Source organism: Peromyscus leucopus, chromosome 18 (assembly GCF_004664715.2).
Source record: "Peromyscus leucopus breed LL Stock chromosome 18, UCI_PerLeu_2.1, whole genome shotgun sequence".
In the NCBI taxonomy this organism is placed as follows: Eukaryota; Metazoa; Chordata; class Mammalia; order Rodentia; family Cricetidae; genus Peromyscus; species Peromyscus leucopus.
The window spans coordinates 11,654,625-11,726,713 of record NC_051078.1 but is presented as its reverse complement, the minus strand read 5'-3'; positions in this window follow the sequence as shown (position 1 = coordinate 11,726,713).

Here is a 72,089-nt window from a genome sequence, read left to right as displayed (position 1 = left end):
CTGAGTTGTAATAAGCCATACCATTGAGTTAGGGTTACGACTTCAGCTTTGCTTTCTACAGCTCTGTAGTCTGTGCTCTGTACTACCTTTTCCTCTGCATTTTGGGTAATTTTCCAGTTTGGAGCATGGGTGCTCCAGTGTGGCTCACAGATCCATGACTTCAGAGAAAATGAGCTTTAAAAATATACTGCAGTATACCAGGATTTGTTTTTATTTATTTATTTTTATTTATTTTGCTCCTGAGACCACCCTTCACTGCATAGCTCAGGCTGGCCTCAAACTCACAATCATCTTGCCTGCATTAGGATTATAAGCATGCCCACTGAGACTCAACTACTTAAGTGTTTGTATGTATTTTAGATAATTTGGTCCTTGTAATAACTATAGAAACAAAGTACTGAAAATTTTGTTAAAAAAAAAAAAAGAACAACTGTCTTTGTACTGAATGTTTTACAAGCAGAAATCAATCTCGGAAGGCACTTCAGGTGATTCTTAGGAAATCACAGAATTCTGAAGAGAGCAATCTTTCCTTTTGTGTTTTTCTAAAGAATAGCTTCATGAATCCTCCAAATCATCAGGCTTGTTGCGGCTAAACTGTTCTTTCTTCAGCCTATTAAACATCTACTCAGAGTTCCAGGGATCCCATCTACTTAGAGCACATGTCTATTAAATCCTATATTTCAGTGATAACAAATACCTTTCTTGATTATGCAGAAATACAAATGAAATAAGTGGGAGTTCATATTACAGCTTGAATTTATTATTATTTATTCTTTTTACACAGTGAATTTCCAATATTAGAAATTCATGCTACCTTTGCAAGTCATTTCAAGATAGTAACCTCAGCACCATCCATAGCTCAGAGGTCCTATTGGATGGATCAGCACACTATATATATATATATATATGGAAGCTTTGTCCTATATGTGAAGCCTTTTCTTAGACTCCTCACCTCTGCGCATGGAGGGCAGTCAGTCAGCAATACAACCTAAAAATGAAAGAATGGAGCATGGGGCCAAGCTAGCTTTGTTCAAAGGCTACCTCTGCCACTTACTCCCTGTGTGACTTATTCAACCTCTCCCCATTTCCATTCCCTGGTCTTTGAAAATAGGATAGAAACTGTACATTGTTTTGGGACATTTGTGCACACTGTAAAGATGTGTCGCTGCCTAAGGCACCTTCTGATTGGTTTAATAAAGAGCTGAATGGCCAATAGCTAGGCAGGAGAGAATAGGCGAGATTTCCATGGAGAGAGAGAGGAAGAGGAGGAGGGATCTAGGAAGCATGTGGATTTTGCCAGAGACTCTGAAGAAGTCGGATGTATGGTACAGAACAGAGGTAACCAAGCCATGTGGCAGAATGTAGATTAAAAGCAGTCAATTTACATTACAAGAGGTAGTTGGAAAAAAGCCTAAGCTAAGGCCAAGCTTTTGTAATTCATATTAAGCCTCCATGTTGTTATTGGGGAGCTGGCGGTCCCACAAAAGATGGGAATACAAGGAAGCAATACTACAGTACATAGATCAGAGATGCTTGTGGATGGTGAATGAATCTATATACATGATGTGCTTAAGACAGGGCCTGTCTATAAGTAGCAGTTACAGCTTTTGTCATATCACTGTCGTCACCATAACTACCATCATCATCATCATCATCATCATCATCGTCTCATCATCATTATCCCAAGAGCAAAACTCTCAGATGAACCACAGAGCATCTATGCTTTTGAGTTTGGGAATAGAATTTTCAAGTCAACCTGACTCTGGAATCTGGAGGGCTGGTCTGGTATCTAACTGCTAGCTCCTTGCCCATTCATCTTAAAACAATGGTCATTGTTGATTGCTCCCCCAACACCACACAGACTTCCTTCAAAAGGAGAGAGAAAGCATATTAGCAAATATGTTCTCTAATCCTTCCCAGCTACCCAGGAACTTGTTTATAAACGTGAATAGATACACAAGGATAATCAGCACAAGAGAAAGTCAATATAACTGGCAGTTAGAACCTGATTTTATAAAATTGGATATAATACACAAAGCAAAAGAGAAATCAAAATTATATTTATTTATAATCCTGGTTTTTTGAATATTAAAAAGAAAAAGAATAGAACTCTGAAAGCTAAAAAAACAGATCAAGGAGGTTTCTGAAGATAAATTATCATTCCCACAAGATAGGAGGTTGGGAGAGAAAAAGTAAACCTTAGCTGTCTAATTCATAAGGGCTTCCTGGACAGTTAATGGGCCCTAGGGAAAAAATGATGAATCAAAATGGGTGGCATATCACTACCAAGGATGAGATGAGCCCATGTGTCCCATGGCTGAGGAAAGATTTCATCACACCTTCTGATGTGGTGTCTGAACGCAAACACTATTAGCATCATTATAGAATCTCAGGACCCCAAAGACTAGTGAAGATATTAAAGTAAAACCATGGGAGAAGAGTACTTCTAATGCAAAACAGTGGCAACCAGATTGGTACCCAACATCTACTTGGGGATGAGAGCTGCTGACGACATCTGTCTTCTGAGAGCCATTCATCATCCTAACAGGTGAGGCTGCCAGCCCACAGCAGCCCACACACAGAAGCTAGACCCATTATGGCAATGACAAGATGTAGATGTAACCAACCGTCTTATTAAAATAAAAAACACAGAACCAATGTAAAAGAGAAAGCCGAGAGGTCAGAGCTCAGAGCTAAAATCTTACCTCCTGCAGTGCTCCTAGCTTCCCGAAAGAGAGCTACTTCCTGTGTGTCTGTCTTTAAATAGTCTTTCTGTTCTGCCTTCTCATTGGTTGTAAACCCAAACACATGACTGCCTCGTCACTGCCTGTAAGTACCACCCTCCAGGTCTTAAAGGCGTATGTCTCCAATGCTGGCTGTATCCCTGAACACACAGAGATCTACCTAGCTCTTCTACCAAGTGCTGGGATTAAAGGCGTGTGCCACCATGCTCTTGCTATGGCTCTAATAGCTCTGACCCCCGGGCAACTTTATTTATTAACATACAATCAAAATCACATTTCCAAAAAAAAAAAAAAAAAAAAAAAAAAAAAAAGCCGGCGGTGGTGGCGGCGCACGCCTTTAATCCCAGCACTCGGGAGGCAGAGCCAGGCAGATCTCTGTGAGTTCAAGGCCAGCCTGGGCTACCAAGTGAGTTCCAGGAAAGGCACAAAGCTACACAGAGGAACCCTGTCTCGAAAAACCAAAAAAAAAAAAAAAAAAAAAAATCACATTTCAGTACAAATAAAATACCACCATAACAAGATCTTATTTTTTTTTCTAGTGTGGCTCTTTACAACATTTAAATCCTTCAAATTCGCCTTAAATAGTTCCCGGTGACTCCTCTGTGACTTGTAAATTAGTCATCTCCACCACAGGAGGCAGCCGCACAGTCTCTTTTTCCTGCGCATGCCCTATGGAATTGTCTTGTTAGAATGTCTGCTATTGGCCAATGCCAGAAGGGGAAGAATGATGCAGGACCCAATCGCACAGGCTATAAGCTACCCAGTGCCTGGTCTTGCTTCCAGTCCCATCTTAGACTCCTAGTGTAACCTTGATCTCTAGGCCTCAATGTTAAACATCAGTAAATTAGAGATAAAAATAGGGCGTATGCCATGTGTCTGTGTCACCAAAATGTGGCAATCCCGCTTCAAACCTTATCACAGTACCACGGTATCCAGTGACGCGGCAGTGTCAGGAGAAGCAGAGCAAAATCCCTCATGTCATGTCACCGATGGCTGCCAGTGTACACACTCCGCGTGCACAGATGCCTGCTCAGGGCGTCATTTCCATCAGCTCCGAAGCTGCACTTGCTTGGGTGACATTTCACTCAAGTGAGGCGTCAGTGTAATTCTCTTGATTTATGACTCCACTTACATTCCCCTTTAAGCACCTATTCTGAGCGGCGATAGAAAAATCAGTGGATTTAGAGCCCTGCTCCCATTTCCCAAGTGACAGACATGTTCCGAAGGGGACTGGAGCAGCATTCTGTGCTGCCTAGGGGAGGGAGGAGGGAGTGCCTTGCTTCGCACCACTGAGATGTGCTTTCACATCCGAGGTCCTCACTCATTGGTGAAGTCAGCTGCTGTGTGTTTATTGACTCCAATCGAAAGATCTTTCAGCCCCAGCTTCCTGGTAGCTTCCTGTGTGCCCAGCTATAGCCTTGGAGATCTCTCAGAGGTGGGTCTGATCCCGAACCTTTATTGGTCCCAGGGAATGGAGGGGATTATTTGATGGGTGACCTAACCCTCCAGGCTAGCCCCCTGAACTGTTGCTTATTTCTTGATCTCTGAATGGACAAAAAAAAAACTGTATTTTTGGACTCCCTGCACTAATCTGGATTACTTTTGACTGGGGATTCTAGCCAGGGACCCCATTTTGGAGTAGCCCACACCCACAAGGGCCTTGCCTATCTTCCCTTTTCCACTTCTTCCCCTTTGGAAGAGAGGCTATCTCACTTTGGAGGAGAAGAAATGATGGACCATAGGCAGTATGCACCCCTTTAGCCTGGAGGTCATGAAGGACTCCTTGCTATTGGTTTCTGGACCATAACATCCCTAAGTAGAGAAGATGCCACTGATTTTGTGGAAAAGGGAAAAGAAAGTCAAGGATGGAAAATCACACCAAGGAGAGTCAAATTGCAGTCTCCATGATCTTGATAAACAATAGCACCAGACAATAACTACTGAGAACTTGCCAAATGCAAGGCCTCCCTTTATGCACTGCCTGTGTGTTAATATTTAATCGCCAGAACTCTTTTATCTGGGGAGAATTATTTACCGAGCAAATCCTTCTTAGATGGTGAGTGACTAGCCACTATCATCATCGTTATCATCATCATCATCACCACCATCACCATCACCACCACCACCACCATCATTATCATAATCATCACCATTATCACCACCACCACCATCATCACAATCATCATCACCATCACCACCATCATCATCACTGACATCATCACCATCATCATCACGTCATCATCAGATTGGAATGCTACATGGGTAATATTTTATTCCAACTTCCTATAGGAAAGATGGAAGCTTGGACAAGTAACTTACCCAGGCCAGTGGGGATGCCTACTGATAATCAGGAGGTCAAGCCCACAGTGGGTGATTCTAGATTCTGGGCTTCCATCTACCCTTCACCTTCATCTTCTAGGATGTGTACCAACAGTTTCTTTGTTTTCCCTCAGACTCGAAATGTAGCACCACAGAAGCAGCAGGGGTCCCCTCAAACTCTTCACCTGTCTCCCTTGCTTCCTCATTATCCCCAAGAGAATATGCTGCCTGTACCTCTCTTTAGTTTTGGATGGAATTTGCTCACTTACATGGCAATAGACTATTCCTCTGCGAATCCTGCTTATACTCCAGACCTTTCTACTACCCATGTAATAAGCAAGATTTGTCCTAATAGAAGATATCAGTTCTATGTAAACCACCACTTAATTCCACAAAGTGGAGACTTCAGACAAGATTTTAATCATCTGAACCCCAGCAATCGCATCTCTAAAACAATGATAGAACCAGAAATGGTGATACACACCTCAGAATTTGGGAAACGGAAGTGGGGGAGCGGGGGTGACCCCTGAGAGTTTGGGGCTAGCCTGGGCTACATAATGAGTTCTCATCCAGTGTGAGCTAAGGGTGAAACTCTACCTCAAGAAACAAAAACAAGTGAGCTGGAGAGATGGTGCAGAGAATGAAGCCCTTGATACACAAACTTGAGGTTCAGAGTTTGAATCCCCAAAGCCTGCATTTTTAAAAAAATTAAAACCGGACAGATGTGGCACTCTGCCTGGATTCCTAGTTCTTAGGACTCAGAGGGAATTTCAAGGTAAGCTGGTTAGCTAGGCTAAAAGGCTAGAACTCCAGCTTCAGCAAGAGACCTTGCCTCAATACCCAATACCAACATCTAGCATTCATAAGCATGAACACACATGTGCATGTCCACCTGAACACACTTAGGCCCACGTGCATGCAAATACATATACACATGCATGTAAACCACCCAGCCATGCCCGCACACCACAAGAAAATAAACTAATAAATCAAGGATGATACCTAGGGCATAGGGCTGTTACATGTGCTTACCATAGTGCCTGGCCCGTAGGCAGCATAAATGGAAAGTTCAGCTCCGTCTTTCACAAAAGTCTTCGAGAAGAACTTAGCTGCATTCTAACCAGCAATGGCATGAACCTACACTGCATGCTTGGTGTGAAACCTTCTACTGAGGTCCCTTGTCCTTGCCCATTGTTGGTGCTTAATAACGTGTGCTGCACTAGGAAAATACTAAATTTAAGGTGTTTTTCCTTAACAAGCCATGGCTGCTCTCTTTAGGGTTATGTCTATTGGGATACAATCACAGTCAACTCAATCAATTCTCCCCTGGAATAACTGAGCATATAATGCTAAATCCACACTTAATAATAATGTCCAAGGCTGCCATTCACCTCCTCACTGTGAACTGATATGGAGTGCAGCCTTGCAACAAAGGAATTCTTGCATCGTACGGAACAGGTGACCAAAGTTTTGAGATGCTGATGGTCTAGCCCACAGATACAAGACAAGCACTGGGCAGAGCAGGACTGAGTACTATAGCATGATCATTTGAATCCAAAGCTTTTGTTCTCATCATCATTTCAAAATCAATACTATTAGCCATGAATCATGATGAGGGGACTTTGCTTCTATACTGTTTTCTGATTACCAACAAATTGTGTATTAATCTAAGTCACGTGATTCGTTAAGCATTGAAATATAAAATAGACCAAGTCTTAACAGGAGTTTTCAAGGCCACAGAAAGGGAAGTCACAGGAGAATTTTCTATCATCTAAGCAGTCACAGAATATTTTGGAGTACCACCCTCAAAGTAAATTATTGAAATCTGGTAAGCCGATTCTATTTATGTCTTCTGTGAATATATTTCCGGGCCTCTTCAGCAGAGTGATAAGGGTTAGGTACTCAATTGACATCTAAATTAAAAAGTCAAATTTCCCAATATGAATATTTCATGGTGAGCAAGTTACTTCTTCATTGGTGTTTGGTATAGTACCCAGTAGCCTGCTTTTATTCACTAGTTTCCCAGGGGCTTTAGTTAGCAGACTTCCTGGGGTACAAAATGGCTCTTTGCAAATACAATAATAATAAAATAAAAGCAGACTCAACAGATAAGTGATGCATCACTGTACCAATGTCTTTATGGCTTTAACAGAACGGAACCCCATGCCCGCCCCCTTTTATAGGCCTGATTAACATGAAATTTTCTCCAAGCAGATGGAGCGTGAAGATGGCTGCCCCTCAGAATCAGTTGTCTAAGCAAGTTCAACCCATGCATTTGGCTTTGCTGCGATTCTTCTGATTGCCTTCTTAGCGTATGCATTCTAGCTAGAGCATATGCCTCTAGGTGCAAGAGGCAGGGAGATTTCAATTTTAGTGTCTGTCTTCTTTGTACTTTACTTGAAGCAATTTGGTTTACCACATGGAGTGAACAAAGCTGCTATGTATTTCCCCCACCTCCAAAAGAATAGGATAACTATAATGGACTATGCCTTCATTACTGAGTAGACTGTTTTGTTTTGTTGTTCTTTCTTTTGCCGAAGGGCATAAAAGAGGGGATAATTTCAAACTGGATGGTGCATAAAATACTTTTCAGCATCCCTGCCACTCTTCCAAACACATAATGCTTCTCTTAGAGGATCTTACTCCAAATGCAATGGAAATGTGTTTATTCGGTTGGTTGGTAGATTGGTTGGTTGGATGGTTGTTTGGTTTGGGGTCCCATGTGCTATCCTTTCTGTGGGTAAATATAATATAATATAAATTAAAATATAACTTCTGATTTCCAGGATGCAGTCTCTATGTCAAATTTTTGGCTTGCTTTCATTCTTGGGAGACTAGATTTTTCTCTTGTAGTATCTCCATTGAATTCTCACAAAGCATTTAGACTTTGCAATACCCTTCCTTATATCTCAGAGATATTAGCTTCATTCAGGCCCGAGGCTCTGTGGGAGGTTATGCAGAATCTATTGGTAGGAAACATCCATGTCGTCTCTAAGAAACGGCTGACAAGAGGAAGGAAAGTTAAGAGGACAGTAGGAAAGAGAGGTCCTCTGGGCAACGCCATATCACTTCAGATTATCTGCCATTCATTTTCCTTGGTAGTGAGGACCATGAATAGAGTATTTAAAGAGCTGTTTCATCACAATATTTTTGCACATTGAAAACACAAGGCATCTTGGCAACCTTGGTAACCAACGGTAGTGATAGCAATAGGAATGAACATTTATTGAGCTCTTCCTGATTCTTGACCTGATCGTCACACTGACTCTATGAATCATTATTTTTTTTCCCCACATGATAGATGAGGAAATGGAGGTTTAGAGGAAATGTATAACTTCCTACGGCAGATTCAGGATTCTAATTCGAAGTTCTCTGTGTGTTCTAACCCACGCTTTTGGCCACATACTATCTCCTTTGGGGGAGGGGAACAGGGCACAGTGGACCATGGGGTAGAGACTACAGGTTGGCAAGTCTTTCGTGCCTACACAGTGGGCAGGAAGAAGATTGAAAATGAGCACAACTTCAGTTGTACATGATTAGCGCCAGCTGGACCTTACCAGAGCCTCTTGCTGGTCTCTTGGGAGCCTTTCAGTTACAAAGAAAACCAATAAACATGCTTCCTGACAGGTGGGTGCCAAGACGGGTGCTCAGGTGAGATGCTCTTGGGTTTTCCAGGATGCCTAGAGAGATCTGAAGGTACCTCATGGCTGGTAATGAGACAGGGAGATTGTCCCTTGTGGTGGTATTGTGTTTGCCAAAATATTGTGTACTCTAATAAATTTATCTGGGGTCAGAGAACAGACAGTCACTAAATACAAAGGCTAGAAAATGGTGGCACTCACATCTTTAATCCTAGCATTCCAGAGATAGAAATCCCTCTGGATCTCTGTGAGTTCAAGGCCACATTGGAAATAGCCAAGCATGGTGACACACGCCTTTAATCCCAGAAAGCCCAGCCTTTAATCCCAGGGAGTGGTGGTAGAAAACAGAAAGATATATAAGGCGTGAGGACCAGAAACTAGAAGCATTTGGCTGGTTAAGCATGTGGCTGGTTAAGCATTCAGGCTTTTGAGCAGTAATTCAGCTGAGACCCATTCCGGATGAGGACTCAGAGGCCTCCAGTCTGAGGAGACAAGACCAGTTGAGGATCCGGTGAGGTGAGATAGCTGTGGCTTGTTCTGTCTCTCTGATCTACCAGCATGGACCCCAATAACTGACCTTGGGTTTGATTTTATTAATAAGAACTTTTAAGATTCCTGCTACAGTCCCTCTGCCTTCATCTCTTGGTGGTTTTTAATTTCATCTTGACCGGCCCATGAGTGTGAAGGGTCCTGGCTTGCTGGACTTGCTTTCTCCGAGGTTGTTGTCTCCAGATCTGCATTTGTAGACAACTACAAACACCTCCCACACCTAAGGCTCAGGGAATATTTTGGAAGAGGGGGCAGAAAGAAAGATCGTAAGAGCCAGAGGATCAGGGAGTTTACTGTGAGATTGGGTCTCCTAGTAACATCAGAAGCTCCACCCATAGAGTCTCGCTAACATGGCTGCCTAAACATGAGCTGACCAAGGACAGTGATAGACATGCTAAAGTGAATGCGGAGAAGACCATGAGGCCTCAACCCTACACAAAGAACTACAGGCAGCTAAGGAAGGAATGCTGAAATCAGTAGAGATAGTCTTCCCCAGGGAAGAACACACGAATTGGTTATCCAATACCAAATGGTCAGCCCTGAAAACATACATACTAGTAACACTATACTGACTGAGCGAGTTATATTTAGGAGCATCCATATATGCACTTAACACTTAAAAAAAGAGACCACGGATTTGAAAGAGAGCAAGGAGGGGACATGTATGGGAGGGCTTGGAGGGAGAAGAGGGAAGGGGGCAAGGATGTCATTATAATCTTAAAGGTAAAAGAAATAATTTAAACAAAGAATATGTAGAAAACAAGAGCAGCAGCCAAGAGCAGGCAGGTTGTCAAACAAAATGTTACTGCTCTGTAGCATCACTTGTGGCACGTGCTGTATCCAGGAAGCACAGAGGAAGAGATGGAGATCCCTATGCCCCTAAATCATGGTTCTTTACTTTCAGTTGGGTTCATTTCTTCCTTGCCTTGGAAACAGAGATGAGGAGCACTGGCCACACCCACGATAGAACCAAACCAAGCTAAGTGGATGCCAAGACACCAGCTGTCCCCTGCCTCCTGAATCCACAGCCGTGCTTGTCCCTCAACCCATAACTCCTGTTTTAGTAGAGTGTTTTTGGGTAGGTGCTTTTCACATGACTCTGGCCTTTCCACTCTGTTCCTTCAGTTATTTGCCGTTTCTCGAACACCTCCTACACCCATTCCCTTTCTCTGTTTTGAAGTAAATTCTTCCTCAGACATCCACTGAGGGCACTGCCCTCTCTCTCTGCCCACCTTCAAATCAAACTCAAACTGAGGCATGCTCACCATCTACTACTCTTAGGACCATCTGTTTTCTTCACCCAGAAGAGCCCCAAAGCGTTTCTAGGTCTTTAAGTATCTTTGAGTCACCTGGGAAGGATGCATTTAAACTCATTAATAGGACTACACTGAGGGCAAAGCGCTAAGATTGACTTTTAGGTACCCAGTGGCAACCATAGATGTGAAGTTTACTCGGGGGGGGGGGGGGGATATTCTTCATGAGTAATCCACTGAAGAATGCCTTTGAAATGCATTGGCCTTTTCCCTCTGTAACCCAGTGTCTAAATGTGCTAGAGTAATTATAAAATATAACAGAGAATGGCCGCTCTAGGAAAAAGCTTCATGAGAGCGGGGACTGGTCTGTGGCCAGCAGTCCATCGATATTACTTGAGACACAGTGATCTCCGATAATATAGACAGGACTACTTGACAAAATCACACAGAGATAAAAGATATAGTGGAGCAGCTGATTTCAAAGTCACCTTCTCGAGGAGGTTGTGTGGCCTGGTAAGAGTGTGGGGAAATGAAAATTGCAAAACGACATTGAATTCATTAAGTTGCACTGTTGCCTATATGGTGTGTGTGTGTGTGTGTGTGTACGTGTGTACAAATTGCTAAACAACAGTGCTATGTTCAGAACTGAGGCCATGGAAGGAGAGTAGACTGGAGGTGATGGCGAGGATTTCCAGAGACCATTTATTTCATTCCCAGTTAGCATCTAAATGGTCCCATAAAAGGACTTAGGATGATATACTGGAGAGAGCATGCTGCAGTCAGCAGAGATGGCAGAAATTCTTGGGTTGCCTCAGGTGACCGAATGACCTTGGACAGCTGAACATTGTTGAATCTCCGCTTTTTCTTTTAAAGTCAACACACGTGAGAAAATATGTCAGTCATGTTGTGCCTAGTGCAGACTGGCCTCTTAAGGACTCCAGGAAAATGTTGCTTCATGCCTCAGGAGGCTGAGGACACACTAAGTAATTTGAAGACAGCCCTTCATTTCCTTTAGAGCAGTGGTTCTCAACCTTCCCAATGCTGTGACCCTTTGATACAATTTCTCATGTTGTGGTGACCCCCAACCATCAAATTATTTTCATTGCTACTTTATAACTGTAATTTTGCTACTGTTATGAATCATAATGCAAATATTTGTGTTTTTTCTGATGGTCTTAGGTGACCTCTGTGAAAGGGTCATTCGACCCTCCCAAAGGGGTCGTGACCCACAGGTTGAGAGCTGCTGCCTTAGAACCACCTATTTCAAATTTCTTAGCCTCATGTGTTTGCACATTTTGTACTTCTGAAACTAAACACCTTTTACTTATTTCTTTTCCAATGTTTTACTTACTATGGACTGGATTATCAATTGAAAACCACTGACATCAAATCCTTACTTTTTCAATAACTCTTGATACATTTGAGCTCATTACCCAGTCCCTCAGGTCCCTGCTTTAAAACACAACCCTCACCACAGGTCCAGAAAGAAATGAAATCCCTTAAACAGCCAGAGCATCCCTGTTTTCAACCTGTTTTCACTTTGTTTTCCTGCTGGCGAAGAAGAGCCTAAAACATCGATAGGAATTCTAAACATGGAAGGTACACACCAAAGCCAGAGGGAGGCATGGTGAGTATTCCCTCCTACAAAATGAAGGTTAAATCTTTCCAAAGGCTTTCAGGTTTAAAATAGTTATTTCACAGTTGACTTGAAAGGTGGATGGAAAAAGAGGAATCTTGTCTGCCAATAGGTGGTGCCTAAAAGCAGGATTCTTGGGTAGATTATGCAGGCTAGGTCTTAATCCATGATGATTCTCAGGACTCAGGGTCACATCTGGGTCCTGATAATATTTCATTCCAAAATTAGAATTTTTCCACCTGAAATAAATATATCCCATATTCTCCTGCCTTTTGTAGATAGGGTCATTCTTTAACAATGACCCTGATGCTGCCATTTTCTTTAATGACAGACATGCCTATGTACATGTACACATGGCATAAATGTCCAAGAAAACATGGGGAAAGCATCTGAGAACATGAGTATCGTTTTCCTTCTTTGGATCATGGTAAGGATGATAGAACTCCCCTGTGGGACTGTGTCTTACTAATGAGTCAGCAAATAAATATAAGTCACTTAAAATACGGCTGGTCTGTAGGTGACGGTGGCCTTCAAATGGATGTTTTGAATGCTGAAAGGAGCTAGAGTTGTAGAATGAAGAGTCTCTGTCATCAGGCAGACCTGCTTTGAGATCCCAGCTCAGCTGTTTTATGACTGTGCAGCTCTGGGCAATGGTGTGTGTGTGTGTGTGTGTGTGTGTGTGTGTGTGTGTGTGTACATGCATGTGAGCACCTCAGATCAAACCTCAGTCTTAAGACTGCTAAACATGTACCTACCCACTGAGCTACACTTCCAGCCTGAGCAAAAATTTAAAAATTTTCTATCAGTTTTTTTTTTGTTGTTGTTGTTGTTTGGTTTTTTGTTTGTTTGTGTGTGTGTGTGTGTGTGTGTGTGTGTGTGTGTGTGTGTTTTGTTGTTGTTCATTGGTTTTGTGGTTGCTTTGGATTGGGTTTGATTGGATTTAGTTTTGGGAGGCAAAGTCTCCCACTGCAGTCCAGGTCAGTCTCACGCTCACCATATAGCCCAGGCTGGTTTCAAATTCACCGCAATCTCTCTGCCCCAACGCTCTCAGCCTGCTCTCCCACGTAGACAACCTGGACCTGTTAAATTTTAGGGTGAATTAATTGTTCTTATTCACTGTGCTTGGTGACTCACTATGAGATTCCCACAACTCTCAGCCATTGACTTGAAAGAAAGTATTGATTTAGAACTGGGGAGGTGGGGATGGGAATGCTGGAGGTCAATGGGAGTTTTCCCAAAATATAAATCCTTAAGGAATTTGCAAAACACCCACTTTGTGCTCTCTCTTCCATTTTGAACATTATTTCTTTACATGATTGGTAATTAAATCGATTTAAAAAATAGTTCAGCTAAGTAAAATGGTTTGAAAAGTTGCTTTAAAATGAAGTGGATAGGAACCAAAAAGAGGGGGCTGAAAGGTGCATCTTTACCCCTTCCTTTTGAGGGTGAGGACACTGGGTACCAAGGTTGCCTGGAGTCACGGGCTGAGTAACTGTGAGTCTCAGAGTGGGTTTCACTCTTTACTACTGTACTTCTCTGCTAGAACTCTATAAACAATAAATCCAAGGGGGCGACTGACCCAGCCTGAGTCCATACCTGCTGGAGAAACAGGAATATTTTGTTCATTTTCTGGCTGAGTCCTTCGGTCAGTGAGCCCTGTCTTGTTCTGTTTGCCTGAGACTCATCCTTGATGCCTAGTAGTTCCTGACAGTGCATTGATTTTTGTTAATGCCACATGGGGAAAATCAGTTAATTATTTAATGAACCGTTGTGGTCTCCAGCCCTAGGAAACCTGAGCTAAAATACCCATCGATGTTCTCCCTCTGCCCCCAGAACAGCAATTCATTTGCATAACCAACCTTGGGACTTGGCCCTCCAAACCCTTGAGGGCTTTCAAGCAACTGTTCAATTGTTGGAGCTTCGGACATTTTATGAAATAATCCACAGCGCCCTTTAGATACTGAGAGAGAGCTCATGCTTACAGGACATCGGCAACATTCTAAGGTCCCAGGCTTTGCTTCCTTTAAGGTTAATGAAAAGCAATCATTTAATTACAGTTGTTCCGTATTCAGAAATACGTCCCCTTGGACAGAAGGATGGTTACCACAGACTCCAAAAATTCACTTCTTCATGTTTAGATATAATTCCCAGTGAGTACCAGTCTCTTCCAAAGGATCTAAGATCTAGTTCACAGCATCTCAATGGGGCTGATTTAGTCGCATGTCTGTATCAATATTGGGAGGGGCCTATGAGGTGCTGTGTGACCAAGTCTGACTCAAATAGCATCCTGGGTCAGTGTTGAAGCCAGCTACACCAGGATCATTTCCAGAGAGAATGCCAAGTGTTGGATCTCTGTTTAACAACAGTAATGGACTAGGTTCTGATTAGACCAGAGCTTACAAATGTCCACTATTCTAAAAGAACCCATGAGCCGCAGAGGAAAGGAAAACAAAATCAAGAACCTTTTGTCAAGAATATGGAGGCTGAAAAACTGCATAATGAAAAACGGTTTTTGTATTACTTAGGACACTAAATATTTTGCATGTATGACCATCTAATCTGCATGTTTCTGATTATCATTATTGAAATTTTGAAAGTGATTTTAGCAGTGGGAATTGCTACTTTATAGAAAAGGCAATATTTTTTATAGGATTCTCTATAAGAAGAGGCCGTATTTATAAAAATTGTATTTAATTAAAAAGACTTGGGGGGTGTGGATAAAGTCCAAAAAAGCTAAATGTGAATTGACAGCTGGGGATGTAACTCATTTGGGAGAATACTAGCCTAGCAATCACAAAGCCCTGAGTTTGATCCTCAGAACTGCATGAAATAACTGGGTTCAAAAACACCCGTAATTCCACCTCCTGGGAGGTGGAGGTGGGAAGATCAGAAGTTCAAGGTCATCCTCAGCTCTATAACAAGCTCTAGGTAGCCTGGAACCCATGAGCCCCTGCCTTTAAAAAAAAAATTAAGAAAAAGACCGTTGAGTCGAAATCCCTTTTTTGGAATGGGGACGCTGCAGTCATAGGCAAGATTCCTTGATAATGAGTGTCTGAAACCAAATCTTGGCTTACTGTGGTGCAAAGAACTGTACGGGAAACTATAAAAGAAAGTCTTCAAAGTCAAATCGCACGCTGGTGTCCACACCTGCCATAAAATCAAAAGAGCTCAGCGGACAATTCTGCAGCCACGAGAGCAGCAGCATTTTCTGATATATTTGGGGAGACCCTGAAGCCTTTGTAGGTGCTCATTACTGTGAGCAGGAGGGCCACCTGAAGGGGACTGGATGTCTACATCACTACAGGGCGCAAGCCCAGTTTTCTACTGGAGAAAGTCTGGAAGTTGGGTAACACTGGATGATGCTTTAAACTAAACTAGAGTTTGTTATGCTACAGAAGTTCGCTTGGTTTTTTTTTTTCCCCACCCCCCCCCCCACCCCAAACCAAAGTCCATACTAAAACTGGCTTACCGTGTCCCCTGCAACATGGCTGCCCCCTTGACTCCGTATTGTTCATTAGTCAGTTCTACCAGGAATCGTTCATAAACGTCACGCTGTAGCTTGACGGGGGTTTTGGAAACAAGATGGAAGTTACCACTTTTACTAGAAAGCAAGGCTCTGAGACAGTAGAGAGCCTCGTGTCAAAGGCAGCATTAAAGGTGCAGTCAAAAAGGCTGCAGACTGTGCCCCTCCCCCGAGGGGGAGAGAACAGCCTAACGGGCACAGACAGCGACATTGTTGACGTTTCACGCTTGAATCAATACGAGGAAGAAATGATCGACAGCGGTGGAATCGGAGACACATTTTCTCCGGGTGTTCTGTCTCGAGGGGTCAATGCAACTATGAGGACCCCTAAGCAACAAGCACCGTCACTAGACAGAAGGAAGCACCTATCCCGAGAAGCCAGACTTCTGATGGAGCAGAAAACCCCAAGCCCAAGGGTATATACACTGTTCCTCTTCCTCCTGGGATTTCCCACGGGAACGAGGAAAATTATCCGCTCCTTTTCTCTTCTGATAGTGCAGGTAGGGCCTTTGGTCACTCAACAAAGCAAACCTGATGTTTAGGGTCAGTTAAGGGACACTAAAGGGGATTTAACATTTCAATACAATTTTTCATTTTATTTTAATTATTTTAATTTTAATATTGTAAAAGTATGTGTATTTAGTAAATTGTTTTCTGCATTTTTTATTTGAATACAGATGAAACTTCATATCAGAGATTTCTTAAAGAAATTAATCCCAACATGTGAACTTGTAACTTTTAGTATAAATATAGTTATCTAAAAGCAGGTTCTTATGTATATACAGGTACATAAACGTACCACATATGTGTGATAAATAATCAAATAATTACAGAAATATTTACCTTGCCACTTCATTCCAATTATCTGCTCAATGTGTACGCAACTATGGAATAAACTTTGAATAATTGTTTTTCCAAATATTAAGCTATATCACAATGTTAAATTATATGCTAATATTTAAACCATACTCTTATTCTTACTTATGGCACCATGTGCATTTGATAAAAATGAAGCACCAGCCGGGTGGTGGTGATGCACGCCTTTAGTCCCAGCACTCGGGAGGTAGAGGCAGGCAGATCTCTGTGAGTTTGAGGCCAGCCTGGACTACAGAGTGAGTTCCAGGAAAGGCGCAAAGCTACACAGAGAAACCCTGTCTCAAAAACAAAACAAGAAAGAAAGAGAAAGAAAGGAAAGAAGGAAGGAAGGAAGGAAGGAAGGAAGGAAGGAAGGAAGAAAATAAGAAAGAAAGGAAGGAAGGAAGGAAGGAAGGAAGGAAGGAAGAAAATAAGAAAGAAAGGAAGGAAGGAAGGAAGAAAATAAGAAAGGAAGGAAGGAAGGAAGGAAGGAAGGAAGGAAGGAAGGAAGGGAGGGAGGAAGGGAGGAAGGAAGAAAATAAGAAAGCAAGAAAGAAAGGAAGGAAGGAAGGAAGGAAGGAAGGAAGGAAGGAAGGAAGAAAGGAAGGAAAGAAGGAAGGAAGAAAGACAGACAGACAGACAGACAATACAGAAAATGGAAAGTTCTTGGGAAAAGTATAAATTGTTACTGAAGAGAAGGGCTGAAACAACAGGACACATTCTTGACTTTGGCATCCCAGAGCCCATGGTCTTCCTTAAAGCTGAGTTAACTGGGTGTCTGGAACAAGCCCAGGGTCCCCTGCAGCTGCAGGTCCACTAATTCCAGGATCTCTTATTGAACTCAGTACACAGGATGGAGGTGCTCTTACATGAGCTTTAAATCCTTGGAAGAACTTATAGATTAAGCCAAGCGGGGAGACGCAGCCAGCTAGCTGATCATGAAAAAGACCGTGTTTCCCCACACCCCGTTCCCACATTGGGTAGGCAGAAGAAAACATACCTATGCACTGCATACATGAGAAAACCGTGTTTTAAATTCAGTGAAAATTTCCTGTGGTTGAAAACAAACTAAACGTCAAACGATTAAGTATTTGAGACAGACATTTATATTTGACTTTTTTTATTTTTCATTTTGATCTTTTGAATATATACAGCTTTAATACAAATGACATAGACCCATTGCCACATCGTTACATTATAAACTAGATAACAATAAACATTAGACTGGTGGTTCTCAACCTTCCTAACACTGTGACACATTAATATAGTCCTTCATGTTGTGGTGACCCCCAACCATAAAATTATTGTTGCTGCTACTTCATAATTGTGATTATGCTACTGTTATGAACTGTAATGTAAATATCTGATATGTAGGATAACCAATATATAATCCCCCAAATGGTCGTGCCCACAGGTTGAGAACCACTGCGTTAGACCTTGTTGGTGATTGAGAAGGGAGATTTTGCTCCCTTTGCATCCTGCTTTCCTGAAACAAAGCTGGATCGAATTTCGGATTCGCTTGAGACAACTTGCTTTATCAAGGAACACTGGAACTCCTTGAGGATGTACATGAGTCCTTTGAGCAGACATTCTCTCTCTCTCTCTCTCTCTCTCTCTCTCTCTCTCTCTCTCTCTCTCTTTCTTTTTCTTGGGGTTTTATTCTGCTTTTCGCGTAACTGGGCCACCAAGGTCTAATGAAAAGAATGATCTATTTCAGAGACTTGTGTCTTGTTACAGGCAGCGAGGGACAAAGATCATGTAAAAGGTCACACCCAAACTCGATGTTTCTTCACGTTCTGTCAGGCAGGAGAGGTTTGCCTTGAGAAAGGTGTCTGTGAACAGTATGAGCGGAACTCTTCCTTGTAAGTTATGAGAAAGTATTAGTAAAGTGGATTCATAACAAATTAATATTTTCAGGCGTGTTAAGCGTGGCTCCAATTGGTGCCAAGACAATTGGATATAAGGTAGTTTTTATTTTAGCATATAAACAGTTCCAGAAGTTTGGGATCCATGAATCCAGAATTTTTGTTTTAAACAGGGATTAGGACCAGAGTAAAGTCAACTGATCAAATCATTTCTTACGTAAGTCCACAGACTCTCATTAAAAGATGTCTACGACACCACAAACAAAGCCATATCCACATTGGCTCACTCATTAAACAACAATTTAACAGGTACTTATTGGACATTTTTACTAAAGCACAAATACAATAGCAAGCTAGATAAAAAATCTTTGCCTGGCAGAGTCGGGTAGGAAGAAAGCCAATAAATGAAGGTGTTAACTATGGTTGTTAGAAGTGACAGAAAATGAGCACGGTGTGCTGACTGGGATCAGAGCTGCTTCGGGGTGAGGGGTGTAATACAGAGATGCATCTCAAAGGAAGATGTTAGTGAAGAGCTGGAGGTGGTGAGGAATAGAACTGCTGGCAGGAAGGGAGAAGATAATAGTGGTTCTCAACCTGTGGGTCACAACTCCATGGTGGGAGTTTGCGCATCAGATATCCTGAGTATCAGATATTTACATTAGGATTCATAACAGTAGCAAAATTACAGGCATGAAGTAGTGACAAAATAATTTTATGGAATGTGTGTGGGGAAGGGGGTCACCACAGCATGAGGAACTGTATTAAAGGGTCGCAGCTTTAGGAAGGATGAGAACCACAGACCTAAGAAGAGATAATAACCTCCCTCTGGTTCTAGGATGAAGGTGATTGAGAGTGAGGATCGGGGTACAGAGAAAAGCAGACTGTAATCTTGAAGCCATATGGATATGAAACTCCACAGATGGGGAACGGCAGACATTCGTGCGAGACTGTCCTGGCTTTATTGGTGTCTCTGTGATGACATACTCTCCCGAAAAGCAACTCAGGGCAGGAAGGGGCTTGTTCGGCTTAAAATTCCAGGTCCCAGCCCATCATGGCAGGGAAGTCATGTGACCAGGAGTCTGAGGCAGCTAGTCAAATCTACAGTCAAGGGCAGAGAAATAAATACGTTCATGCTTGCCTTGTGCTCAGTTCAATTTCTTGACTCTTGCACTGTTCAGGACCCCTTGACTAGGAAATGGTGCTGTCCATGGTGTGCTGGGTCTTCCCATACCAGTTAATGTAATGAAGACAACCCCCACAGACATGGCCACAAGCCAACTCGGTGTCACAACCCCTCACGGAGACGCTCTTCCCACCAGATTCTTGGTTGTGTTAGGATGGTAAAACTAAGCTTGCAGAAAGTTTCTTGAAAGAGAGACAGACAGACAGACAGACATTCAGACAGACAGGGAGAGACACAGAGAGACAGAGAAGGAGATGAAGTGATTTTTGAAATGTCCTTTCCCCCGTAGTTTGGGGAGTCAATGGGAGAAGTACATAAGTAGAAATCCAGAGCACACTTTGGCGTGACTTTGCCAATCAGTAGTAGCAAAGTTGATAGGGGAGAAACAGGAGAATCTCAAAGATATTTGAGAGGCAGCATCATGGATCTAATGGATAGATTGAAAGCCAGTGAAGTTCTGTGAGGTGATGTCCCTGTTTCTAGATGAGAAGGGGTGGAGGCCTCTGATCAAAAGCAGAGGAGGTTTTAGAAGAGAGGTTGGGTTACATTTGGAAATGCTTGTGTCATTTGGAAGCTGAGATAAGTTGGTAGTTATTTGAGTATGGGATCCAAAGAAAATTCAACACCAGGTATATTTACAAGTTTATTTAATAAATAAATTCTTAAACATCAATGAATAGAGCAGAATGAGTTGCCAAAGGGAGGGATGTCACTTTTAAAGTCCGTAAGACTTACTTGCTTGCTAAGAGATTTTTTCCAGCAATAGTTCAGACGTTGGTGTCAACAGAGACTCAGGAGTCAGGGAGCCGTTTTTTCCCATGAGTCCATGTGCCTCCAGCACCCAATCCAGTCTCGAAGATTCATCCCACTTGACAACCAAGGACGGAACTACCACAGCACCTTCCAGGCTCTGAACGGTTGGTGTTCCTCCAAGGCTAGCACTTCTGCCAGTAACTTGACTTGGAGTATTTTTAGTGAAATAGCATGTAACAATCTGCTACTAAAATATTGCCAGCCTGGAATTCTGGCAAGAAAAAAAAAAAATCTCAGAAAAGAAGAAAGCTGTAGGTGGTGACTGACAATGGGGAAAGGAAAGGGGTATGGAAACAGTAACAGAGAAATAAAAAGCAAATGCCAATGTTCTTGACAAAAGAGCCTGGTCTTCTAGAGGCAGCCAACTTAAAAACTCACTGGTGCATCTGTATTAGCTAGCCCTTCGTCACTGTGAAAATATCCAAGAGAAATGGAGGTAGGAAAGGGCTATTGGGCTCACGGATTCAGAGGTGTCAGCTTATGGTTGTCTGGCGCCATTGCTTTCAGGATGGTGGCAAGGTAAAGCACTAGCAGCTCTCCTCATGTCAGTTCAGAAGCAAAGAGAATACAAGATCCAGGTAGAGCCCCCAAAGCACAACCCCCGGGACCTACTGTATTGGAGAAATTATTTTAACAACTCCACGTTGTTAAAAGGATATTTATTTAATGGCGTAACTCACAAATTAAGTAATGGGTAGGTCGCAGGGTCTGGGGAAGGTGTAACGCAGTCCAGCGGTGTTCTCCGGAGCTCTGCACAGTCAATCTGCACTGGTCAGCGTCCCGGCACCGAGCGAGCGCCCAGAGAGAGCGCTGACCCATCCAGCTCTCGGGTCCCCAGGCGCCTCCCCTCGCCCCGCCTCGTAGGCGTGACAGTTGCCAGAGTCTCAATGGGGGTTGGAACTTCCAGAACCAAGCTGGAATGGCTACCCACTACACTACTGCTTTCTACTGGGTTCCATCTCTTGTGTTTTTATCCTCCTTCAGTGGCCCATACAATTTATGGACCCATCAATCGATCACCCACTGATAAAGTTGATCCTCATGATCCTGTCACTTCCCCAGATCCCCACTTCTGAACATTGCTCTAGTGAGGACCAAGACCTCAGCCTGTGAGTCCTTGAGGGATAAGTCAGATCCAAAGTGTAAGAACTCCCCGGTCAAGCTGAATGTCAAGAGACTTCTTCACCCACACTGGCGGGTACCTTTTTAAAAATAAGCCGTCACCTGCTTCATGTTCAGTGGTGTCCACTTGCTTCACTCATGGTGGAATTTCACAGAATCCCTGGCATCGGAAACAGTGTACATTGCAATCTGGGGCATGGGCTCTGGACCAGGACCATGCAAGTCCTGACCACAACATGTGTTCATTGTGTCGTTTCAGACAGTTGCTTCTGTGTGGCCTTATAATCTCCTATTGTAAAATGAGAATAATTATATCATTTGCCTCATGTGGTTCTTATGAGATATTCGCTATTACATCTAATACAAGAGAGAGGAAATATGTTGTTAATGTTACTGTTGTTATTATTATTAGAAGGGATGATTCGCTTCAAATTCCTCGATAACACCATGGTGCTTTCAAAACCATCAAGGCACCATATTTACAGTCTTTCCTATGATCAAGCCATTGAAGAGGGAGTTTGGAACCCAATTCATGTATTGCAAGTTGAATTATTCTCCATTATTGTGTGAAGCGGTTAGCATTCAGTTGGGAAATTGGGACACTGGGCATATATATGTGAGGACATATGGTGTGTCCCTGTGTGTTCATATGGATGTGTGTGCACTTTTAGGTCTGTATTGTGTATACATTCAGGTGTTCATGTGTGCACACGTGGGAGATGCCTGTACACATGTGTGAAAGCACTGGTGTGTGTGTGTAGGTTACTCTTTTAAAGGACTTTGGCTGGAAGTGCTTGTGGATTCTGCTTCAGTGTCGATTCATCTGTTGTCTTCTGTCTGATGCTGGAGCCTGAAGCCATGGAGGAGGCTGGCAGAAAGGGAATCTGGATTAAAGCATGGAGATCTAGAGCATCCTAGAGCCCACAAATAAAAGCCATAGCCTGGGCGAAGCTGCTTATGAGGTCAGTTCTCATATCTCTGAACTTGGCGGTTCGGCGGTCTTGAGGAAGTGTGGGCTCTCATTCCAGAACTAAACACTCACGTGGCCCAGGAACCAGGCGATCTGAGGAAGGTCCCTCAGCAGATGCAGGGCCCTCGATTGCCTCATACCAATGAGATGACTAGTCAATGGCAGTGTGCGTGGACTACAAAGTGATGGCTGTCTCGCTTTGCCTTCCAAACAGGCTCCTAAGTTTTGTAGCCTGGAGGAGTACAGGAAAGGGAATTATGGGAGTTGTAGTTCAGCCTAGGTGAGTGCAGACACCAACTGTTACTACCATTGTTCCTGACTAAATGAACACTACTCACTCAGCACTGTGCTTATTGGTTTTCTGTTCTCTTTTCTTCTTCTCCTCCCCTCCTCTCCCCTCCTCTCCTCTCCCCTCCTTCCCCCTCCCCTCCCCTCCTCTCCTGTTCTCTCCTCTCTTGTCCTATCCTCCCCTCCCCTCCTCTTTTCTCACCTCTACTCTCCCCTTCCCTCTCTTCCTCTCCCCTGCCCTGCCCTCCCCTGCCCTCCTCTTCTCTCCTCTTCCCTCCTCTCTCTTCTCCTTCTCCCCTCAAGTCCACCCATCTGTCATGGCTGAGGAAGCTGACAGGCAGAATCCCGCCTGGAGTCGCTGGTCAAGGCCAGACTGATGAGACTCATCCTTGAACGGTGAAAGCCCAGCTGTAGTTCGGAGTTCGAGTCTGTGCCATGAACTTTCTAGATCGTTAGGATTCTTCCCCACGTGTACCCCCTGGTGCCCTGCAGTTCTTTTTTTTGCCATTGTTAAAACCAGAGGACAAGTTGGGCCTGAGGCACTGATGTACCTGATGATAACACCGTTCTGTACAATTCTCCCTCAGGATCTTAAAGATATGGAATGATTCTCTTAGGTACTACTTACATAAATATTATTCTATTAAAATTAAGTAGATAACACCAAATGGGATTATTCCATATGCTCAATTAATTTCAAAAGTTGTAAGTTGATTTTAGTAGCATTCTAAATGTAACACGGAGCCCATACACCATTATCTTGTATGTGTCATGTAATTTGCATCAATTTGCTCTAGATGTGATAAGATGGGAGTGGAATTCCCCACTGTGGCTTAGGTCAGAGTCCCCCATACCTCTGACACTGGACGCCTTGAAGGCAGTTGGGATGGCGCTGACACATTAGAATTGCAATTTATAGTTGAAGAAAACGTGGGAGCTGGGGAGGTAGCTTAGTCAGCCGAGTGCCTGCTTCCCAACCATGAGGACTTGGCTTCGGTCCCCAGAACCCACAGAAAATATACTGCTCTTGTTAGTGTGAACATGGATCCCTGTGCTGGGGAGGCAAAGCCAGGCAGGTCCCTGAGGCTCACTGGCCAGCCAGCCTAGCCTCTGTGGCAAGTTCTAGGCCACTGAGAGTTTGTCTCAAGTACGGTAGACAGCACCTGAGGTGTGACACCCAAAGTCATCCTCCGTCCTACACACACACACAAACACACACACACACACACACACACACACACACACGTGCACCCATACACACACAACTACACACAGGAATATATATAAACATATCAACACAGGCACAACACACACAAATAACTACACAAACATACACATCCACACACAGACACACCCTTACACACACATACCGATACACATATTTGTGTACCACGCACATGCACAACCTACATATATACAACTACACACACAAATACATGCACAATATACACATCTGTGTGTGTGTATATACATATACATATATGTATATATATATATATACCAACAGCTACACACAAAAAACATACACATGCTACAAAAAATAATATGGCTACTTGATGAAAATAAGCAAGGAATTCTGTAGGTGATAGCTCTATTCCCTGGACATAATGCAAAAAGTAGGTGGCAGATGTCACCAGAGAGGGAAACAGAACACACAGATTCTTAAAGCTGCCTCTATGTTTTCAGGAAAGGAGTTGCATAGAGTTTCCATTTTGGCCTGAGACCAGGTAGAGTCACACATAGTTTAGGTGACGTGGGAGAACTGGTGAGGAAGAAATACAGATGTTTTCTTTTCCCCTGAGAACTCAGAAGACTGAGATGCAGTCATTGGAGAGAAAGGAGGAGAGAGAGAAAGTGTGTGTGTGTGTGTGTGTGTGTGTGTGTGTGTGTGTGTGTGTGTGCGCGCGCGCGCGTGCACGCACGTGTGTGCATGGCAGAGGATAGCATGATAGCGTCTCTGAATTCTGCTTTTATTCTCAGTAGCTCTTGAACCACACATGTGCAGAACAGGCTCAGAATAGCTCTGCTGAGGGCAAATAATATGAGCTGAATTTGGAGATGATGTATAAGAAATTGAGATTTCTGTTCTAGCACTGTGGAAAAGAAAAAGAAAAATTTTAGCGAATGCCAAAAATGGAAAGAAATTCTCAAAATGGAACAAGGGGGCCATTATCCAAGCAGCGCCTCAAGCCATTCCAGATGCTCCCTGGATATACACCCTCGCTACCCCATCCCTTGGCCCAAAGCATACACAATGACAACAAGGATCAGATAGATACTTCAGGCCCAAAGACTCAAGATGTATAAGACTGATGTGTGCCTCAAGGAAGCTGGGAGTTATTCCATATGGAAATTTGCATCCTTAAAAGCAAGAGTTTCAGAAATGAACATGTGGGCCATACAAAGGCTCTAGCTCTTACAATTTAACACCTCTTCATGACTAAAGATTCAACTGATGGACAGATTGAAGGGTAATCCACTGGACTAAGCCCACTTCTACACCAACTGGAAGTTCAGAGTCCCCCAAAGCACCTTGGAATTCAATAACCCAGTAGAAGTTACTAGTCATTGATAAAACAATAAATAGTAAACCGACACGTACCCATATGGGTGAATTTCAGGAATCTTATGTTGTATGGCAGGGAAAAGATTCTGTTCATGCCTCAACAGGAATAGTTTAACAGGTGAAAATATGGAGATGGAGAATGGATCCATGATTAAACAGACAATGGGTTCAGGGGAGAGAATCAAGAGCAACAGGGCATGTGGATGCTTTCCTGGACATTAACAACTTTCCATGCCTTGTGTGTGAAGGTGGTTATGTAGCTATACAGGGCCTCAGCTCACCACACTGTGTGCTTTAAACCACGGGTCTTTAATAAGAGGAAACCATGTCTCTACAGCAGGGGGATAAAAAGAATAGACATGAAAATAGAAACCATGGGATCAGCCCTAAGACCTCCTCACGATGCATGTCTATGGAGTCTGCAAGGGATGCTCCTGAAATGAGACATCGCATGGACGAAAGCACGGCTTCACGCAGCTCACTGAAAACAGTGCTTTGGGAGTCTAATCTAATGTTGTTTCTGAGAAACAATATATATACATATGTACAACATATATACAGCTTTAATACAAATAACATAGACCCATTGCCACATCGTTACATTATATACTAGATAACAATAAACATAATCTAATGTTGTCTCCGATCAATGTCCCCCAGTGAAGAGAGTTCAGGATCGCAGTTTCAGATGGACTCAGGTGTCCTTTGCAGACCAATGACTAGCTCCTGCACTTCATTTGTGCTCATGTCAAATGTCCCCATGTGATCATAATCAAATCCTTGTGGACCCGGAATCCCAGACTCCACATCAGCAAAACAGTCAGGAAAGCAGCACCAAATGCCGCGCTGTGGCACGTGAGTCTTACTTGCTACCTCCCTTCTGGGAAAGTGAATGAATCTCCATCACTGTTTGAAACAGGAGTCTTAGGATCATCCTTCGATTGATGTTTGTTAGAGTACTGTGTAGCTGGACCACTTTCGTTTAAAATAGAAAAGAGCTGGCAGTGCCTGTTTGGAAAGCTGGTATAAATCGGGCTCAAGGAGGTGAGATAAATACTGGGATTGTGCTGAAGCCAGTCTTTGCCAATGAAACCTAAATATGAAAAGGAATAAACCTGACTGAATGCCATCCACTCTCTATGTTTTCCCTGTCTTAATGTAACCAGAGTTCTTTATCAGCCTTCAAAACCCTTTAATTCCTGATTATCCATTCAAGGGCATGCCTCTGACATTGTCTTATAATACAATTGCTATTATGTAAGGATCAACCCAAGTTTGAATTTTTAAAAACTTTATGTGTCTGTGTGTCTATGTGAGTCTTTGTCATGTGCATGGAGGTGCCCACAGAGGCCAGGAGAGAGTGTTGGATCTACTGGAGCTGGAGTCACAGGCAGTTATCAGCTATCTGACATTGGTGCTGGGAACTGGTGTCAGGTCCTCTGGAAAAGCAGGTGAGCCATCTCCCCAGGCCTTGCTGAAAATTACTGTGTAGTCACACATACTGCTTTAGTTGAGGTTCTCCAGAACAGAACTGTAAGGAAATACACCGAGACAGAGATTGTTTAGGAGACATATTGTCATGAAAATGAGAAGTATCATGAAAGGGTATCAGCAAGCTGGAAAAGCAGAGAACCCTGTCATATCACTGAGTCCAAGTCCAAGCTCTTCAACATCAAGCATTCAAGGTATAACATTTGTTCTAATGTCACTAAATCCCACATTGAAAGTGGGTTTTCTACCACTCAGTCTACCAACTCCTAATGACTAGTCAACTCTGGAAAACTCTCAGAGCCCCAATATTCAAATCAAATGCCAAATCATGTGAGATTCCCTTTTGAAGGGAATGAAGGTTAAGTTCATTGTCTACTAAAGCACTGAACATAAGCAAAGCCTTACCTGATGTTTAGAGGTCCCTTCATCCAGCCAGGTTGCTACTCCAAATCACACATCAAGTTTATCAAATTCCACAGTTCACCTATAAATGCTCCCCATACCCTGGTCCAATAGCCTCAGCATCAGCACCGGCCATCTGACTAGCCACATGTCAGTCACACCAAGTTCCATAAAGTTTGTTTGTTTTTTTGTTTTTTCGAGACAGGGTTTCTCTGTGTAGCTTTGTGCCTTTCCTGGAGCTCACTTGGTAGCCCAGGCTGGCCTCGAACTCACAGAGATCCGCCTGGCTCTGCCTTCCGAGTGCTGGAATTAAAGGCGTGCGCCACCACCGCCCGGCCCCATAAAGTTTTTATGCATTGTTAATTTCACAGCTTTCAGTCTTTGCATGCAGTATATTCGATCTCCCCAAATTGCTCATTATTCTTATCGATTCACATTCTATAAATTCATTGCCAAACATGCTACCTGTAAATGGAGCTTAACAGTTATTATTTGAATTGATGAGTACAAGTTGTTCTTGGCTGTAACATATGAATAAAAAGGAGGTGAGAAAAGGTCACTATTTTAGGTAGTAAGAAATAATGATTTGCAGTTGGGTTTTGGGGGGGGAACCTATTTTTCTAGTACATGTAGCAGTTTGTCTAGAAGTTTCTATTAGTGAATTTGGTATAGATTGCAGTATTATCAAATGAGATTTCCTAGTGTCTTGCAGCTCGGGCTCTAGTTACTTTATGAGGTATGGTAAATGGAAAACACATATGAATAATATAAGCTAATTTTCACCCTGGCTGAGAATACCTTCCACTCTTACCGTCTTTGTCATATCTGCTCTTGGAAGATGCTGAGGTGACAAAGTATCTCAATTTATAAGAGCTACAGATGGAGGCAGCTTGAATCACAGAGTGACTGCTTGGAGGTGAGGCCCGGCACAGCTGCCCAATGAGAAACATCTACACTGGATAGCAAGTACTTGAGAACTGAGAGTTATTTTTTATGTGAAATTATGCTATTCTTGTGATTAATATGGTCAAATAAAATTTTATTTACACTCATACTGTTTAACATAAGACTCTACAGAAACTGGAAAATGAAGCTTTGGGGCCGTAAGAGAAAAGCATTTGATGAAGTGGCACTCAGTATAGATTCTCACTGTGATGCGTTCATTAAATGGAGCAGGAAGCTGTAGATGGAGGAAGGCATTGCAGAGCAGAGCAGAGGTGTGGTTGGAGGAGTCCTGCTGTGCAGGGTCAGAATCAGTCAGTATAGACAGTGTAGACAGGAGACGTAGGAGTGAGATGCTCTTGGATTGTTTGGTGAACAACTATGTAGGAAATGAAGACTGAGGTTGAAATGAATCCTGAGGGTGTATTGGATAGAAAACCAGAATAAAGTATGTGTGAGGGTCGGGTGATTTCTCTCGGAATCCTGAGTACCTCTTCTTCCAACCAATCAGCCCCTCTCCTCATCTTCCTAACTCTATCTCTTGTTTTTTCTTGTTGTTTTTTCTTGTTAGCATCTTGGCACTGAAGCTGTGCCTTGTTTATTATAATCACAACCAAAGTGAAACCCCACAGACAGGGTTCTGGGCAAACAAGAAGACAGAGAAAACCAGAAAGTATGTGCAGTTACATGAAAGGCTAAAGACCAGTTGCTTTGGGTATTCTTACCCATGGGATGGCTTTCCTATAATACCACAAACGACATTTGATTCAACTCCATTCACTTGACCGGATCTTAAAATAGACGTGGCAAATAGGATAACACAAGTGAAAGGGATATTGGAGGAACCTGGGAATCACCCAGTATGATCAGACTCACATCGTGGTATTGGTAGAGCCCCTGAGGCATCCATAGTCAACTCTCCAAGTTCAGCTCAAAATGGCAGTGCTGAGGAGATTATCTTTGGATGGCCTCTCCATTCTTTACATTTTCTTACTAAGGACAAATACTATGGCAGACATGACAATCTACTGTCAGCAACTCTGCTGTAAGGGATGTAGTTGATTGACGGTGCCAGCTGCTGCATTCAGGAGTCCACCACAACATTCACAGACAAGGCTGCCCTTTCCACAGTCTGCTCCCAGCCAAGGGCTGAGAATAGCAGGGACATTAGGGTGGCCTCATTTTTGTAAGGGTTCAAGCATTTCATAATGTGTGACCCAGACTCTAATTGACTTAGCCCAAGTTATTAGCCAAGGTGATTGCTGGGATGTCAGGTCCTGCCAACTCAGCCTCTCCTTTCCCTCATGCCCATGGCTTTAGCTATGCATCCCATATCCTCTTCTTCTCCCTGTTGTCTTTATCTTAGTTCCCCCAGGAAATCTCTTGCATGCCAAATGCGGCTCTAGCACCTGTTTCTTTGAGAACCCAGGGTTCTAAAACTAGCATAACTGTCATAAAAATAGACAACTGATCAAAGTGGGACCATCAGATATCTGGCTCCAGAAACCTGAGATATGAAAGGCAGACAGAAGGGCTAACGCTGTGGCGCTCAGACGTCATTACAGGCTTGTTGACAAAAAATGTCCATCTACTTTGAATGTCCCAGGGTCTGAAGTTGACTCTAGAACTTTCTCTCCTATGTAATCAGGTTTTGAACTATATGCCTTTATAACCTTACCACTCTCCAGTTTCCTTTATCCTTTTTGTTTTTTCTAAGCCAACCATAGTAAATTTCTGTTGCTTACAATTAGATGCGTCTAAGCTGTTAGTTGAGAAATGGTCCAGAGTGTTCACAGTCTTTTATGGTGCCGCAAAGGCTTTAGCCAGATCCTTTCCAACCCTTGGATGGCATTTCTGTGATACTGAGTTTTGCCCTCTGCATAAAGGCTTCATTTTTAAATTGTGGATATTTTTTTCCAGGGTATTAAACATAACTCTAAACCTCTCAAAGTAAAGTTTAAAAGAATCATGACTCACAGAAAGGGCATTTTAATAGTTAGACGTTATGGGGAGGGATCTACCCCAGATCACTTCCTAGATCTCATACATAAAATGGTGCCCAGAACGGTAAAGGGGCCTCTCATCCGACACTGGGCACCACTGAGGAGATCAGAAAGTCAGGACACCAAGAACAATGCAGTCATTTCTAGCTGGATCTTAGGAGGAGAGAGCCTTGCTGCTGAATACTGAGTTAGCAATGGCGATTATCATAACCGTTGGAGAAAAAAATATCAAACAGCCTGCGAGGTGACACAGAGTGAAGTCCAATCGGAAGCTGGAGACCCGACGTCACCTGGAGACAGCAGCTGGTCCTTGTGCCCTGCTGTCTGCCTGTGCTCAAGTATTTCTAAATGTCCCTAAGACACACATACCTACGAGGTCCGGGCTCACTGGACTGCAAAGGACAAATGACCCCGGGTCCTATTTTACTTTCATTGTTCATCTAGGAACCAGAACCACGGCTGGAGACCGCGCCAGAGTTTCAAGCAACTCCCCAGACACCCAGAGGACAAACAGACCGGGCTACATAGGCGACTCCAGCCCCTAGTCTCTCCTCGGTCTTTTGAGAGAGATTTCCACTTCTCCACATAGATGTTCTGAATGATTCCGAAACAGATGGCAGAACTTATAAAAATCGGTTTTTAAGTGTTCCTTAAATCTCTTTGCCAACCTGCTCGCTGAATAGCAACCCATTGACTAAATTTAGTGGGGAAAGTCAGTATGAGCTCTCACCGACATGGACGCTCCATGGAGGGGTGCACTCTTAAGAACTGTTCCAGACTCTGTGGATCTCTTTGGCCTTGAGGGCTCCCTCAAGAGTTTAAAAAAGCATGTGCTTTAACACTAAATCAGCTCATAACTCCTGTGCCTGAGAGGCAGCCCATGTATGAGCACACTATCCTGTGATGGGACACCGCCCCCCCCCTTTCCATGTCAGATGCTTTCCATTTGGTCCAGGAACGGGGTGGGGTGGGGGTGGTGATGGGTCATCATCTGTTTAATCCCTGGTGACCGAAGGACAGGGCATGGTTTTATTTCTGGCCTGACTTACTTCAGTCATTTCTGGAAGCAGAGGAAAGATGGCAAACAGTCTGGAACATTCTTTCCTGCAGGCTCAGCAGAGATTAAAGCATACCTTTCCCTCAGAGGCCCAGTGACATAGATTTTTTTTCCTCCAAGGGGGATATGGAGCAAGGTGAAGACTTGCTGGGTCTATGTATAACTGGCATGTCAGCCCCTACCATGCACCGACTACTAATGTTACATCTCATTACCAAAGACCTGTGCCCCACCTGCATGCTCCTGGAAGGGCCTGGCTTCTACCTGGTCCTCTTGCAGTGAATTCCGGAAGTCTCTAGGGGCTTCTCCCGTGATCCATGGTCCAGCTAGTCTATACATGCCTTGTTACTCTGAACCACCTATTTCTTCTTTTCTTAAGGGCCCTATCAATGGCTCACCCACTCATCTCTTCCTTCCTGGTGGTCTCCATGCTCTCTCCTTTCAATGTTCTCTGCAGATGACTAGGTCAAAACCAGAAATGAACTTTCCCCAAAGACAAGCAACCATTTTTGATTCTGGAAAAGGGCAGCTTAAATTCAGATTGGGGTTGGGACATGGTCACACACATTAACAATGTAGCTTCTGTTCAGGTTTCCCAAAAGAAGAGATAGAGAGAGGGAAGGGGACTCTTCTTTGCCTCTCGGGACCATCCATCTCCAGCCACTCTTGCTCCCAACCTATATTTGGTCACATGGGCAATGATTCTAAATAAGTTTTGCCCATCAGCGATCAGCACAGATGCTGTCTCTGCGCCTCCCAGCTGTCTCGTTACTGACCACTTTCCTGTAAGGACTCTGCACACACAGCATTCCCCAGCAGAGACGCCACAGTCCGATGATCTTGTGGGTGAAGAGCTATGGTGAACAACTCAACATGCTCTATTTTCACTTTAAAGAACCACAGAGACACTGGCATCGGTATAACCACACACCTAATAACACACGCCATGTACACTTGGGAAAGGAGAGCCGAGTTCATTACTCCCAGTAACAGCTTTTTTCCTTTCTTATTTTTCCCCGAGGACTCTATGAACAGGATTCTATGGGACCTGGTTAGGGCAAGGCTACTGTATAGTATATATACTTCCCTAGACTCCTGGGGTCTCTCTCTGTGTGTCTCTGTCTCTGTCTCTCTTCCTGTATCTCAGTCTCTGTCTCTGTCTCTCTCTCTCTCTCTCTCTCCCCCTCCAGGTTTTCCTTTCACAGTGCCTGTGTCTACAAGCCCCACTTGTCTTTCCTGCCTAACTATTTTCCATAAGACTGCCTTGTGAGGTTTGATAAAAAAGCTACTTTCTTTCTGTAGACATCTACTTCAGAGAAAATGGTGGCTCACCCCACACTGTATCATGTACTCCCCTCTTTCATGACATACCTCTTATTTAATATTCCTCTTTAGCTTTTTAAATCCTCCATTAGGCTACAGGGACCAGAGTCATCCAACTCTATTCCCCATCATCCATTTTAGGGCAGAGGGCAATGTAAGTATTGGAAATGGTTCCATGAAGGAATAGTCTACTCAAGCAGATAATATTGAACCTAGCTTATTTTCATGATGTCAAAAATAAAGGCAGCGAGGTATGCACCCGGAACTATTTGATCTGGTTCAGTTGCATGAGACATGGTTTTGCTTCCTTCTAAAGGAAGGCTTGAAGTAAATGTGAGCCACGACCCTGGCAGAGGTGGTCTGGCCAGGGTTCACCGGACCCAACTCAATGCATCCAGCAGCCTGTGACTTAATGTGCAGCCAGGCTTTCTAAAGTCAATAATCTCCATTGTTGCTATGCCTGTCTCTACAGATGGGAAATAAACAGCCTATTTCCAGCCCACATCAAACACAGATGCCTCCCTAACCACAGGTTTGCCCTGGACACTTGTGACAGTCACGCCAGCTGCCCGTGTTGTTACTTTCCACAGATCTACCCACAGACGGGGTGACTTTGTTATTGTAAGAGGGAAGAAAAAAAAAACCAGTCTAAGGAAGCAAGCAAAAAATAAACACCAGAAGCCTTCCAATTTAATAATGGAAAATGTGAACATCTAAGGGTCGGTTAAAATGGAAAGTCGAGGAGTTCGCATCTTTATACTAGCTGGCGGCTGCGGTCCACAGCGCCATCTCCCATCCGCCACAGCTGCATGGGACACATCACAAGCTCCAAAACGTGAGACGAGTTTCTGTAAAGTGTGTCATTTTCAAAGAGTTCAGGAGACACACACACACAGGCAAAGATAGAGCCTCACAAGGCTTTCTAAAAATAAGAACAAAGCCTGACTTCCAGACAACAAAGGCTAGACCAGCACTCACGGCCACAGTCTAAGGTCGGAGTGGCAAGACCCAGTCAGGGGAAACGGACCCAAGGAAGCAAGCAGAGATGGATGCGCGTGTCTGGATAATTAAGTGATTAACAGGCCACTGTCTGTGAGGCCAGCCTGGAGGTTTTTTTTCTCACCCATTTTTTTTCTTGCTTGTTTTTCTCCCAACCATGTTCTCATTGCCTTCTGCTTTAAGCCAGGCTCGTTCTCCAGGACCCTGACTAAGCTAAGTACAAGAAAGCCAAGCACTTACCATTGGCTACTGTTGTTCGAGCACGGCCTTCCAAAATTCCAGTTTAAACCTTGGTGGGAAGTCAGAAGCGGGCCTTTCCCAAGACGTTTGGGTATCAAAGACTCTTCCGGGGAGTAGAGAGCCTTCATGTGAAGGCTCCTATAAAGCTCCCTCACTCATCCTGGGGCCTTCTCCTCAGAGGGGCTGCCTCAGTCAAGAGGGAGGGTAACAAGGGTCCTTCCTCCTCAGCTCTCCATGGCTGTGCCAAGATACCTAAGGTAACCAGCTTAAAGGTTTCTTTTTGGCTCATGGCTACAGGGGCTCTGGTCCTTGTGAGTGGCTCCCTTGCTTGGACCTGTGGTGAGGTTGATGGTCAACATGGTGGAGAGTGTGTGACAGAGTGAAGCAGCTCGCATCACAGCAGCCAGGAAGCAAAGAGAGGGGGAGGGAAGGAGCTGTGTCTCCACAGCTCTGTCAAGTGTGCATTCCCAGTGACCCAACTTCCTTCCACCGATCTCTGCCATCTCAAGGCGCCGTTGCCTCTCAATAATGCCGTCCCTTCAACACGAGAGGTTTAGGTGATGTGTAAGAGCTGAGTGAGCACTGTTTTAAAAGCAGAAAACAATAATGACCAGAAAATTAAACCTGCCACTCTCCTAATCTTGGACTTTCCAGTCTCCAGGACTGTGGAAAAAATTTAATCTTTGTTGTTGTTGTTGTTGTTGTTTTTACAAACTACCCAGATTTGGAAGCCCAGTTCTATAAATGTAACCAAATTAGTTACCTTTTGAGCCAATCAAAACTATTGCTTTAGTTATAAATGTAGTTCATGTGCATCCACACATGTATAGATACTGAAGGATCTCTCCTGTCCTGAACGACTCAGTAACTCTATTCAACAAACAGCTGAGGGGGTGAGAATTAATTAAGGACTTTTCACTAATAAGATTTTGTGGGCGGAAGTTTCTGTTCCGCCAACAACTCCCAAATACCCAGCAGCTGCTTCCGAAATTACCACACAGAAGCTTATATTAATTATAATTGCTCGGCCATTAGCTCACGCTTATTACTGACTAGCTCTTACACTTAAATCATAATTCTTATCCATGTTTAGCCACATGGCTTGGTACCTTTTCTCAGTTTGACATTCCCATCGTGCTTCCTCTGTGTCTGGCTGGTGACTCCTGACTCCGCCCTTCCTCTTCCCATCATTCTTAGTTTGGTCTCCCTGCCTACACTTCCTGCCTGGCTACTGGCCAATCAGTGTTTTATTAAACCAATTAGAGTGACAAATCTTTACAGTGTGCAAGAGCATTATCCCAGAGCAGATTTATTTTAAAAGTTATAAAAATTAACCTAGGTGACTTAGACCGTAACATCATATCCCTAGTATTATCTAGAAAGTGAGTTTGCACTGTTTAGATACTTGGTTCAGAGTCCTCCTCTCTGTCTTTTGTTCTGGAAGGCTCATGCCTGTGATAAATCACTCGGTTCCTCTGCCCTTGGCTTTCAGCTTTTTTTAGTCAGTGGGAGGAACCAAGAGGGGGTCTAAAAGTAGGAGAGAACAGCAATCCAGGCACTTCTTCCTGCTGGACAGTGGCTCTAGCAGTGGTCACTGATTGGGATGTCCCTTTCTTTCCCCACCATCCCAGCAACTCTCCTACCCTCTTCCCGTCTGGGGTTGGGAAAGGAACTTCACCAGTGGTCTCCAGCGGCTGGTCCATCTTACCTTGTTGATGGTATTCTTGTATCTTCTCCCACCTAGGCAATCGTTTCTTCAAGAAGTTATTTCAGTTAAGCCTTCTGTAGCATGCATTTGGATTGATCTGGCATGGGAAAGCATTTTATTTTTTGTCCCAAGTATATCAGGAAACCACTGAGATATTCTAAACTCAAACTTCAAAATTCTAATTCTGGCTATGGTCTAGGGAATGGCCTGATGAAGAAAAAGAGTAGATGTTGATAGATCACTGTGGGTTTTTAAATAGCAGTTCAGAGAAGGAATCGTGATAGCTTGAAGAGGGTGCTGGGAGAAACGATGATGAAGGATTCAAGAACTGTCTGACTGTGAAATCAATATAACCTGGTGATGGATCCAACACAAAGCAAAAAGGATAAAAATGTGAGGCTTTTGGTCATGTGCTATGATAAATACAACATTGGGAAACTCCTCTCCATGCCTTCCTTCCATGATTTTGATTTATGGCATGTTGATGATGAGTTGTCTTTAACATACCTAAGTAGGCAAATAAATCCTCAGGTCTAATAACTGAAAGGAGAAGTCTAGACCGAAGTTATAAATCTGAGAGCTGTCTGTATACGGGTGCTAATTAAGCCTGTGAGTTATGAGACCTGGGAATAAGAAATGTTTTCAGTGTTCCAGACAGAAATATGAGGACTCTTTGGGGATTCTAAAAGTGAAGAAAAATGAACTAATACACAAGATAAGCTGCCATTTAGTATTGTATTGCCCATATTAACATATTAATATAAACTTTAAAAACATAAAACAATGAAAGGACTGTTTTGTACTAGGTATATACCATCTTCATTAGCCATGTTGAATAGAAAAAAATGTTTTCAGTGTCTCATGGAGAACGCATGCTAAGCAAACAACATAATATATGATGGTCAGAAAAACATTTTTGTTCTTCATCCTGAAGTGCAAGGGCTTCATACCGTACTAAGTTAAATGATGTTGTCATAGAAACCACAGAGGGTTGCTATCGTCTTTTTGTGCTAGTCTATGCTCTGGCAATATGGCCTACATTCTCACCCATCATCTCATCCACAATCCTATCCACAGACAGCTCCTTCATGCAGTTCTTTCTTCAGTAACTCTAGTGATATTTCCTTGAATCCTTAGTCCTGTGTCCTCTAAGAATATTCGTCAGATGTGGCCACAATGTTGCCTTTTAATCTTTATCCATCCCGCAGTTAAAATGGTTAATTCTGAACACATTGAACAAAAATATCCACTTTGGTAAATATAGTCAAACCAATGTGTGCGCGCAGGTGCCCACGCAGGCCAGAAGAAGGTGCCAGACCCATTGTAGATGGAGTAACAGCCAGCTGTGAGTCATTCGACATGGGAAACTGCATTCTGTGTCTCCTGCAAAAACAGTACCTAATCTTAACTGCTGAACCACCTCTCCATCCCCTTAGTTACCTCCTTAAAGGTCCTATTTCTAAATAAATGAGAGTTACAGCCTCAACCTACAAATTTGGGGGAAACACAACTGCCAAGGGTAGGAAGAATCCAAACCAAACCAAACAGAAACAACCAAACGCACGCACCACGGGAAGTGGTGTTTTCAGACTGGAGGATGGAAGAGAAGGAGTCGAAAAATACCACCTGGCATGGTGTTAACTGCCAGAACAGTCCAGAAAGGCAGGGCTGCCCATTGACCCCAGTGCAGATGCGGGGCTGGCAACACCCTGGCTATTCCAGATTTGAGAATGACAGCTTCAGATCTGTGAGCTCAGCCAGAACATTTCATGAGAAGAGGCATTTTTTCCCATGACTTATATAACTGTGTCTGTTCAGGCCAGAAATGCCATGGGAACTATTTCTTAAAGGCTCTTGCTTGGCTTGGGCCCAGCAGAGTGCTTATCGTAGCCTCCAATGGGGCTACCTTGTCATTTTCTCTTGATCACTCATCATTAGGAAGGGCAGGTTTTCAGGCTGCATTTGTACGCAAGTCTCTAGGTAATGCCCTCTGGATGAAATTATAATAGGGATTCTGAGCTGGCAGTCTGCCAAAGTCTTAAAAAAAGAAGAGGTGTGTGTGTGTGTGTGTGTGTGTGTGTGTGTGTGTGTGTGTATGTGTGTGTGTGTGACACTCAAGTCTTGAAGCTCAATTATATTTATTACAAGACAACCTCAATCCAGCCATCTCACCTAAGATGCTTCCAAATGAAATCAATGAGCAGTATCTGAGCTCATAACATCCTTAATGCTCAAATCCTTCTTTAAAAAAAAAACATTAAATCATGATGAACTGGCACTAAGATAGGCCAAATGGCCAAATCTTCATTTATAAAACTATCACATAATGGTCTCTTTAGTTAGTGTGGAGCCAGCCAGAGCCACATAATGAGAGTTCGTCTCAAAAAGAAAAGAAAGAAAGAAAAAAGAAAAATAACACAATAACTAAACTGTTTTCTGGCTTTACCAATTAAAAGTAGGAAGAAGAAAAATAATCAAAAGAGAGAAGAAGAAGGGATGGAGAGGAAGAGAGTAAAGATGGAGAAGAAAAAAAGAAAGAGAGTAAGAAATAGGGAAATGGATATGGAGAGTCTCTGGGGCCAGGGGAAGGAAGCGTGGCTTACAGAGGGAATGGAGGTGTGTAACAAGTTTGTGCGCACGCAGGGCGACGTGTGATGTGTGTCCTAGATCCAGCTGTGGTCCTCAGGCTTATGGTTCTCAATCTTGTGGGGATTTTTCAAGGGTCTTAGGCTTTCGTTTCTTTCTCTGCATACTTTGATGAGATTTCCTAACAGTGATTTAAAACTTTTATGGTTGTTGCTGTTTATTTTCATTCTTCCACCATTTTCTTTTTGCAATGAACATTTTAACCAAATAGAAGGCCATTGTGGAACCCAGATGAAGGCAGAGCCCGGAGGCTGGCTGTCTTAAGCAGCTTCTGGCTCCAAGAGGCGCCACAGCACTTTGGCAGAGGTCAGCCACACGATGATAAGCTTGTGTTCAGATGCCTGGGTTGCCTGCCCACGTGACACTCTCTCAGCATTTCAAGAGCCGAGCCAGCTCCCTTTTCAACCGGAGTGAGCCCACACGAAGCTGATTTTTACTCTCTAAGAAAAAGCAATCGCAAGTGTTTCCCAAAATGTTACATTCGTATCTGTATTCTAGATAGACCGTGCCCTTGGCCCGGCAGAGACTCTGAGTCATCAGGCATGATGAAAAGGCTCCAGTTTAGGCTGCTCCACCCCCAACTCCTCAATGGTAGTGTCTGACTCTCAGCACCATGTATAAGACCTACACTGAAACTATCCTGCCTTCAGTGACTTCTGGAACAGCCCCTGGAAGCCTCCCACCCCGACTACCATGCATAAGTGCACCGCCTCTGCGCCCGCCTGCCCGCCCGTCTGTCTGTCTGAAGTCAAAATGCTACACAGAGGAGCCTGCCTGGGAGCTTGGTCACCAAAACCTCGCTGCAGGATCCAAACCATTTGACCCACTGGCAGCCAAGAACCCAGAAAAAAAAAAATGAGCTAAATTTAGAATGTCCAAGCAAGCGCTGAAGTTCTTTTCCCTGGTGTTTGGATCCAAAGAGCTATTCTGGACACCGCACCATTCAACAAAGAAATGTAGCTAACTAACGAACAAGCGGCATTGGAAAAGGGAGGTTGGCTTTGGAAATAAGCTCCCTTCTCAGCTCCTCGCAGATGGTCAGGCAGCCGTCACTCACTGGCAAGCGCAAGAGCAGGTTTGGTCCATCAACACACATGTCTGGAAGACTTCAGGACTCACTCTCTGCGTTTGGCAACCCTTACACGCAGACTGTTGGAAAGGATCTGCTCTGCTTGCTTTTATTTTATTTGCTTTTTATTTTGTTTTTTTTTTAAACCACATCAGATTAAAACCCTGTTCTCCAGCAAATTATCCCTGACACAAGGTGTTTTCACATTTAAGAAGTGGTTGTGTAAAAACCAACCATGAGGTCCACCCAAAACAAAGCAAACATTTGATATATTCAAGCAATCGTGCCTGTATCTTTTCCTGTGCCCACCCCACCCCCACTCCCAGCCCACCCAAGCAAGTCATCAACTTCAAGTATTCGTCCCCTGGAGCCCTGACATGGAGCAAGTCACCAAGGTGGAAAGAACATCTGTGGGCCAATTGCAATTATTGCAGAATCCTTCCAGAAGAGCGTGGCTCTCTGAGATAAGGCTGAGCAGCCTTGCACTTACGTCAAGGGACTTTGCTTTAGACTGGGATTATATTGTCTTACTGCAGTAAATGCCCTGTTACATATCCCTAGCTGATCCAACATTTTGATTAGCAATGATCTGAGATTGATTAATTTTAAAAAGTGGTAAAAAACAGGGGTTTTTTTGCTCATATCAAATGTAGTTTGGTAGATTGTGTCTTTCAAAATATGGAGCTAGGGAGGTAACAATAAGAGGAGGAGTTCTTGAGGATGAGAATATTGAATGCTATTTAGTAATTACTTTGAGGAAACACTGAGGAAAAATGTAGCTTGGTTGGGACCCAAGTTTAAAAACCACAGAAGACCAATAATGGGAGAGTTATGTAATGTTATTAAGTAAGATGTTGCATATATAAATTGATCAAAATGGAAAAGAATGTTTGTAATATACTGTTAGCTATAAAATAATATTACAAATCAATTTATCAATGAAAGTAACCACAAGAGTCCCTCTTTAGATTGTTGGAGTATTGTACTAGATAGTTCCCATTGGATCAGTGGTGATTTCTGAGTGAATTCCAGGACAAGAAGAGCTACACAGAGAAATTCTGTCTCAAAAACAAACCAAATATAAATAAACAAAGAAATAAATAAACAAGTAAATGTTAAAGCCAGTAGAGGACAACTGTAATGCCGGACAGCGGGTCCACTTAAGTCATCTGAACTGGAAAGGTGGTGGTGGTCTGGAAAGCCACTGTGAGTTTGAGAAATTCCCCTAGACTGTGCTCTTCAGGTGTGTAGTTCCGTCCACCAAAGCCCAATTCTCTGTGTCTGGGGCTTTCTATTTACTTAACTCTGCTACGGAAATTACTTTTGTGCCAGTTTCTGGAATCACATTCAACATGACATCCTACCTTTGTGTTACATTTATTCATTACCCCCTTTACCTCCTCAGTCCCGGTGTTTGAACTAAGATGGTCAGGCTGGCTGGCAAGTACTTGTACCAACTGAGTCAGCTCACCAAGTCTAACATACCTTTCTAGAAGGAGCCACATTTAATTTTGTCAGTTAATCTCCCCCCCCCCAGCTCTTATCTCCCATCCCCTACTCCTCAGCTAGTTTGAAAAGGTCTTGTACCTAGGAAAGATGGTCATGATTTTTCTTTTCCTGCATGCCTTTTCATTTTGGGTAGCCCCAGAATGTGGAACCTTGGTAATGCAGTAGGACAGCGATGAATGTCTTTCATCATTGTCCACACACTTCTTTCCTTTGTCGCCGACCGTAAGTAAATGCCTCTGAGATGGACGGTGCTCTGTTTAGCTTTATCTTCTATCAATTCTTTACTATACTTAGTACACAGGAAGAGCTTAATAAATGTTGGTGGCCAAAATAAGAAATCAAATCGTGAGAGGCTCATTGGATGCCTCTGTGTTTTGTTGGACATTAAAAGATGTTAGACATCCTTGTTTCCACTTAACTCAGTGATTCTTGGGTAAGGGGGGATGTGAGTCCCCAGGGACACTTTTCAATGCCATCATGACTGGGACAATGGAGTGTGCTAATGTTATCTAGTGGTAGATACCACAGATGACTGTAACCATGCTTCAAGGAAGAGAACAAACCTTTGCAACAGTCATCTAGCCTAAGGTACCAAGAGTGTGAGAAACCCTAAGTCACTCTGTTTATCTAACAACCATTCATTGCTCTCAAACACTCAGACATGACTTAGTGACAGAGTCTCCAAGGTAAAGACCAGAAACCTGTAAGCCTATCTGGACCCACCTGTTTATCATGAATAAGACCTGCTTGGCTTACCTTTCAAGGTTATTGGAAGGACAAAGTAAACGAACAATTCTTCAGATGCTTTGAAAAACAGATGGAACAGATTAACAAGCTCCGCCAGGATAGATGCTGAGCGGGAAATGGGATATTTGGTGGAACACCAATCTCCCTCCTTCAATAAACACGTTCATTTTCCACTCCAAGTTACTAAATCAACACTTATTAAGCACCATAACACAGAATCAGAAATGCTCGTGAGTTTTTGATGAGAAAAACCATAGACTTTTGTAACGGGAAGACAAAATGTTAATACTTTGTGGACTCTAAGCAGCCAAAATCCTCTTTACTAAATTGAAAAATGCTTCCCCTTTTGCTCTAGATGGGCATGAGCCAGAGTTGGAAAAGAATGGCTATATTAAACCCAGAACGTATTAGCCAAGGTCATGTAATCAGTGCTCAGTCATGTTGAAGACTTTCTTCAAGTGTTCTTTACATGAACCTGACCTCTTTTTGTTTGGCTGCCAACACCCAGGCTCTTGGATTCCTAACCCGTACATAACATATGTTGAGATCTGAACTTCATGAAACCACCCAAAGAAAACACACGAGTCCTGCGAAAGAATGGGGCTCCTAGAACTTCAGCATGTAGATCTTAACCAGACCCTAAGAATGCTGAATGCATAAGCAATTGTTTTAAAACAAACCAGGTACATTCATTCTTTGGTCAGGCTCCAAAGTGCTGATTTGATCTGTCAGGATGGTCTAAAATATGCATGATTATGTTTCAGAGAGCCAAAAGACCAACAATTCTGTAACCATAGCTCTGGGATTTTATGTGCATGCCAAAGAGATTGGCTTTACATTGTATTTTCTAATTCTCTCAAAAAAATGGCAAAAGATTTTGCAAACTGGGTCACTATGAAATAGGAGATCTTTGGGTGCTCTGGAAGAAGAAGAGCTGTTCTTGATTATCTGTGAAAACACAAAACACTAAATGTGCTGATAACACTTCCGAGTCAAAAGAATGGCCATGTGGATGGATAACTTTGTCATCTGCTCAGTGAGCATTTACAGCATCACTTTTGTGTTAATATACCACGAGTGAGGCATTATGTTAAAGACAAGAAAGTAAAGAAGAACTTGCAGTCTATCTGGGGAGACATATGCTTGGAAAGATGTCACCTGATATATTTTCACTAGACAATGACAGAGACAGGACAAGTCAATGGCAAAGGCGATCGTTTCTACAGATGAAAAAAAGAACAGGAAACTTGGGGGACAGGGGTGAGTTTCTGGGGAGATAAAGGAGCAGGTCTTGGTCTTGAATGACAGGAAGGAGCTGGCCAGATGCAAAGGAAGACTAGGAAACACTTTTGAGAAGAGCTGTGATGTGAGAAAAGATGAGGAGGTAGAAGGTCATCAGTGCATTCAAAACAGGCATCATGAAGGTTATCTCTGTGTCCAGGACACTATGGGAACTTCCAAAGGGAGTCTTTGTAGAATGCATGTTAGTCAGAAGACAGTTTCCAATACTGGATCCACAGGACAGACATCTCTGAAGTGAGGTACAAACCCTCCAGCACAGTGGTTCTCAACCTTTCTAGAGCTCCAACCCTTTAATACAGTTCCTCGTGTTGTGGTGACCCCCAACCATAAAACTGTTCTCGTTGCTACTTCATAATTGTAATTTTGCTACTGTTATGAATTGTAATCCAAATATCTGTGTTTTCTTATGGTTTTAGGCCACTCCCGTGTAAGGGTCATCCAACCCTAAAGGTGTCACGGCCCACAGGTTGAGAACCACTGCTCTGGGGGCTGGGCAAGATTGTGTGTCTGGGTACAGACCAAACTAACAGACTTTTAAATAACAATGACTTTTAATTTTACTATTTATGATTTGTACAATTGTTACATATGTGATATATTACTAGAGAAGTAAGCTTACACAACTAAAAGTAAAGATGTGTGTGTGTGTGTGTGTGTGTGTGTGTTATGTATGAGTGTTCCGATCCATCTGCTAACCACAGTACAATAAAACAAAAACAAAAACTACTGTGTCTCTACTGCAATGCTGTGTGTGCTACATTGGAAGTGTAAATTTGAACTCTCGGCTTTGGAGAATATCCACCTTTTACAAGGAGGGTGAGCAGGAGAGGCGGAAGAGGTGTCGGGATTAGAGGGTCCGTCCTAGTAGGGAAAGCTTGGGTCCGCACAAGGAAATGGTGAGTAGTTTAGTCTCCTGAGGGCAGATGGGTCTCTGACAGTAGAAGAAGCAGGAGCTGAAGCAGGCTGCCTTCCAGACAAGGCAAGGAGTGATCGCCATCAGGGGAAGAGAAACATCTCATTCAAAAGCACTGCCGGAATTTCAGCCGGGGAAGAATTAATGTGTACAAAGGCCAAGATTGTCTGCTCTTTCCAAGTTTGCTGATTCTAAACCAGGTATAAAGGTCTTAACCTTTACAGTAAGTTAAACATCAGTGGCTCGTAACCTTTCGTAGCTTATGTTCACAAGCTGTAATCTTTTCTTCTCGTGGAAGAAAACTTCCATTAAGAAACCATGTAAGGCAGAAATCCTCCAGCCTGCTTCTTCCAAATTAGACACAGAGGGCACAGCCAAGGTTAAGGCAACCTGCAGTCTACTAAAGCCCCCTTTACGTTCCAGAGCGAAGACTATAGACTCATTCTTGCTCAGTCATCATATGTGGCTTAGCTGTTCTCTTATGGGATGTCAAGACCCTCATTTGCCTAATTTATCCTTAACACACCTGCGGATGAAAAGCAGTTTGTAAGATATCATACCAAGGCAAGACAAAACACAGTGAAACACCTTTAGTTTGCTTCCATGGCATAATAGAAGTGTTGGGATGAACCCTAGAGACAAGTGGAGGGCCTGTGGTGGGACTGTCACCCACGCTAAGTCATCAGAGTTACCCAACAGCGCTGTATTAATGCATTGTTGGGTTTAGAAATACACACACACACACACACACACACACACACACACACACACACAGTGGCTTATGGCTGCTAGTTTATATGGCTGCTAATGTCTGAAACCACATGCTACTCATTATAGAATAACTTCTATCATCAGAATCTACAAGCCTTATAACCACAACTCATATACAGGCACACACACCCCAACCACACATTCACAATGCTTTGCCTCAGCCTTACAGTGAAATTCTGTTGCCTGCTAGTTTGAGAAAATGAAATTCCCCTTCTGAGAGTATGAGCTAATTAGGGTGGTCCCAGTGAGGAAAAAATCAACAGGAAGAAAAAAGAAGACTCCAAGTAATTCTGGAGAGGTTCCTTGAGTTTTCGGTCTTTTACGAAAAGAAAATATCCCCCTAAGGTTAAAGAGATGTTCATAAACCCTTGTTGAGCGTCATGGCGGGGAAAGGCGTTCTATTGAGCACTCCTGGCATTCTGAGGAGACTCCGCCACAGAGAGTCCTTTTGTGTGCTTCCCCTCAGTCAATTCCACTTCTCCGTGTCAAACTGGCATGAGCCAGCAAGATGCCACTGAAACAAAAAACTCAAGTTCAGAGTTGGATTAGAGGCACTTTACACTGCGAAATTAAAGAAATCAGTACAGTGGTATAATTTCATGAAACACACTGAACCATCACCTTTCAAGTTTAGCTAATTAGAATTCTCTGGGCAGAACAGCTATATACTTAATTTTAAAACAGGGAACACTATGTAAATCTGCAAGCGCTTTTCTTATATTACCCCTAGTGATGAGATTTAGGAAAGCCATTCACTATATCCTTCAATTTGAATATTATCCTTACCTCCTTTATTCCTACCTGAAATTTACTTGAACGTCTTTTTCTAAGAGATGGTGTAGGAATCCATTGTTGTCTCTCGGAGAACACCGGGCCACCCTAATGATCCAGTAGGAAGCTAAATGTTTCGTTTAGTGAAATGTGTCTTTGGCTGGAAACTTGAGCTCCGTGTTAGTGCACACAGAACAGAACAGCAGAGTGTGGCTCTCTCCTGAGTAGGGTTCTCCAAGTTCTCTATTTCCTTTCTTACTTCAAAGGAGTTTCTTATATTGTAAAATGAAGTTTTAGATTAGGGGGCTACAATTGTATAAGCTCATTTGCAATTACTGGCTACTTGACAAGGTTCATAATATACATGGGTGAACGGGTAGATATTCATCAATGGGAATAAAGATATATTTATTCCCTGTGAGATAGTTTGAATGGTTACCAGTAAGTGTCTATAATCAATGATTCTGACTATTAATAAGGTGATGTCCAAGCCTTTACTTTCTTTTAAATAAAATTCAATCTCTGTTTTTAATGAGAAATATCTGGAAACTAGTATGGTTTAAATTTTCCAAAACACTCAACTGAAACACCATAATATGTGTAATTTTATTATAGCTAGAACACATACATGTATTTTTATTCATATCTCTAGTGAAGAAAATGTGTAATAGCCTTTCAGCTACAAAATTTTAAAAAACAATCTCAATGTGATTATTAATAGTACATGTGTTGTGTCCATGGAATCCAGTAGATGGAAATATTTTCAGACATAATGTAGTCTAAAGTCACACCCAACATAGGAATTCCCAGTCAAACATCCTGCACAGATGGTTATCCTGTCTGTCTACACTACCCATGATCAGGAAATATCTCAGAAAGCAGCTCATTCATGGAGGAACAGCCTGGACTGTTGTAAAACTCTCTTTTCAGTGCAGTGCGGGTCTCTGTAAAGTTACTCGCTCTTTATCAGGCTTCTTCATCTGTGGAACCATTTCTGTAAAGGGACGCTGCTCCGTATTTAATGATTTATTCCCTTTCTTTCTTCTTCCGTTTTCTGTTTGTCTGTTAAAGACAGGTCTGCCTCAAACTCACAATCATCCTGCCTCAACCTCCACAACTTTCTTTCAGGTCTTCACCACGCACTAGATGTCAAGACAAGGACAAGGTGGGGAGTCAGAGAAGACTCTAGATGTCAAGTCAATGATGTAAAAACACACGGAAGGCTTGGAAGCTAAGCAGACCAAATCGAATAAGAAGTGATATAGGAGGATTGGCCTGGTAGAAATATATTCAGGAAATCACTTTTATTTCCAACCAGACTTCAAATGCAAGGCTGTACCTAATTAAAAATAATTAGTAGGAAACTACATAGGAGTCGGTAGTGTGGCATGGCTAAAAAAAAAAAAAGTCTGAACAATCCTGGCTTGATAATAATAGAAATCTAATTAATTTCCTGCATCTTGTGAGATTTCCACTTTTTAACAAAAATAAGCCATGGTCAAAAGAGGTCTTGGAACAGTGTCTTAGAGGTCTTTGGACAGACTGACTGTACCCAGAAATGGCCAGAGCAACAAAGGATCAGGGAACCCCATGAGATGTGAGAAGAAAATGGTCAAAGAAGAGTACACACGATGCTATACTAGACAATATGGCCTCTGACTCTGTGCGTAGTGTGGAGGATCAAACCCAGGACCTCTGTTTTGCTAAGCGTGAGCTTCGGCACTGAGCCACACCCTCAACCTGGGAAAAGACATTCTAACACAGAGACTCTGTGGCTGCCCCATTGAGCGTGTGGGGGTTCCAGGAGTCAGGCTATGCTACAAATGAGGCTGAAGAAAAGCAGGAACTGAAAACTGAATCAAACGTTTGTTGAACGTCTGCTAGTAGCCAGCTCCAGAACGTCCAGTAGTCAGGAAACGAAGTAGATTTGTGTGCTAGGCTATAGCCACAGGTTCCCCATATAATTGAAAGGGGGTCAGACTGAAGAGATTTTATTCTAGCTCTGAGATTCTGAGGTTCTGTGGAGCCTATTACTTTAATGTGCTCTGTCTGTAATATTGTTCAGAGCTGGAAGCATGCGACAAATATAACTTTATAAAGCAGGTTGGGAGAGAAGAGCTTTGTATAGCATTTCATTCTTGAGTCAACATTTATTGAATGCCTGTTATATTTTGAGTACACAAGTGCCCCTTGAAGAATAGCCTATCTCAAGGGGTTACAACCTGCCATTACAACCATCCTTTAAAGTCGAGGACTTGGGCCAATCCAGAGTCACACAACCAATAAATAAGATGTCTGTATAATTTATCTTCCAATTCAGGACATTTCTGAAAGTGAAAGGAGGCTATTAATAACTGTGCCGGGGAAATGTGTGTAAAATGGGACTACCTAGACAAATGGGGACAACCAGTCACCCTATTAATAAGTCTCCATGGCAGAGGGAAACCTGGGCTTTCTGAAAATAATAAATTCTCTTAAAAGCTGGATGGGCAAGCTCAACACCCACGGCTTTGTCAGCCTGGCTTTTCATTCTCCATTTTTATAGAAAGTGCTGCTTCCCAACTGCCCGACTCCAGAGAGGCAGTTCTCTATCACTCTTTACCAAGAGGTGGGTACTTTGTTCTTTGTTCATGGGACATTTTTAAGATTAGTACCTCTAATGGTGGTAAAAGCTTACCATATAGAACTTCGATGCTACTGGTAAGGCCATGGTCTAGTCGTGGGAATGAAGCTAACACCCAGAGCAAGAGGAACTGGGAATGTATTAAAGAACCCTGCTACGCTCAGCACTATTTTCGGTTTACCTGGTGCTCAATTGTGTATCATGATCTGATGACTGAACCTTCCCATTTCATGAGATGCATTAATGTTCTCTGGAAATCTTTTCCATCTTACCTCAGCTACCTTCAGAAGGATTTACACTCATCCAATTCAAATTGCCCCGAGTAACTCAACATGTAAAAAATGACTTAAATATAAAAAGATGCCTCCCTCAAAGCTTCGTTCATTCAATTCCTACCTGTTGACTCTGTTCTAGTTTTTAGGAGAACAGCATATGTAAACAACTCTGACATCAGTTTACTTGTGTTCCCTCTTACCCCAACATCTGCCTGATAAATGTATTCTTATCTTATTTCTGAGACCAACCTCATCGAATCACCAGCTTGAGTCACGGTGCATCTTTCTTGGTCTTTGTCCATCTCTGTTTTGGTAACTTATTACCTATCACAGGCCTTTCAAAGGCCATAGTCCCTGTCTTGATTTTTATTCCTTTTCCTCCCAGGACTAGCCTGTCCAGTTGGGGAAGAGACCCTACTCCCAGCAGCTGATGCTAAGGGGACCTAACTGCTCTTGTCTCCTCTACTGCATACATGTTTTCTGTGTTGGATTTGGTTTTTCTTCTGACCTTTTCAAAATCAGTTTCTTCCTATCTCTCTTTTCTAAACATTTCTCTATGTGTTTTTGTGGTGATACTGTGTTCCCCAAAATATTGTGTACCCTAATAAACTTATCTAGGGTCAGAGGACAGAACAGCCACTAGATATAGAGGCCAGAAAATGATGGCACACACGTCTTTAATCCTAGCATTCCAGAGGCAGAGATCTGTCTGGATCTCTGTGAGTTCAAGGCCACACTGGAAACAGCCAGGCATGGTAACAAGAGCTTTTAATCCCAGGAAGTGATGGCAGGAAGCAGATATGTATTTAAGGCATGAGGACGAAGAACTAGACTTGGTTAAGCTTTTAGGCTTTTGAGCAACACAGTTCAGCTGAGAGGCATCCAGTCTGAGGAAACAGGATCAGTTGAGGAATTGGCAAGGTGAGGTGACTGTGGCCTGTTCTGCTTCTCTGATCCTCCAGCATTCACCCCAATACCCAACTCCAGGTTTCTTTTTATTAATAAGACCATTTAAGATTCGTGTAACATGTTTCGATGCCAGCTCCACTTTTGTTAACTTCCAAGTGTTAGTAACCTTGGAGGGTCAACTTAATGTCTCTTCTCTAAATATTCCTCCTGAATAATTTCATTCAATCTCATGACACCAACCAGTATCACCAGACTCAGGACTACTTTCTTGTTTCCTTAAGCTTCTAATCTATAACTCCAACTCTCTATTGGATGACCTTTCACTGGATGACCTTTAAGTAACTCAAGCTCAACATGCCCCGGAGTCAATTTATCTTTCCCCTAAATGAGTTGAATTTCCGGTATTTCCTTGTCCTCAAACGGCACTCCCCACACCACCTGATAATTCTTGAAGTGGTACTTACCCACTGATGCCTTTATTCAGCTCCTTTTTCTTTCTTGCTTTAATCATTTTGGTTCTTTTCTTTCATCTCTCCCTTCCTTCTTTGGATAGCTGTCTTCTGTGATCTATCATCAAGCTTCCTAAATACACTCACGTTCAAAACTCCCCAGTGACTGTAAGCTACAGAGCAATGTTCAAGTCTCCTCAGTAAGGTATGTGAAGAGATCCTTACTCTACCTTGGGTACACTCTTTGAGCTTGTTCCAACACTTCATCTGTCACTTATGCCAACCCAATACTCTGACCATTTTTTTTTTTTAAATGGGTCACGCCCCGTCATCCTTTGATGCAAGTTGGTAAATGCCATGCAGCCTCCTCCTGGCACTTTTGGGTAGTACCTCTTTCCACTTTGTTTTCTTTGGAAATTTAGATGCTGTGTCACAAGAATCTCCATTTACATGGAAAAGGCCACTATGGGTGCTGTAAGTGACAATTCCAGAAAAGCCCAGCACAGTGGGGAGCTAATGTTGTTTCAAGATAATTCTTGCCAGCTATCCAATCGTATTGCCCAGTTGAATCTCACTGATCCCCAGACATCATACTCTATCAATGTGGCTGGCATTCTCAACACCTGGCCCAAAGAATCAAGGCACATGAATGGAATGATCATTGCTCTATGCCACCAAGCTTAGGGGTGTTTTGTTACACAGCATCTGAAATATTGCATTGTAATAGCACTCATTATGGGCAATGTTAAATGCCAGAATGCTTCTTAGCATCTGCCATAGTTTGTCCCCAACTATGATCTCTCTCTCTCTCTCTCTCTCTCTCTCTCTCTCTCTCTCTCTCTCTCTCTCTCTCTCTCACTGAAACAGAGTCTGAGGATGTATCCCAGACATGACTCTTCAACTCACTGTGTTGCTGTGGGACGGTCTGTATGTCAAATTGCTCTGATTGGTCAATAAATAAAACACTGATTGGCCAGTGGCCAGGCAGGAAGTAGGTGGGACCAGGAGAGAGGAGAATTGTGGGAAGCAGAAGGCTGAGGCGGAGAGACACTGCAGCCGCTGCCATGACCAGCAGCATGTGAAGATGCTGGTAAGCCACCAGCCACGTGGCAAGGTATAAATTTATAGAAATGGATTAATTTAAGATAAAAGAACAGTTAGCAAGAAGCCTGCCACGGCCATACAGTTTGTATGCAATATAAGTCTCTGTGTTTACTTGGTTGGGTCTGAGCAGCTGTGGGACTGGCGGGTGACAAAGATTTGTCCTGACTGTGGGCAAGGCAGGAAAACTCTAGCTACAAATGGCGCCCAACGTGTTGGCAAGAGTTTCCACCTAAAACCTGAGAAAAGATTCTAAAACGGAACTAAAAACAGCTTCCTAATTGTCTCTCTCAAATGAGTGGCAGCCTGTGGGTTTGAGCTACTGGCGGGTTCCTGGCGTGTGTGCTTGACCTGCAGTATGGCGGGAATGAGGCCTCTGCAAGTGGCACATTAAGCTGCGTGGTGGATTTAGCCTTTGCTAGTACAAAACAAAAAAAGAGGTTTCTGGGCTACACGCTGCTTGGATAAAAGCATAGACCCACGATGGCTCCAAGAGCTGGTAGAAAACGTACCACCGCTATGTTGGGAAGCTGAAGTGGGCGGAACCAGCAGCCACAGCGCCATTTCAGGCTTAAAAGGCTGCAGTTTAAAGCAATAGGCTCAAGGAAATATAAAACATAAGCCACATAAAGATGGCTACCACACAGAGAATCTGGATTATGTTCTCTTTGATATTCATAACTGAAGAAAAATAATTGATTGCAAAAGCTATTGAGTTATGCCAAAATGTATATTTTAAAGGTACCTTGACTTCAAAATTTGGCTATAAGGATATGTTGCTTTGGAAAAGAGGCTCTGCTTTTGTTTCTACAGAAAGCCAGAGGCTATGGATTTGTTCCAGATTAAGATACATCAGGTTTGACCAGCCAAGACCACCTGAAAGGTCTCCGATGACACCATGGCCCAGATGATCCAACATCCAGAATCGTTTCAAGGCAACTGGCTCAGACGATACGGTCTCACGGACTACTCCATGATCCTAAAATTTTCTTTGTGTCCCCATAAGATACAGCACCCCCCTCCAGCAGGAAGTAGTAAGAGAAGCTACGCCCAAATTCCCAAATATACCAAGCTGACTTTGGAGATGTGTAAAAGTTAAAACCTTCCTTTTAAAAAAAAGAAAGGGGAAGTGCTGTGGGATGGTCTGTATGTCAAATTGCTCTGATTGGTCAATAAATAAAACACTGATTGGCCAGTGGCCAGGCAGGAAGTAGGTGGGACAAGGAGAGAGGAGAATTGTGGGAAGCAGAAGGCTGAGGCGGAGAGACACTGCAGCCGCCACCATGACCAGCAGCATGTGAAGACGCCGGTAAGCCACCAGCCACGTGGCAAGGTATAGATTTATAGAAATGGATTAATTTAAGATAAAAGAACAGTTAGCAAGAAGCCTGCCACGGCCATACAGTTTGTATGCAATATAAGTCTCTGTGTTTACTTGGTTGGGTCTGAGCGGCTGTGGGACTGGCGGGTGACAAAGATGTGTCCTGACTGTGGGCAAGGCAGGAAAACTCTAGCTACACTGTGTAGCTTTGATGGAACTTGAACTTCCAATCCTCCTGTCTCAGCTCTGCCCTCACTCATTCAGTGATGGGCTGATTGGTGTCTTAGGGTTTCTACTGCTGCAACGAAACATCATGGCCAAAAAGCAAGTTGGGAAGGAAAGGGTTTATTTGGCTTTTACACTTTCAACACTGTTCATCATTGAAGGAAGTCAGGGCAGGATCCTGGCGGCAGGAGCTGATGCAGAGGCCATGGAGGGAGCTGCTTACTGGCTTGGTAACCACGCTTGGTTTAGCCTGCCTTCTTATAGAATCCAGGACCACCAGCCCAGCATCAGCACCACCCACAGTGGGCTGGGCCTTCTCCTATCAATCACTAATTAAGAAAATGCCTTATAGCTGGATCTTACAGGGACATTTTTCTCAATTGAGGGTCTCTCCTTTCAGAGAACTCTAGCTTGCGTTAAGTGGACCTAAGACTAGCCAGCACAACTGGTGTGAGCCACCCCTTGTCCACTGCGGAAGTCATTCAGTGTCAAACAGCTCCTTCCTAAACTCTAAGGGCCAGCAGCAGGCTTGTCAGGGGTTCAACGGTAGAGAAGGAGGTGTCCATTTGAACTCCTACTGTGTGTCGGGAACTGTGCTCAAAGGTCTTTACAGACTATCTGCCCTAAATTTCTCAGAAACCCAGTGAAGCAGCCATTGTGATCTCCAGTTTAGCTGAGGGCCAACAAATTTCAATAATTCACATAAGGTGATTTTTGCTGGTAATTGGCAAAATTGAGAAAAAAAACAACCCAAGTCTTCTTGCCCCAAAGGGAATACACTTCCACCATTCCACATCGCACACACTATCAGGAAATGCCCCCCTTCAGTTGCCAGATGCATTAATACACAAAAAGTCTGATGGATAAAATTTCCTAAGTCAAATTAGACTCCAATGACTTTAAGCATGATGGGACTTTACCCTTTGATGATATGCGGAATACTTGAAGATGACATGGTAATATACTTAAACAATATGTGCTATAGAGTTTTATGTGAACTTGACACAAGTATAGTCATCTGAGGGGAGAGAACCTTGACTGAGAAGAAGCCTCCACAAAATCTGGCTGTAGGCAAGCCTGTAGGGCATTTTCTTAATTAGTGATTGATGGGGAGGGCCCAGCCCATTGTGAGCGGGGCCACCCCTGGGTTGATTGTTTTGGATTCTATAAGAAAGCAGGCTGTGCAAGCCATGTGGAGCAAGCCAGTAAGCAGCACCCCTCCATGGCCTCTGCATCGGCTCCTGCCTCCAGGTTCCTGCCCTGTTGGAGTTTCTGTTCTGACTTCCTTCAGTGATGAACAGCACTGGCGTGTAAGCCAAGTAAACCCTTTCCTCCCCAGCTTGATTTTGGTTTTGGTGTTTTGTCACCACAAATAGTAATCCTAACTACTTCAGGATGTGTTTATGTGAGGGCAGGCTGCCCTGGACCAGAGGCCTAGGGAATAAGAGAGAGGATGCAAAGTGTGCAGAAAGTCCTGGGGAGAGGAAGGACTCAAGGTGGGGTCAGAGGAAAACTACAGAAAGGCAGGCTGTAATCTCGACAATGGCCCTTCCCTGGTGATTTGGTTGGGGTTAGGTCCTAGGGGAGATGCAAAGTCTGAGACAGATTTCCGACAGTATAGACAGGAAGCAGAAACCTCTTCTCTGACCTCTACACTCAGAAGAGTTAACAATGTTGCTGGTAGGATTCTGTAGATCCATTTTCATTCATGTTAATTTTTTAGTATTCTTTTTTAATTATATGTAAATTGATTTTATTTCTCGTGGTCATCAAAAAATTTCATGTAGAGCAAAGTTAGATTCAGGAACAATTTTTGTTTCTTTTTCACTAGATCCACTATATTTTAGGGAAGCACATTGGTCAATGTTTTAGAAAAACAATAAGGTGGTTTCTGTAGGCATCCCTGGTCCAGAGCTGAGCAAGTGCCAAGCCAAATGCCAGGCTCTGGATATCCTAATGAGTTAGATCCTGGACCAAGCTACCACACTGGTGCCCGTGGAGAGTCGGGACATTTTGACGATCTTTAGAATGTCTAGATTCTTGACTTCTTCCTTTGTCTCTGGATTCAGTACCTGAAGGAAACAAGATCAAGTATTGAGAAGTTGGTTTCCTAAGAGTTCAGGTGTTCAGCAAGACCTGGTTATACACAACAAGTGAGTTTTTCTCCGGCCGTGGATTCATTCCTCAATCTGTTCTCCAATTTGGGCATAGTTAGGCCTGTGGTCCACCTGGGATTTGTTCTATCACTGAGGGAAGGTGTATTCTAGCACAGGGGCCCTCAGTAGACTGCCTTCCACACACCAAAGGGGACTGTTGCCATTGCCAACAGAGCTGTACCTCAGGATGTGAGGGTCCACACTCTTGCACCCTCAGTTCCTCACCGGCTGTGAGCAAGAACTCACCCACATTCTCATCAGAGGGTTGTTTGAGTATCTGTAGACTATGATCACTGGTCCCCCAGACTGACAGATCTAGAAGAGAGAAGCCAAAATGAGTCTTCATCCAGCCTTGGAAACAATGCATTGTTACAAGTAACAGATTCTTCCATTAAGAGCAAGTCACTAAGTCCAGTTCACACTCAAAGGGAGGGGGAAATGTAGTAAAGAACCATGACTTAAAATCATCACAGCCACCAAGTCTCTAAAGCCAAGCCATGATCCCAAGACTTCAGTAAGAAGGACTAGCTTCCAAAGAAGGACATGAGGTCTGGGCTGCAGACACAAATTTCAAGTGACCAACATACATGGTATTAGTTGTAAGGGCACTGGATAAAACCATTACATTTTTTTAAAGTAGAAGGTCCAGCCCTGTGCTCTAAGATGCCCATTAGCTAGCAAGAGTCTAGTGAAGGAGAACAAGCTTGCAAAGAGGAGAAGGCAATTGTCCTAGTTTGAATGTGATTGGCCCCCATAAACCCAGAGGAAGTGGCACTATTTGGAGGTGTGGCCTTGTTGGAGTAGGTGTGGCCTGACTGGAGTAGGTGTGGCCTTATTGAAGGAAGTGTGCCACTGTGGGGGCGGGCTTCAAGGTCATGTATGCTCAAGCTACACCCAGTGACACAGTTCACTCCCTGTTGCCTTTAGATCAAGATGTAGGACTCTTAGTTACCTCTCCAGCACCAAGTCGGCATGTATGCCGCCTGCCATGGTGATAATGGACTAAGCCTCTGACGCTGTAAGTCAGCCATAGTAAAATGCTTTTCTTTGTAAGAGTTTCTGTGGCCATGGTGTCTCTTCACAGCATTAGAAACCCTAACTAAGACAGGAGCCATAGCCATCGACATCGAAGAAACCAGAAAAAAAAAAAAAAGGCATCACTGAAACAGAGAAACAAGCTCTTTGATGGTAATGATTAACATGCTAAAAGCAATTTGATAAATAGCATTTGCTGAGCATTTGCTATTGCCCAAGGCATTGGTCTAAGTGTTTTGCACATGTTAGCCTTTTGTCCTGATAAATGAAAGTCAAGAATTGAGTTCCCTAGATATAGTTGGAGAAATTCAGGGAAAGTCATAGAGAAAATCACCAGGAACCGGAGGAGTAGGGGAGCTACTGACTAACCTAAGCCCCCCTGTAATCCTACCCTCAGACTGGGCTACATATGCAGCTAAGGAGTCTAGAACCCTTTCTTCCAGCAAATGCCAACCGGATAGCAGATACAATTCTAGGTACAATTGTGGTGACTGAAAGAATGCAAAATAAGATCCCTGCCCTGTGGAGTATACCTTCCAACGAGAGAGACAATTATAAGATGAATATATAAAGTATAATCAGTGGGAAAGAGTGGTAAGTTGGTAAAATGATAAAGCAGAGAGATCGGGAAGGAAGTGTGTGCCGACTAGTCTGGGGGTAATTTTAGGGAGGCCGCTGAGAGAAAACAGAGAGAGGTACACTCTGTAAAAAACTTCCAAGTGCAGGATAACCCACTGGAACCATAGAGATATCCAGGGCAGGGACAGGGCTTTCCAGGCAGAGACAAACCTCATTTAAAAAACTCTGGACAGGAATGTGCATTTTGGAAAGAATAATGAAAAAGGCCAGAGAGTGGTCAGAGAGAGGCCAGAGAGGAGTGTCTAGAGAGGATAGAGAGAGTCAGGGCAGAACAGATGGGGTCTGTTTGGCAAGCAGAAGGCAAACCTTGACTTTTATCCCAAGTCAGACGGAGAAACGTCAGGACGTTTTTGATCTGGGAAAGCACATGTTCTGACTTAGGTGCTGAGTTGCTCATTTGTCTGTTATCATAACTGCAGACTAGAGAGAGGCCAGAACAGTAGCTGGACCATCTAGGAAGCTACTACACTAATCTAGGCAGTAGCTGTCAGTGACTTGGCATGATGCTCACAGTCAGTTGACAAGAGACACTGGAAGTGTTCTGAAGTTCAAGCCAATGGAATGTGCTGGTGCATTGGATGCAGGCTCTGTGAGCTGAAAGGAAGTCAAGCTTGACCAACGGTTTTGGACTCTGGGAATGATCAGAGCACATGACACAAAACTTACAGTCTTGAGACCAGATGAGTCCCTCAACACAGTGAGCGTGAAAAACCAAACAGCTCAGGTTACTGTGCTTGGCTCAGCCTGTTCCCCAGTATTTAAGGCCCGGGGTGACAAGAAAGAATCAGAAAGAGGATCTGACAAGAGGCTACCAGGGGGACACGTGGGAAAGCAGACAAAGGGTGAGGTCTCCGGTGCCAGGCGAAGCAGGGACTTCAAGGAGAGTGTGACCAAATGCTGAAGGGAACTGAGGCAGCAGACTCGCTCCAACTGAACTCCTTAGGGGCCGTTCACGGACCTAGATGAGAATATTTTCTTGGCTTGGTGAGAGACAGGCCTGACCGGAAGGGATTCAAGAGAGAATGAAGAATATGATTAGAGACATCAAGAATAGGTATGGCTTCCACGAAACTTAGCATAGAAAGGAGAGGAGCAATGGGGATAGTCAGGGAAAGAGAAGTCAAGGTTTGTGTTTGCTGTTGCTGTGTTAATTTTTTTTTTTGAGACAGGATCTTCTGTAGCCCAGGCTGGCCTCCAACACTCTGAGTAGCTGATGCCAGCATTGGCTCCTGTCCCTTCTCACCCCCCACCTCCCTGAAATTACAGGTGTGCACCATGCTTTTGTCATTTTTAACAGACGTCATGCACATTTTCAGACTGCTGGAAGTCATCTAGTAGAGAGGGAAGTGTAGGGGGTGAGGGGTGAAATGAACTGAACTGCCGGCCAGTGTCCACGAGGATCCAGAGGGATTTGGGAGCTAGTGAACACTAAAAAGGTTGACCCCACTCAGGACTGTAGACACATGAGCGGGCAGGACAGAACACTCTACTTAGAGTTTGGTAATGAGTCCATTCATCCAGGTGTTCCGGCAGATGTCCCTCTAGATTGTTTCAGTCTTCTGTACAACTTGAAAGTAGGACATGAAGTCACCCATAGGATTAAGACCAGAAGCTGATGTAGGTCCCAGAAAGGAAGAGAAAGCATAGGATACTGGGAAGCTGGGGGGCTGAGGGATAGATGAGCTACAGAAATGAAGTATAGCTTCTGGGGTGTATTAAAGCCTGCTTAGACATTAGAAATCACAGATTTTAGGTCAGTCCTACAGTTGTGTGTTTTCTGCATACAGATGTGGAGACAGACAACAGGAAGTTCCCAGTGGCTGGGCGGTAGTGACACATACCTTCAATCCCAGCACTCGGGAGGCAGAGGCAGGCAGATCTCTGTGAGTCTGAGGCCAGCTTGGCAGTATACAGAGTGAGTTCCGGGGAAGCCAGGGCTACATAGTGAAACCCTGTATTGAAAAAAAAAAAACAAAAGAAAAATAAAAACAAAAAAAGCTTCCAGTGGAACACAAAGAAATAAGTCAAACAGGAATGAGTTGAAGAGAAACAGGAAATGAGGATCAGAGAGGCTATCCTGAGACCACTGGTTCCAATGTCAACACGAAGCCATGGCAGAAGTCAAATGTATATGGGGGAAACAGTACCCCCTCAAAGGTGAGAGGCGGGAACTCGGATCTTTTCCTTCAGTAGGAAGGAAAGAAGGAAGGGGCCATGCACCAGAGAAAGTGGAGAGAGGGATCTGGTCTCTGAAACACAGGGGGCAGGGGATACGAGTGTAGATACCAACCCCCGAGAGGTACAGATGAGAGTCACCTCTGGGGAAGACCACAGGAAGGCCAGGTGTTCGACTCCAAGAGTTTCTATTTTCTGTATTTTTAAATTTTTCAAAAATATATACTTATATATGTGGGGTGTGTGAGTGTGTGTGTGTGTGTGTGTGTGTGTGTGTGTGTGTGTGTCTGTGTGCGTGCGTGCGTGCGTGCATGCAGGCAGGCACCACATGGGTGCAGGTACCCATACAGGCCAGAAGAGGACGTTGGATCCCTTGAGTTGGCATGAGATGCCCTACTTGAGTTCTGGGAATTGCACTCAGGTCCTCTGGAAGAACAGGAAGCACCTTTAACCACAGATCCCTCTCTTCAGCCTCCACATTTTCTGAAATTTTCTGAAATTGACAAAATGATATGTGTGCATGTCTATAGAAAGTATCTTTCTGAAACTAACATACAATGCAAAATGAGCAAATCAAGCGATTTTAAGGTATTTGTCTCAAATACTTATTTTGTGGTGAGAAAACTTAAAATCTATTTCCCAGTCATTGTCAAGAGTACAGTGTGTGGTGGCTAACCAGAGTCATTCCTTCTGCTTAACTGAACTCTCTTTGTCCTCTGTCCCGCTCACCAATGTTCAGCCCCCGATAACCACCATCCACTCTCGGTTTTTATGAATCCAACTGTTTATACCTTTACAAGTGAGACCGAATGGCATTCTGCACCCGGCATATTTCACTTAACTTCATGATCTTCAGATTCATCCACGTGTCCCAAAGCACATGACTTCCACATTTTTTTTAAGGTTGCACAAAATTCCATGGTGTGTATATAACACCTATTATCCATCCATCCAGTGTTGAATACTTTGATTTTACATCTTGGCTATTTTGAATAATACTCTCATGAGACAGAAGTATATCTTGTTGATCTACCAATTTTATTTCCTTAGGGAGTGTACCCAGTACCAGTTTGACTGGATTCTATTTTCTTTTTTTTAAGATTTATTTATTCATGTATTTTTATGTGTATATGAGAAGAAGGAATCTGATCCCATTACAGATGGTTGTGAGCCACCATGTGGTTGCTAGGAATTGAACTCAGGACCTTTGGAAGATCAGTCAAGTGCTCTTAACCACTCTCTCCAGCTCTCTATTTTTTTAAATAAATAATAAGATGTGGTTATTCCTCAGGGAGAAAAGGAGAGTTAGGTTAATTTGGGACACAGAAGAGACTGAATGAAAACAACCCAATATCATAGATGAAGCAAATATTCAACCATGGGAGCAGAGCACACTCCCTGGCCATCACTGTCATTTGGGGTTTCCCTGGGGAGTTTAAAGTCATCAACTTACAATTAGTCCACCTGGATCTGTGACCATCTTCGGCCAGCCACTGAGAAGACGTACCACCAAACTGGCTCCATCCATAAAAACATCTGATCTTTACAACTACAAAAACTGGCACAAAAGAGAAGTCAGCGGTGACACCGGACACTGCATTATTCTGGCTGCTGATCCTTTAAGCGAGTTTCTATTTTAAGAGCCTGGGTGTCAACAGTGTTTAATTTAATCAGCTTCTTATAGGTTAAGAAGGAAATTGGAAATCCGAGCGAGTGCAGAGACAAGTCGTCATCGTAGGTGTCACAGAGCAGAGGGCAGCTCTCTCTATCCATCCTGAAGGTCAGAAGCGACCTTACAGGACAATCCTTCGGCCTTCCCTATTCATCTAGATGTTATCGAGATCTACTCACTGCTATTTGGGGAGTCCTCCCAGCGTCATAATTGGTCAGGTTGTCGGACAGACCACAGAGTCATCCCTGCTGGCTCTGACAAGGACATTTTAGGAGCGCTAGGTGAGAATTCAATGGATTCTAACCCCGTCACACAATCACATAAGGCCTTGTATGACCAAGTGTCAGTATATTTCCCCAGGTTCATTTCTTAACACTCTAGTTTCTGAGTTTGTAAAAAATGCCATTTGTAGAATTTCCGATGATTCATGTTTCCAAAGAAATTGCCTAATTTCACCTGGAATTGCCTTCATTTTCTTGTCTACCTGGAAGTAACTGTTCCTCCAAGCTTCCTCAGATGCCATCACTTAAGCTTTCTCTGATTGTCTTCATTCCCACCTACACTTCACCCTCCGCTGACTCTGAGTATGTCATGATTGGTGCCATCATCTACCACAGTCCTCCTTATGCACCTATGTCTACTTAATCCCTGTGGCCTAACACTTAGCACCATGCCTTGTGGGTGATAAGCACTAACGTTCTATGGGCAGCACCAGGAGATCTGATGGGGGGGGGGGGCATTTGCACATCTAAAATGAGAATGCTTTTCCCTTGAGATCAAACCTCAACTTATCCCCAAATCTGTAGCGCTCTGGGTGTTAGAAAAATGATGCCGTTAAGTCTACAGATTCTAGTCAGAGACTTAGATTTGAAACTCAGCATCACCATGCCTTACTCAAGTGCCTCTTCCTGCCTCAGTTTCCTCCTGTTCAATGATGATACAAGAGTGTGGTATGCTCATCAAGGTGCACAGTGTGTGGAGAATACGACACAAACCCTGTTTACCACAATCATGATTTGGTAAATTCATCGACTACAATTCTCCACAAGCTAGATTCTTCCCAGCTATTCCGTGTCTGATACGTGTCTGGAGAACTTAAGCCCTTCATCTGCTCAGCGCCTCCGTATCTGCCTCATGTTCCCTTCCTTTGCATATGGCCACCTCTAGATGTCTGCTGCTTCACAGGAAGGAGCATGGCATGGCACTTCTCTTGGCAACCTCGCTCTCCCTCACCACCCTCCTACGCTAGAGAAATTCCATGTCTGTGAGGCTCCCTGTTACCATGTGCTGTATCACCTTTCCTGATGAGGCTGCCTCTGCTCACTCCAGATAGAGAGAGCAACGACAGACCAAAGGAACAATTCTGCTCAAGTCTAGCTTGGCGAAGCACGGACTTTATTGGGATTCCTTACAGAGACGTGTGGGACTTAAAGGTGATAACATCACTGAGAAGCCCACCCCCCAGCATGGGTGACAGCTCACAAACCCGGGACCCTAGGGCAGAGTGCACGGCCTGTCGCGGCAGCTCAACAGGTTAGATAGAGAGTGTCCTTTCTGGGTGACTCAGTTGGCCGAAACATTTCCAGACAGCTAGTCTGGTTTCTGCGTCTTCTAGGCACCTTTTCTGGTCTGAGTCTTCTTTGTAGCTCTTCTCCACTGAGAGTCACCTTCAAAACTCGGCTTCATTTCTGTTTTGGCAACTCAGCTTGTCTACGTCTTCTTCGGTCAGTCTAAGCCTCCTCCAGAATTCTTGGCTGGTTTCTGATTCTTCTGGGCAGTCAGTCTGATCTGAGCGTCCAGCTTCGTTGTATCTAAGAGGGACTCTCAGCTTTTATTACTTACTCACACAAGGGGGGGGGCTAGTGAATCTAGTCGGTTTCAGGGACTTCCTGAAGCTGTTTTAAGTTGTTTACCTTCCTGTTAAGGAGTGTCCTGCAGGATGGGATGTTTCTATCTCAGAGGAAATCATTGCATAACAGTCTTAAGCCATCGGATGGCCATGTCATACATGGAGGTCCACTGTGGCATACTCAGTCTGCCTGATGAGCTGGCTCTTCGGTCTTTGGAGGGATCTCCCCCATACCCTAACTTCTTCCCAGCGGTCCTCCTCTGTCTGTGCACAAGGCTCAGCCCTTCCTCCTGCACTGAATCTGCTGCCATTTCTGATCTCTACCCCACACCGAGCTTCTTTAGATCCCTCTAAACCTGTCTCAATGGGCTGTGGTTCGGCTTTATTTCTATCTCTGGCCAAAATACCCACCTACTGTTTGCAATGCACCCTTTCCCTGCAAGGCAACTATTGATCTCACCACAGCCGATGAGGGAGTTGGTTGACCCTGTTGAATTCCTTGGGATTCTTTTAAGAAAAACTCATACAAGTATGCATTCGATTTTACTCCAGTTTGTTAGCTTTCACCAAAGCCATCCAAACAGACCAACTGTTCCCTCCCAGCTGAGACTTGGAAGAGAAAGCATCCCAGCTGTAGTGGACAGTAGCTCAATGGGCCAGGCCTTTGGCTTTTTATTCAAAAGACCTTTCCAATCCAAACTTCAGGGTTATGTAATATTTTTGGTGGGGCTTTTTATATACTACTACTACCACCACCACATAATTTGAAGAAATGAAATGGCTTTGTAGGAGATACAAATATGAGAGTCTAGTGTCTTCAATGGTCAACTGTTTTCTCCAAGAATTGTAATTAGAAACAGCCCTGGCCTGCCATTCATTTACACTCTCACTCAGTTGAAGTGATAAAATTTGGGGGAGAAAGCAGAGGGCTGTGGAGAGAGACTGTGCATAAACACATTACTCTGAGATTACAGGTATCACAATCCTTGAAACATTTACTTCCGCATCATTGAATGCATTCGTGTTGTCTGTAAGATGACTTCTTGCCTTAATTTTTGCTCTCGTAGAAGTCGGTGTAAATGTGTATGGGCCCCTGTGAAATCGATTCCTATGTGCTATGTTCCTCTTATAGGACTATATTTGTAAGGAAGACCCATTTTCTAGACATAGGGCCACTGTACCATGAAGAAGATGCTCCCGATACTAAAGGTTCATGTCCTTCAGAACAGAAGGGAGTTGAGTACGTCTATTTCCTAAGGGAAGAAATCACACGCGACGATTCCACAAATCATGTTAAGTGGATATGGGAAAGGGAGGGGAAGGTGGGGGGAGAAACATCCTGGTTTACAGCCTTCTGAGAGATGATTCACTCAACAATCACGGTTCTTTTTCTCCATACTAAAAAAGCAACAGGGCCGAAAGGCACTCAATTATCTTCCCCAGAGCCAAGAACACTCTCCAGACAACTGCGAGCTGATGGAGAGAGAGTCAGCCCCCCTCTCCCCAGGTATCAAGCTGAAGCTCCCTGGAGATTGGAGTGGAGGTCCCCTACACATGTGCATTCCAGCAACCCACTCCCACATTTAAGCTGCTGTTCCCTGGAGTCTAGTGCTAAATATAGCGCCTGCAATCCAGCCTGACAGAAAACTCCTACCGCGCTGGGAACTGAATCTTCCCCTTCGTATATTCCTAATATGGTCAGCTGCGCAGCCTGCAGCCTGGGAGCCAGGGCTGACTCTTCACACTGTCCAAGCTTAACCCTTCGGTGGAGGACAAAGGGGAAGCTGGACTGACCAGGGGTCACGGCAGACTCTCTGCTACATATCGAAATAAATCAAATGGCTGTGGTCTAAACGGGGTCCAACCTGATTCCCAAATGGAAACATCTTCAGGGGTGAGCATTCCGTCATGGAAGCAGGTCAAGATGGACCAAATGGGAAAAGAAAATGAGGCAAGGAAGCACACGTGATTAATGTTTTCCAAAACAGGGATGCTGAGGAGACTGGCAATTATTGCCACCACCATCCCACCTCCTCTGTGTGTCTGCTCTGTGACAAGAGCTACCGTCCAGGCCACAGAGAAAAGCATGGCCTTGCAGGTTTTCTCCAACAGAGCAATTGGGGAGCAGAAGATGGACCCAGATGCAGGTCACCCAAGGGGCCTCCAGTGTTCTTGTGATATAAGCAGACAACCCGAAGCTTAGGACCATTCCTCTTCTCAAAGAGCCCACTGCAAATTGAGAGGCTGTGCATCCTGAGTAATAAGGAAAATGCAGCCGGCAGTCAGACAGTTAATGGACCTAGTCACTTGGTACCATGGGGGTAAATACTAAAAGCCTTTTGGTCGGTTCCCGTGTACTAAGGGTCTGGCGACAACATGCTTCTCTCTGAAAATGTGGAATTTCTGCACGGCACGTTCACCACATGGCTATTCCGAGTATCCCATGATTTGGTATGTGTCTATCAGAAGATGGGAAAGTAAAGACCCAGAATCAATTCCCTCAAGGCCCGATTCCCTCAAGGGTTCAATGTGGGAGCTCTCTAATATGGGACCAGTGCTGTTCTGCAAAACAGACCAGCATTGCTGAGCTGGTTTATTTTCTGGAGGCTTTTATTATAAAAAATGTTTTTGCTCCTCCCCTCCCGAAAAGGTCAGAGTCTCCTACAGGGACATGGAGGAAGGTTTTAAATTAGAGATGAGATGGAGTCTGGAGTTATTTGTGACAAAAGGTCTGGACTCAAAGTCTGCTAGCCACCATCTCCTAAATGAAGGCCTGTTGTATCCCAGACGTGATTTTCCCTGTTGTCTGGCCCTGCTGTGACCCTGTCCAGGTGTGTCTGCTTCATGCATCCCCACCTTTGCTGAGCAGCCAGGGGACCACACCCTGTGTATTTGCTGGGTTTTAGAGGATAGTTAGTATAGTCTCAGATTGCAGACTGGATTCTCTCCCTCCCCTCAATTCCCAAATAACCACTCAGAGGCTTAATGTTACTTAGAAATGCTCGGCCAATAGGTCAGGCTTCTTATTAGCTAACTCTTACACTTAAATTAACCCACATTTCTTATCTATGCTTCCCCACATGGCTCATGGCTTGTTTTCTCATTTTCTATACATCCTGCTTCCTCTTCGGCTGGCTGGTGTCTCTCCTGTCTCTGCCCTTCTTCATCCCAGTATCCTCTGTGTCTGCCTAGCTACTAGACTATCAGCTTTTTATTAACCAATGAGAGTAGTATATATTCACAGTGTACAGAAGGATTATTCCACAGCAGTATTTTATGATGAGAGCTGAGACAGGGACATCCTCTTCTCCCAAACAGGAGAGATACCCCATCGGCTTTGCGTAGGTGTGGAGTTAGAAAAACAAAACAAAACAGCAACCTGTATCTTTGGTCAATTTTCTTGTGGCCTGTGGACTTTCTCACTCCCCTCCCTGGCCCCTCTTTATTATCTCCCTTCTTGCTGGGAACCTATGTCTGGCCCTTCTAGTTCATATTCTGCCTAAATCTCTCTAAGTTCTAGAGTGGGATGGGCAAGCTGTTTCTATTTCCCAACAGTCTTATTCTCCCATCTTTTCTCTTTTTAATCTTTGTTGTTATATAAGCTCCTAAATGGTGTATGTTCAGACCCCTCTTTCCAAGGGTTCATATTTCTGTATTAAAATACCATACTAATCAAAAGCAACTTAGGGAGGAAAGGGTTTGTTTACCTTACATATCTCAGGGCACAGGCCATCAAGAGAAGCCGAGGCAGGAAGGCAAGTCAGGTACCTGGAGGCAGAACCTGCAGCAGGAGCCACGGAACTCTGCTTACTGACTTGCTCCTCACTGCTGTGAGGGAAAGAAGTCAGGTGATATGATGAATAGGAAAATACCTGCAGCAGAGACATGATCTCAGAACGTGCAGTGGAGAGAAACTCTTCTAGAAGGGGTACATTTCACACCCAATAGGTGGGACAGAACTCCGAACTGTTACATACCATTTTTACTAACAGTCCACATCCAGGTCTGATGTCTGAAGTGTAGGAATCTCACATGACTTTGCTGGCTTGGCTTTCTTTGTGCAAACCTAGAACATGAAGTGTGGCTCCAGGGTCAAGGTCAAATCTCTTCCCTGAAACTTGGTTTAATTCATGTAGCTGGGTAGGTAGCAGAGACTGTTGGCTTTCTTGAATAAGATGGGGAGGGGGTGGGGGCATGGCTGGCCAGCATTAGTCAGATAAGGAGAAGGAGGAGCATGATAAAATTGGTCATCGGGGAGGGGCTGAGGGAAAAGGACACAAAGGTCGGAAGGCTTACGATAATTGCAAAGGGAAAGAACACTGAATAAATGTCTTCACCGCAAAGTGGTGGGCGTGCAGCTATCCAGACGCCTGTCAGTGCCTGGGTACCATCTCAGCAACTCAGCCATCTTAGCTCCGACACTTCCGGCCCCTCATGAGAGTTCTGCATCCCAGGCATCTGAATTCTGGTGGAAATTGACCCACACTGAAGAACAGCAGATAGAAGTACAGCTTTCTTCTCCCTCTGGGTCAGGAACTAGAAATGGCTTTCCCCTCTGATTGTATCCAAGAAAGTCAACAGTCACTGTCCCCACCCAGATGGGTGAATTGACCCCCAGTTTCAGGGAAGACCTATGCATTAGTTAATTTTCTTTTTGTTACCGTGACCAAAGACTTGACAAGAAGCAATTTACAGAAGTTAGTCTTATAGCTTGAGACTATCACTCCATCATGGCAGGGAAGGCCTGGGGATAGGAGCAGAATGCTGGCTGGTCACATTGTATCTATAGTCAGGAAGTGGGTCTAGGCTATAAAACCTCAAGGCTTACCGGCAGTGACCCACTTCCCCTAGAAGGGTTCCACCTGCGAAAAGTTTCACAATCTTCCAAAAGGGATGCCACCCACTCTACCGACTACTCAAATGCATGGATCTCTAGAGGACATTTCACATTCAAATGACAACACTCCTCACACCTGGCCTCCACAGGCTCAGGAGCATCTCATGCTGTCAAATGCATTCATTGCAAGCCCAGAAGCTCTCACCGCCTTCAACAATCCCAAGGCTGTTCAAAAACACAGTCTCTTAAGAGACAAAAGCAACCTCTGAACTGTAGCCCCTGAGATATCAAGAACACACGTCATACACTGAGCATAAAATGGAATGGATCAGACACTCTGTGAGAGTGAGGAATGGGGACATAGCAAGGAAAGATCGGACCAAGGTGAAGACCAAAAACCAGAGAGACCATGATCACAAACCCTACAGCTCCGTGTCTGGCATCTGGTGCTCTTGATGGAACTGCCTGGGTGCAAAGGGCTTAGACAGACAACTCTACCCCTCCAGCTCCAGCATTTACAGTCTCTCTTGAGCCAGGTCTCATCCATGCTTGCAGCTGAAATTCCCCAACATCCTACAGTTTCCTGGGTGGACTAGGCTTCACCTTCACCGAATCACATGATGGCCTCTCAGGACCTCCTTGCAAGGACTTCAACTTTACTAGCATCTAGCCCCAACTGTGGAACCAGACTCTATGACTCCCCTCTCAATCTTGCATATTTAATTCCTCCAAATGAATACCGTGTGGTGGACAATGCTGCCAGGTTGAACCCAGTTAACTCTGTATGCCTTGGTGGCTGGATTTTTGTTTGTTTGTTTGTTTGTTTGTTTGGAACCCCATACGCGCATTCTCAGTTCAAGCTTTCTCCTTTCAAATAGATTTGTGTTTTTGTTAGGTGGAACCTTGCTTGGGTGGGCGGGGTCTTGCTTGTAGGGTGCCTTTCCTCTTGTCTTAGTGAAGAAAGTGCTTTTTGAAAAGTTTACATCCCCTGGTAGTGAGTAACACCGCCAATGCAATAAGTCAGATCAGTCCAAGTTAGTAAGTTCAGAGCAAAGAGACAGAGCGTGAATTGGGGGGGGGGAGGGGGAGGAAGGGAGACTGCAGGCGTGGTTTTGAGCAGCCCGGAGGTGGAGCCGACCCTTGGTGGGCTTTCTGCGGGGCGGGGTCTAGAATGGGAGGAGTGAGACCAGAGCGTGGAATGGAGCCCGGAGCTAGAGATCCCCAACACTAACCCTTTTCTCTTCGATGAAGCTAATCTCTATTACAATCGCAAAGACATGTTCCCTGTACCTGCTTGTCCATGACTTCATGACTTTAAGCTTGCTTACTGCCTTTGCTCAGAGAGACGCACGTTCATTTGTGTGTGTGTGTGTGTGTGTGTGTGTGTGTGTGTGTGTGTGTGAGAGAGAGAGAGAGAGAGAGAGAGAGAGAGAGAGAGAGAGAGACATTTGCTGCTTTCTCACTATAAACTTGAGTAAGAGCAGTGAGCAGAAGGCATGGCACAGCCTGCGTGCTTTGTTAACTTGAAATTTCCTGCATCGTTCAAATTCCGCCATTGTTTTTTGGATTCAGCCTCACTCAGGTTCTCGGGACATGGGTCTTTGAAGGCAGATTCTCTGCCGAAATGTAGCAAGCATGGCCTCTGACCCAATTACTGACACAGTCCTTGTTCCCCTCTGCAACCTCATGAGCCGCATTTCTTTGGACATTCTGCTCTTCCCAACTCCCACCAGAAAGGCCTTGTAAACTACGCTTACAGCATTCTCAGGCTTTTCTGATTCAAAGTTCCGGATTCTTCCACATTCCTCCTACAAAACAATCCCTAGAACCCAAGAACCATGGCTAGGTTTATCAGCAATAGTCCCACTTCTCATTACCATCTTCTGCATTATTTTTCTCATTGCTATGACAAATACCTACCCCCACCCCCCAAAAAAAAGGTAAATTGAGGAATGATAGGTCTATTCTAGATTAGGGTTGGAGGAGATCATCCCACTGCGGTGGAAACGACATGGAGCAAGAGAAGGAGGCCAGCTGGATACACCTCATCCCCAATCAGGAATCAGAGAACAGACAGGAAGTGGCACTAGACCGTACAAGCTTTAGACCCACACTCAAGAGACCTACTTCCTCCAGTGAGGAGCCATCTCCTAAAGGTTTCACAACCTTACCAAAGGGTGCCACCATCTGAGGACCAAGTGTCCAAATGCATGAAGCCATGGGGGACCTTTCTATTTCACAGTAACCGATGACCTTCACTTTAGAGCCGCACGCCATGTTCTAAGTTTTCTCAAAGGAAACAAAAAACAAAACAAAACAAAAAAACTAGCAAAGACAAGGGAGTTTCCTACTTTAGACATCAGATCTGAAAGTAAATCAATAATAAAGCCATACAAATAATCACTTAAAAATGTTCCATACAATATTTCCAGAATAGTTAGACCAAATAATTCATTGATTATATCAAAATAATGAAAACATGAAGCACATTGATTTTATTAGGTGTCCATTGGTTGAACTTTCTTCCCTCTTTTCCTGACTTTAGTCTTGCTGGTTTGTTACGTTACATCTGATATAGCTCACCAGCCTGCAGGCAAAAATATCTACCCTGGATTCTTACCTGCCTGAGTCTACTCAACTTCTGATGGCATAGGGGTTGAAGGAAAAATGGAGTAACTTTTAACTTGGAATGTGCTGAAGTTGTGTTTTTGTGATGGAAACCATTTCTTCCAGGACTCAACACCAAAAACTTTCATGAGCTACGAATGAAGAGTGACATAATTCTTAGGCCCTAGCATGGCCTTAAGGGCCTTGTAAAGCATCACTTAAAATTCATGAGGTTTCTTTCATGTGTGCGCTCCTTTGTCTTAGGATACTGAGAGGGTTAGTGGAAGAATCTTAGGAAACACTCATGATGAACAGAAGCATAAATCTCAAGTCTAATTAGCAATGCTGTTCAGCTTTAAGACAGGCGAGCCTTGCCCTTTGTGGGGCTTTAAGCTAGTAAAGCCACGGGATCAATACCAGTCAAAAGGTTGTTTTTTTCTCTGTTCAAATATGGAGACTGACAAAGGAAAGAATTCTTCCTGGGGAACAGCTCAGAGATTTGTTCCTTCAGAAGTGGGTGAATATGTAGACCATGACCATTTTTCACAGGAAACATTAGCTGAACCGTTACTTTTTGAAAGCGCAGATTTATTGGGTGGGTTTGCCTGAATGTGTGTGTTTGGCAAGGTTTTCAATTCATAAAAGGGAAAAAAAAAACTGTCAGCAAAGGCTAAGGAAACTATTTTAGGTTCAAAAAAGGGAACTGCAGTGGCCTATAATAACTGCAGTGGCCCATAATAACTCATGAAATAACTGTATTCGGAACCAGAAGATGCCACCATTGGAAAGGCCTAGGCACCAATTGAGCTGTGGAGAGGAGCCTCAGAGGACAGGACTCTCGTCTTCAGGAACCCCACCACACAGTGACCCTGAGATGGCTTTCAAGGCCCAGATTTCTCTATGAAAAAATTAGCTCGGAAATAAGAAAATCTCATGGACAAGATCTAATAACCTCACGGATGAGGAAAGTCTTCAGAGTTTATTTAGAGGAAAAAAGTAATTAAGTTTGTCCACAATTATCTTTATCTTAACGTACAAAGGAAGACTTTAGGGAGGAAAGAGCTCTGGACCCAGGAGCAGGTCAAACCATCACAGGCTAATTTGCTGACGTAGTTTGAATTAAAAGCCATCGATTTAAGTGGGTTGCCTCACCACGCTTATCAAGGAGACCATTTACCAAGTGTGCATTTGCCCAACATCTCGTTGTTATACACAAGAAAAGAACATTCAGCTGTCCACAAGTTGCCATGGATGTGCATGAAGACCAGGTGTCTGATGAACAGGCAGGTGCAGGGTACAGCCATGATGCTGCTGGTTTGCATTTGGGGAACCCAGATTCCCCACTCTGCCCATCATTGATTGTCCTTTGATGTGTCCCCAGCAGCTGACCCCTAGCACCCATCCCAGGAGCTGCTGGCTCTGGCTGGGTCTCCCATTTGTAAGTGGGTGGGGGACCTTCTTACTGGGTCTTTCTTCTCTCTCCACCTCACAGAAATTATCCCTAATTATTCTCTCTGACACCTCAGCCCCCTTCCAGGTCACTGCCTCTGGAAAACAGGACTCCCTGGCCTCAGGGACACAGCTGTCCATACCCCTGCCTTAAGCTCTGCTGGTGATAATGGCCCTCCGTTCTTGCTCGTCACCCCAGGCTCCCTCCATGCCACCCTTACCTCTTGGGATACTCTCTTCCTTGCATTTTTCTTTAAGCCTCTTCGTTGACCTTTTTTTCTTGTCAGGAGGCTGGACCAAATAGTCCTCAGTACATTCTCTCTCTCTCTCTCTCTCTCTCTCTCTCTCTCTCTCTCACACACACACACACACACACACACACACACACACACACACAGAGATACACACACAGAGATACAGAAATAGACACATGCAAGACACACACAGCCACACACATGACATACACACAGAGATACACAGACACACATAAGACTTACTCACAGGCACACACAAGCACATATATACACACACACACATAGGATTCCAACTGTGGATTGTTTTGTTCTTGTTTTGGTTTTTTGGAGTTTTTTGTTTTGTTTTGTTTTTCTAGATTTTATTTGTTTCTCTGTGTAGCTCTGGCTGTCTTGGAACTCGCTCTGTATCTGTAAACCAGGCTGGCCTGAAACTCAGAGATCAGTCTGCCTCTGCCTCCAGAGTGCTGGGATCAAAGGCGTGGGCCACCACTGCCTGGCTCCAACTGTGTTCTAAACAAATTGAAAAATTACTAAATACCTATGTTGATCAGTTGTGTTTAACAGAATAACATGTTGTTTCTATTTGCTGCGTTTGTCTCCTGGCTGTAAGAAATCACTCAAGACAAGATCACGAGGAAAGAGGAAGGACGGAAGCAGAGGGGTGAAAAAGAAACCTAATTCTTTTTAAGATTTCAGCCCCAGTTGAGAAAATCATTTCTCGGGCAACTGGTTTTGCTTGTGAAATGCCGAGGAGGTTTTCATTCGAAAAGGCAGGGGGAGGAGCCTACACAGATATTCAGGACAAGATACCTTTTCCCAACTGCCCCCTCTGGGCCACCTTCCATCCTCACCTGCTGGCATTAGGCGTCCCTTTTCTCACGTGTATGTCTATACAATGCTGGTTTTATGGCTCTGAAAAGCAGCAGAGTGGACGTGCTGGCTAAGGATTCACCAGTGTCAAGCAGAATGAAGAGTCGGAGGGGCCAGGGAACCCACCACTGCTGGAAACTCGCAATGCGACTCCACCTGGAAGGCAGATTGCTGAGTCGCGTTGCTCAAACTGTAATTACGTTTTGTCTCAGGAAGTCTGAACTGGAGGGCATAGTCAAAGGCAGTTCTCTCCAGAAATTACTTCTTGGAAAGACCTGTTTGGGGGCTTGAGTCTCGTGTTGTTCAAGGCATGGAGCAGGAGCTCTCTTTCCTCTTCCTTGAAGCAGGGTTTTCATCTCAAGAAAATACAAAAGAAAGGAGGCCAGATGGAGAGCCCCGCATTTCGGGCAGATTAAGAATGGC